Below are 72089 nucleotides of genomic sequence, written 5' to 3'. Positions count from 1 at the left end.
CTTTATTTATTGTTGTTATTATTATTATTATCATTATTTTCCTTATTATTATAATTATTAGTAGTACTAGTACTTTTACAGTTATTATTATTATTATTATTATTATTATTATTATTATCATTATTACTATTTTCATTATTATTATTATTATTATTATTATTATTATTATTTTCGTTATTATTATTATTATTAGTAGTAGTAGCAAATTTTTATTTGCTATTGTTATTATCATTATTATTTTTTATTGTTATTGTTGTCATTATTATCGTTATTATTGTTATTGTTATTATTATTATTATTATTATTATTATTATTATTATTACTACTACTACTACTACTACTATTATTACTATTACATATTAAACTTGCTTATATGATTTGAATATGTTCTCATTTATGTAATAACTAACATTATATTAGGTATAATATTTACGATCGTTTTTATCTCATTCAAATGATTTATTCGAATTATCCCTCCTTCATTAAATTATTTATATACCAAATCTATTTCTCTTAAAAAAAATTCTAAATGTTTTAAATTTTATATTTCTTTCAAATTGTTTAATACCTTGATTATTGTTAAAACACATTTCTCCAAAGTTAGTCAAATAATTTCAAATCATCGGACAACAGCATATTAGCGGCTATTTTAAGTGTTAAAATCTTCTTAAAATAGTAATATGAAGCTCGTACCTCTTTTCTCTAATTTTTAAGACTTAAATCTGTTAGGGTCTTTTAAATTAAGTTTTCTTAATTTCTTTAAAAAATTAAGTGGCGACTCCTCTTTTAATAAAATTGATTTTTTCTAAAAAGATGAAATTAATTTTAAATCACGTCCATTTTTCGACATAACACATCTCATTTTAAATGTAATCACTAGGATCTAAAGAAAATCAATATGAAACTTGCATCTAAGAATGAGATACCTCATTAATTCTAATTAATCATGTGTTGTACTAAGAGACCAATTCATGCATAACATTTAATAATACAAATATAAGCTACTGTATATTTACAAACAAACATATATATATATATATATATATGCATTATAACTTCACAGTAAATGAATAGGGACAACACAACTCATGATCCAATTACCACTAAATTCAATTTGGTATGGTGAGTACTTGAGGCATAAGAATGAAATATCAAAACACACATATGTATATATGCATAACACTTAAAAGGATCATATATGAACATAATAAGATAACAAAATGACTAACATCATGTATACATATAAAAAAATATAGAAATATATTCAAGTAAATAAAGAACATGGAATTAACCTATACACTATACTAACTCAAATTTAAAAGCAAGATTTAAATCAATTAAGTCATGAAAGTTCTAACTAACTAATAACTTAAGCATATATTTATTATCTAAATCATGATAAAAGGGGAAAAAATTGAAAACATGAAAATTTATATCGTCAAAGAAAACTAGTTGAAAAAATAATCAACGAAACTAAGAGCTTTCACATATTTGATAAAAATATCAGTACATCTCAAGTAAGACAAAAAAAATTTATTATTAATTTAATTAATCATAACACATGCTAACTAAAAAAAATAAGATTACGAATCAACTAAATAGAAAATATGAATAATTAAATAAAGTAAAACTGAGAAAAGATTTTACTTCTTTTCGAGCAGCGACTAAGACGACGAATTTGAAGCTTTTTCACCACCACAAATTGAGTTCCGATGAAAATTTAAATTCAAAAATAAATGGACTCAAAATCTTTTTGCTATAGGAATACTATTTTTTTTTTAAAAAAGAAATGTTTTTCTCTATTCTTATTAATTTTTTGGGTAAAATCTAGCTCTTATTTCTCTTCCCTATTTTTTGTTTTGTTTTATTTTTGCAGTATTTTTGTTCTTGCTTTTTTTTTGCTCTTGAATATTTTTTGGTGTTCTTGATGAAAAATGGTGAATGTTGATTAATCGTCCTTCCTTTGATATTGTTTTTCCTTTCTTATGAAGAAAATGAAGGGATTTTAAAAAAAAGAGTGAAGTTGGTGGGAGTAATGATAGGGTTTTTGAATAATGATTGTAACGACCTAGCCCGTTATTACTAAAAATATTTGTTGTTAAGGTATACGAATCTCTTTCGTCATAATATTAGGATCAATTCCTTGGTATGCAAATGCATTAGTTGTGAATTAAAGTCATAATATGCTCTTATTTCAAAGTTAAGTTGAAAGTGTCTTTTCAATTTAGTTTTGGACTTGAGTTTAAACTAAGGTCAACTTCAAATGATCATATCTCTCAGCCTATAATGAATTAGGTGTCCCATAACCTATAAAATTAACGGTCTTGTAGTCTTCTTTCCAATGTCACCAAATTTTCCTCATTTGGAGTTTAGAGAAAACAATTATCCTTATTTTACTGGACATTGTCTGAGTTAGGCCGCCAGAGCGGGATTGAGGCCGCTGTAGAGGAATCCAACGGGCCAGAACTTAAAAGTGATGTATTTTTATTATCTCCTTCTTCCCCTAAGTGCCAAAATAGATGAGAGTTATCCTAGAAACCCCCAAGAAACTATTATAGGCTTGGAGAGAAGGAGAGAAGAGATTTCTAACGCAAGGTAGGCTACAACCCACGGATTCGGGCCCGTCTCCATAAATTCTCCTTTCCAAAAGTCAAGGATCATGCTATAATCTTTCTACAATTGCTTGTCACCAGGTAGGCTAGATTTCTCTAATTAATTAGTTATAAATCTATTCCCACACATTCTATATTGTAATTGATAAGAGATTTCACTCCTAGGCCTTAGGGCACGAAGTTTAGATGGCTGAATGTATTGTTATTATTATTTAGGATAGGAATGTACCATGTGGGTATGATTATCGTGTGACTAGTGATGATAGTCTAGTTCTTGGTTGATAATTGTAATACTGCTTGTTGATATGATTGATGGTTCTATGTGAATTATCTGAGTAATATGAATCATGAAGTAAGGGGAGGAGGTAATTGATCTAGTATTGATAAATCTCTTAAATGAACATATTAATTATCTGTGGTTATAGGTTATGGTTGGTCTATATCATAGAGAGACTTTCAATAGTGATTGAGTAAGGTTATGACATCTTCTATGTATTTAATTGATATGGTTGAATGGTTGATATGTTGTTGTAATGGGTCTATAATCTAGGAATTTGAAATCCATAATCTTGAACTTGCTCTACCAAAAATGATGCCTTAAATAAAGAAGGCATAATAAAATATTGTTAATGAAGGGAAAGATAGAATGTAACTAATGAAATGACTATTATGAATAATTACATGTAATGAACCTGTTACTTGATTATGCAAGTATGTGAACTATTCATTATGGACTGTGATTGTGATGTTGGATTAGGTGTCACGTACCGACACATATATAGTTTGGGTATGGGTTCAATGAGAGAACCAATATGTGACTATCATCTGTGAATTGATCTTGACTATATGTGTGATGATAGAGAAACTGATCAGATTATGACTGAGCATGCCCATCCTGTATAATAACTGATATGAAATGACCGAAGGTCCTAGCGTTGTCATGTTGACTGTTGTAATTGAGATTTACCTTGTAAAACTGTAAATTTCTCCTAAAATGGTAAATTTATAAGGTGTTCATGTATATGCCTGATTGGATTATGTTAAAGGTGTTAGATGCATCCGCATAGTAGGTATGAGGTTGTGGGTAAATCAGTGAAAAGCAGTCAGTGTGTTGTTAAGGGAGATTAATGACTTAAAGTCAGTTATTGTTGATGTCCTATAGGCACATGGGCTAAAAAGAGGATTGGAAGGTTTTCGGAGATTCTGTCTCTGGGTAGGCCATAATGATGGGAGGAATCCTGCTGTGGCGAGGCCGCCAAAGAAGGATAGGTCCCGCCATAACAGGACAATAGCAGTTAGGAGGTGAGATTTAGTCCCCCTAATGTTGTCCTCTTCAGAGTGAGATGTTAATTATCCTAAGGCAATGTGATGGTGTGAAACTAAATATAATAGACGGGTTAGATAGAGCTAGTACTAGCCCATAGTTTGAAAACTTCTCTAAGTGATAGAAGGGCTAGGCTTTGATCTGTATTAGAATTGACAGCGGACCAACTAGAAAGGATGAAAGTAGGCTTGAGCGAATCTAATGAGGTTAATGAGAATGATAATAGTTTTGCATAAAGTTTGGCAGTGAATCTCTTAAGAGCATATTTTCTTCTTGTTGATTTCTTTATATTATGCGGTGGATATCGGATTGACCGATGATACCTACCAGTATGTGTTATTTGTACTTACACTACTCTTGCTATGCCATTTGGCATATTCTGGTTGTAGGGTCAGTGATTTTTTATAGGTGAAGATGAAGATGAGTCTCCAACAGCTTCTACTCTTCATTCCTTATGGTGGGAGATGTGTATTGCTTTTATTTATACTATGTATCTTTAGATTCTCTTATACTTATTTAGAATAGTATCCTTAGGAGTGTTAAGTATTTCTTGTAATAAACATTGAAGTTTTAAAAATTCAATTTTCGGTGTATTCCTGACTCTTTTAGGACTTATAATGGTATTTTATTAAACTTTCGCATGATATTTTGTAAGGGTTCTCCTTTCTAGGTGTTAGAGAAAGTGCCCGTACAGCCCAATGGGATGGGTCATGATAATTTGATATTAGAGCCCAGGTTACCTATCTCTCAGTACAAGAGCAGGTGTGGAATAAACTTCTGCGGATTGGTGTGTTGACATCCACATCTAATCTTCAAGAAGCTATGAAGCATTTTAGAAAGTTATTCTATTTCTTCTCTCCTTTCGTGTGGTTTGTCGCTTGTGGTATGAATTAAATCCAATTAGTATCTTCGAATTCCAATTAGTATCTTAACGAGGTAAACTTGATGTCGTTGTCGCAACTAAAAGGACACAAGCAAGAGGAATTGGAACCGAGAAGGTTCCAATTGGTATCGGGCCTTACAGGCTGTGTAAGTGCATGAGTGATTAGTTGAATGTCATTCATGAAGCGAACTAATTAAATAAATTGACTTGGTTATGTGTTGTAGCCTTAAATTGAGATTATGTGCAGAGTGTTGCCTGAATAACTGCCAAGGTGTGAAGTGTACTTCCCTGATATGATGTGATTATGTGTACAGTGTTGCTTGAAGTACCTGCAGTGTGTGAAGTGTACTTGTATGAATGGGTGAAATTATGTGAGACATGATTGCTTAGGTTTCTGTTAACTTATTGTCAGAAAAGGAGTCATAACTTGGTTATGTGCAATGGTCTATGGTTTAATGATAAACCATAAGATGATTAATCAATAAATTTATGAGTATGAAATGATATACTCATATAAGGGAATACTCTTAATTGTGCGTGGACTTACCGTTGGTAAAGATGGTAAGAGAAAAGAATAAATTATGACTGTAGAGAAACTCTGATTTCGAGACAGTCTGGATTAGTTGGGAACCATGTGAGAAAAAGGATATTATTACATAATAGTGGAATTTGTTGTTATGAATGATCTCTTTAACATGTTTGATAACTGGTTTAAAATAATATGATGCTGAATTTTGGTCTATGCATTGCTTGAGTTAATTTGGAAATTATGTTAAATGCCTCAAGGCAATGTCATGTATTTATTAAGTCAAGACTTGAGATTGGGGTTCGAGCTATGTTGTACTTGTGATCATAATAGTTTTGACTAGTGGATTGAGTTTATGTGGACTTAATACTTTAGTTATTGCTAGATTGTATTTCTATCTGTGATAATTGTTTGAACTATTGGATTGAGTTTATGGGAACTCAATTAGTTGTTCCTAAATTGTTCTCCTATTTATCATGAGATTATTGGTCTAATGGGGGGTAATGAACGACTCCTTGTGGTATGCATAGTTGTTATGCTAAGGTAATGGGGAGCAGTAATCTCCTACGTGCAGTGCTGGGTTAGACTCTGGGATAGTTCATGTTAAAATTCTCGTGAAAAAAGAGTCAGAAAGAATTTCTACATATCTCAGACTATATCAGAATTCAGGCCACATGTAGTTCAATACGCTTGATTTGGCGCACTAGTTTGAAAGAATACAAAAGCTATCTTGGTGTCGAATAATAGAGAAACCAGAATGCTCGGGATTGAGATGACGAAGTTGGAGTACATTCAAGTTTTCAACATCGAGCCCTCCTACATATCTCTAAAATGGGAATCAGACTGCTTATAGTTTGACTCAATTAGTTGAAAAAGAAATCTTTTATGCTAAGATAACCTTCGGTTGGGAGGAGTGACCAATAAAGCAAGTATAAAAAAGAGGCTTGCAACCTCTTAGCCATGAATGTGGTGCACTTCACACCCATAATTAAGAACTTACACTGACATAATTTCTATAGCTCTCGGTGCATTGTCACTTGAATTGAAAAGTTGCTTCTGGTGAGAGTCAAAGTTTTTCGGATGTGAAACAGAAACTGATAAACCTCAAAGAAATACCTACATGCCTTATTATAGGGTTGTGGTTTGATTGTGGTGGAATTCGCCCTTCAACTTGTGTCCGAAGAGTTTGATACTCCTCGTACGGCTATGTCTCAGTTTGCTGCTAAGAAAAAGTTCCTTGTTGTGTTGCATCCTATTTGATGTCGTCTTCACCTGTAATTTAATTGAGAATTCATCCTCTTGATGCTATCGACAAAGAATGAGACAAAATATTTTAGTAGAAAAATGTAACTCAAATAGAAAAGTAGCGCCGTTACTATGTTGGCATGTCAACTTCCTCCGATTTTGACGTAGAGCAAACAAAACATACTTTCTAAGTTGATATGATTTATAATATATTTCTCGAATGCTAGTTTCTTTCAATTTTGATGCAATATACGATTAGTTGATATGATGCAATATGATGATGAATTGATATAATACAATATGATGATGAGTTGATATGATGCAATATGATGATGAATTGATATAATACAATATGATGATGAGTTGATATGATGCAATATGATGATGGCCTTTCGGCAATGATATGATAATAGCCATCTCGGCAATGATATGATAATGATGATGACCCTTTTGGCAATAATAATGATAATAACCCTCTCGACAATGATATGATAATGATGATGGTCCTGTCGTCAATGATATGATAATGACCCTTTTGGCAATGATATGATAATGACCCTTTTGGCAATGATATGATAATGACCCTCTCGGCAATGATATTACCACTTCCGATAATATAATATGAATGACCCTCTTGACAATGATATTACCACTTCTGGTAATATAATATGAATGACCCTCTTGACAATAATATTACCACTTTCGATAATATAATATGAATAATCCTCTTAGCAATAATATTACCACTTTTGATAATATAATATGAATGACACTCTTGGCAATGCTATTACCACTTTTGGTAATATAATGTGATAATGACCCTCTCGACAATGATATTACCCTTCCGGTAATATAATATGAATGACCCTCTTGGCAATAATATTACCACTTCTGGTAATATAATATGAACGGCTCTCTTGGCGATGATATGATAATGCTGATGATGTCCTATTTATAGAATGATGATGCTTCATTAGTAGGAATGATGATGCTCCATTGATAGATGATGATCGATATCCTTCAGATGTTGATATTTGATTGATTTTTGGCATGATATCGGATATTTTAGCTAGTTGCACTTCAAACCCTCTTCAGTATTTGTTGCGACTTATGTACACCCATCAGATGTCTTTGACGATGGAAAATATGATTTGACGTCATTATAGACGTTTGCATGTCTTGAAGGTAGCTTTTTCGCCAATTCTTTTGAAAACTCTTTGTTATTTTGACTTCTTCATACATGTTGAGCGGAGTGATATGATGATCCTTTATAAATCTGCATCCATAAAAAAATTATTTATTTTGAATGAATTAATCTGTGTTGAATTTTTTGTTTGGTTGCTCCTTGTCTTGCTATCTTTGATTGCTTGCTCTGATTCCCCACTTCTCAGTAGACATAAGACAAAAATATTTTTTATGCAAAATATTTGATATATTAAAAGCTTTTAAGAAAGATGAGCTTTTGTAAAGTAATTTGAAAAAGGTCATTGCCAAATATCATGGCACGCATGCTTAAATTAACGTCCTTGATTCAAAACTTTGAGCATGTTTGATAGCTTGTTCACAAAATTTTGAAGATCCTTGAGGGTTGAAGCTGGGAAGTTTTGACATAGCTAGAAAGTTTTGTAGTTGACTCTGAACACTGATGGTGCTGGAGATTATTGAGGTTGACATTGAACTTCTAACAATGTTGGGGATTATTTGAAGCCAGCTTTGAACTTTGCAGTTGAGTAAAACCTTCTAATGATACTGGATAAAAATTTTGAGGTCATCCTTAAAACTTTCTGTCCCAGTTAGATGTCTCGATAAATCTCAAACTATTGATAGATGATTTATAGAATTTTTTGAAACCCTCTCAAAAAATTCTGTCCCAATTGCTTTTTCTAATACACATTCAGTCTTGGCCTTTCTGTAGAAAGATCTTTAAAATTTTTGAGGGGGACTCAAAAATTCGGTCCAGTTTCCATTATAAATAGAAAACTTATGGGAGATATGACCGAGCCATTGTGGCACCTACGTATCCCATTGAGGCATGAATCAGGTCAAATATAGTTCTCCTCTTAGGAGGTAAATAAGAAATAGAAAATTTTATAGGAAATGAACGAGGCCGACATACGCTGCCTATGTATTTCATTCTTGAGAATTCAGGTCAAGCGTAGTTTAAGTACAAATATGGGATATTGCAAGTAGATAAAAGGGTTATCGAAGCTGACATAGGCTGCCTACGTAGCTCATTATTGAGAATTCAAATCAAAAGTAGTTCATTACAAAAACGGATATTAATTCTAAGCATGAACAATTACAAGCAAATAGTGCGATTACAAGGAATGACAGAAAAACTAATCTTTAAATATAGTATCTCTTGACAGCATCTGAGTTGATTAGTTTAGACCACTTCGTCCATCTCTGAAAGGATCAGGGCACCTCCAGATAACACTTTTCGAACCATGTACGGTTCTTACCAATTTGGTGTGAATTTTCCTTTATACTCATTTTGATGGGGAAAATGCATTTGAGAACAAACCGACCAAATTCAAACATTCTTGGTCTCACTCGTTTGTTGAAAGCACGAATCATTCTTTGTTGGTAAAATTGACCATGGCAAACAGCGATTATCCTTTTTTCATCAATCAAATCCAAATGTTCAATTCGGTTGCGAACCCAATCGGCGTTGCTCAATTCAGCTTCTTGAATGATTCTCAATGAAGGTATTTCTACTTCAGCAGGTAATTGTCAATCATTTTCCTCAGAATCATTTTGACGTTCTTGTTGGCAGCTTCTACGGCTCCATTCATTTGTGGACGATAAGCAGTTGAGTTTCAATGAGTAATCTTGAATTACTCACATATCGCTTTCATCAAATGACTATTGAGGTTTGCACTATTGTCTATGATAATGAAATCGGTATTCCAAAACAACATATCAAGTAGCTACGAATGAAATCAACTACGACTTTTTTCGTCACAGACTTATAAGAAGCTGCTTCGACCCATTTGGTAAAGTAATCAATAGCAACCAAAATGAATCTATGTCTGTTAGAGGCGGCTAGCTCTATTGGGTCAATGATATCCATACCCCAAGCTACAAATGGCCAAGAAGAACTTATAGTGTTGAGTTCGTGAGGAAGTACTCGAATCAAATCACCGTGAACTTGACATTAATGGAATTTTTGCACATACTTACAACAATCATACTCCATAGTCATCCAAAAATAGTAGGCTCAAAGGATCTTTTTTGCCAAGATAAGCCCATTCATATGAGTTCCACAAACTCCTGGGTGAATCTGTTTAAGAAGATTCGTAGCTTCAATGGCATCGACACATCTGAGAAGTCCCATATCTAGAGTCCTCCTATAAAGGATTTCTCCATTTGGGAAGAAATTGTTAGTCATTTGATGTATTGCTTTCTTCTAATTAAAGGTTGCATTATCTGGATAAGTTTCGATTTCTAGATACTTCTTTATGTCAAAATACCAAGGCCTTCCATATAGTTATGCTTCGATATGCGAACAGTGAGTGGGTTTTTCTTTCAAATATATCTCCAAAGGGACAATGTAACTTGTATCCAGATGTTGGATCATTTAGGAGATAGTAGCAAGAGTGTCAGCAAATTCATTCTGCAATATTGGAGTATACCTAAACTCGATCTTATGGAACCTTTTACACAATATTTGCACTAACTTCATGTACGGTGTAATTTTCAAATTATTCACTGTCCATTCCCCCTAAACCTGATGAACCAACAAATTTGAATCTCCGAGTACTAGCAACTCTTGAATGTCCTTATCAATGGCTATCTTTAGACCCATGATGCATGCTTCATACTCAACCATATTGTTCGTGTAACGAAATCAAAGTTTGGATGCTATAGGATAATGTTGACCAGATTTTGATATTAGGACAGCTCCAATTCCATTTCCTTTATGATTCACTGCCCTATCAAAAAATACCCTTCAACTAGGGTATGCCTCGGATATGTCTTCTCTTACAAATGATACTTCTTTAACTGGGAAGTAAGTCTTAAGCAGTTCATACTCTCCATTAGCTGGATTTTTTGCGAGATAATAGGCTAAGGCTATCCCCATTATCGCCTCCTGAGTCACTTAAACAATATCAAGCTCACTCAAAAGAATTTGTCATTTGGCTAATTTTCCTGTTGGCATTGCTTTTTGGAAAATATACTTCAATGGATTCATCTTGGAGATGAGATATGTAGTGTACAAAGACAAGTAATATCTCAACTTTTGAGCAATCCAGTTAAAGCACAAGAAGTCTTCTCCAAAAGAATATATCGGGACTCATATAGATTGAACTTCTTGCTTAAGCAGTAGATTGCTCACTTCTTCTTTCCAGTCTCATCATATTTACCTAGCACGCATCCAAATACGTTATTCGATACGGACAAATATAGCAACAAAAGACTTCCTTCCCTCGGCGGAACTAACATCGGTAGGTTACACAAGTAATTTTTGATAGCATTGAAAGTCGTCTGACACTCTTTGGTCCATTTTGTCAATACATCTTTTTTCAATAGATTAAAGATAGGTTCACAAATCAATGTGGACTGAGCTATGAATCGACTGATGTATTTCAATCTTCCCAAGAAGCTCATCACTTCTTTCTTGGTCTTAGGTGGAGGTAACTCCTGAATTGCATTAATTCTAGCTTTCAACTCTTGAAAGCTTTTCTCACAAGCATCAAACCATTGAAACTTAGCCTTTTATGAGTCAGCTTAGTCAATGGTGAGGATATGGATGAGAATCCCTCAACAAACCTCTTGTAGTAACCAGCCAAACCTAAGAAACTCCTTATGTCGGTTAGAGAGGTGGGGCTGGGCCAGTTCTTAACTGCCTCAATCTTTTGAGTATCAACTCAAATTCCATCATCAGATATAATATGGCCTAGGAACGCTAAAGACGCAGGCCAAAACTCACACTTCAAAAACTTAGCATACAACTCCCTCTCCTTAAGAGTTTAAAGGACAATCCTAAGGTGGTTAGCATGCTAACTCTTACTTCTAGAGTAGACCAAAATATCATCGATGAAGATAATCACAAACCTATCCAGGTATGACTTGAATACTTGGTTCATGAGGTCCATAAAATCTGCAGTAGCGTTTGTCAATCCAAAGGACATAACAAGAAACTCAAAATGATCATAGCGGGTTCGAAAAACCATCTTCGGAATGTCACATTTTCTCACTTTCAACTGATGATAGCCTAATCTGAGGTCTATCTTAGAGAAACATGTGGCATCCTGAAGTTGGTCAAATAAATCATCTATCTTGGGGAGAGGATACTTGTTCTTTATGGTGACCTTGTTCAGTTGCCGGTAATCAATACACATTCTAAGGGACCCATCTTTTTTCGCATGAATAGGACAAGAGCACCCCAAGATGAGACACTTGGCCTAATAAATCCCTTATCTAGGAGGTCTTTCAGCTATTCTTTCAACTCTTTCAACTCAGCAGGAGCCATCCTATAAGGAGGAATGAAGATAGGTTGTGTATCAGGAAGGACATCAATACCAAAGTCTATCTCTCTATTAGGAGGGATTTTGGGTAGATCCCCAGAAAAGACTTCAAAAAACTCACTCACAATGGGAACTAACTTAAGAGATTGAGCCTAATCATTAATAATTTTAACTCAAACTATATGATATATACATCCCTTAGATATTAACTTTCTGGACTTAAGGTAGAAAATAATTTTACTCCTAGGCACTACAGAACTCCCCTTCCACTCTAAGATAGGCTCATCTAGAAATTGAAACATGACAATTCGGTTCCTACAATCAAATGAGGCATAACAAGCATAAAGTCAGTCCATGCCAAGAATCACATCAAAATCAACCATGTCCAACTCGACTAAGTCAGCCATGGTATCTCTGTGATAGATTGACACAGTACAATATCTATAGACCCTCTTAGCTAAGATAGACTCATCAACAGGAGTAGACACGCTAAAAGGCTCAAGAAGACACTCAGGAAAGATCTCAAATTTACTAGCCAAGTAATGAGTCATAAAAGATAATGTAGCACCCGGATCAAGTAATGCATACACATAAAAAAAAAAGGACTCGAAGCATACCAGTAACAAGATCGGGTGCATTCTCTTGGTCTTGGAGACTATCCATAGCATACAGACAATTTGTTCCCCCACATGCCCTTGAAGCTGCACCTCTCTCATTACCTCTATTCTACAGAGCTGCAGAAGAAAACTGAGCTCTACTACTTCCATCTCCCTGTCTCTTTGTGTAACATTCCCTAAAAACGTTGTATATGATGTTTCAATTTTTACTTAAATATGATACAACCTCTGTATTTTGGGCATAACTTTTCATAGGAATATCCAAATTGAGTGATTCAAATTTCTGAGTAACCACAAGATCATTACCTACAACTTTTAGGAAGACTATATTTTAATATTCAGAGGTTAAGTAGGTCAAATAAATTAATGTTTGTAAGGTAGGATGTTGTGATGAAAATGAGTATTTATAGAAGAAAAATCATATCTCACTGTAGGTTTATCCAAATTGGTTGATTCTTGAACGATATAAAACTAGACTTCCATATCTATAATTCTTATGAAGACACCAAATCCTAATAAGGAATTTATCTTATTCAAAAGCAGCTCCCAAAAAGAGTATTCTGTCAAAAAATAACTCATTTCACCTACCATAGAAAGATCTAGATACATTTGACATCACTCATGACATAAATTGTCCTCCATTTGACATCATCCATGACATCAATATATTCCACTAAATTTTCAGATTTTTTTATATAATTATTTTATTTATTGTTAGGTCCCTCTTTCCCACCTATAAATACCCACCTTATTTTCTCATTTTATTCATCAAGCTTTCTCAAGCAAATCTTCTCTCTATACACTTCTTTACACATTCTCAAATATAGTTTTAGTTCTTAGTAGTGAAGAAATACTATTCCGGTGATTCATATACTCCGAGTAGTACACAAAACGTTCCGGCAAGGAGAGAAGCTAGGACTCAAGAGTGTTCATTAAGTCTTTCGGTACCAACTAAAGCTACGGTTTCCAGGTATGTAAGGCTTCAATGAGAGTATTCCTTCCACTCTCATGTCTAAATTATTTTGATTATATGATAAATTATATTTATTTTCTTTAAGCTTTACTCTAAGTTATGTGGGTGTTTATCCATGAGTTCTTCCATCCATATAGTCCAAAAACTCTTTCAATTAAGTCTTTTGATTTCAAGTAATATTTTCTTATAGTAATTCTTATTTTTACTTAATAGTATGAATTATGGTTAAACTAATGATTATTGGTCTATTTTGATACAACATAATTTAATATGTAGGAATTGATGTTTTGCAAGTAATTCCTCTATTTATCTATTTAAAGGTTCTTGAAATTCATGGTGGGTTGTTTAAAACATGATTTTTAATTAATGAATTTTAAAGTATTTATGTATATTTATTTACATACATATTTGCAAGTTGAAGTGATTTGATCCCACCTAGTTTTACTATATTTTCAATGAAGTTTGACTTAAAAGTTTTGACTCCAAATGAATGTTTATGAAAGCAATATCTATGATCAAAAGGGAGTCTTATGAAATAAAAAAAATGATGAAATGATATGAATGATGGATTCTTTATGCAATAAGGAAAATTCTTGCATATTTGAATTACCAAATGTTTTAATGAGCTATTCTATCGAATATGATGTTTGAATTCTCAAGCTATATGTTATGACTATTTTGAAATATTAAACTATTCCGTGGGATTGACTTAGCACCGAATGGGTCATTGAGGTGGGATTCGGTAAGGAAATTCTAGTAGCAACCTCTTGTCTCATTAACTATGTGCCAACATAGGAGCCCTTGTAGGCTTAGGCTAATGGATCCATAAATAGCCCTTAAAGTTAAAGTTAAAGAAATAAATAAAGTTGACGGAGTTCTACCTGGCAAGTAGTCTCTCCGACCAACGTAGGGGGTTATGTTGGATTTCATGTAATAGCTCGCATGGTCTTAAATGTCGGTTATGGTTATTTTCCCACAAAATGAATGTTTTAAAGGATATCCATATGATTTATTATGCATGTATTATATTATGTTCCATATTACATAAATGTTATAATATTTCCTCAATGTTCATGCATCCTTACATACTTAGTACATTCAAAGTACTAACGCATACTCTTTTGCCTACATGATATCACCATGTAGGGATCGGTGCTCCTCCTCGTTCTCCTCCACGTGGCTAGTTGATATTCTATTGAAGACTACTTTTGGTGAGTTCCCATGTTCCGGGAACAATACTCCTTTATCTTTCTAGCTTATGATATGTTAAGATATTTTATTATGACATTTCTTCTATTATGATTGAGGGTGAGCTAGGAACTTGTCTTAACCCCATTAAATCTAATAGTTAGAGGTATTGTTGGACATATGTAAGTTGAAGATTTATTATTATGATTTCCGCTTGTCTATTTATCATCATTACCTATGAAAGGCTAAAAGAATGCTAAGAGGCTTATTTTAGGTACTTTCGGGTTCCTCATTCGCCATGTCACGTCTAGGCCTTAGGCTTGGGTCGTGACACTTTGAAGGACACTTAATCTGGAAGTGACCTGTCTTTCCACATCCGAAGCAAGCATTGGTGCCCACACGACACTCTCCCAAATGGAGCTTCCCACATCTAGCACACAGTGGCTTTCCTCTAGAACCTTAAGCCACACTTAATTGGGACTGAGAACCCTGAGCTCGGAAGTTCTGGTGACTCAGAAACCTCTAATTAGGTGTAAAAGCACTTATTGAAGAAGGTGCATAATTAGAAGACCCATTCTGAAAGAAGTACTTGTTACTCTTTCCTTACTTCTACTCGTTCTCATGCCCAACAGACTTAACCTTCTTACTAACATGTTCCTCTCGGTTCTTTTTCTTGTCATCCTCAACCTGTTGCGCATACACCATCAATCTACAAAAATCCGAGTCAAAAATCATTAGCATTATCTTACATTCTCTCTTTACATGTTTCCCCTATAATGTCTTGCAAGGGGCAATGAGTGAAATTAAAGGATGGTCAGATTGACAATTATTACTTGTTAAATAAGTAAACCAGTATCAAAGTTATAGTGTTCTGACATAAACACAACCATCAAGAACTTACCTTTAACCTTGAGAGGAACTGCAAGTTCACATAACCCAACAGGGAAGTAGAGCTTCTCTCTCAAAGTGTTCAGATTAGGTTCATATAGCCATGCATTGCCTTCACGTACAACTAACTCTTTACAGGTGAACAGATTGGGGTTAGAAAATGCTCAGTAACTAGAAGCACATGTATTGGATGATACCTTTTAGTACTAACAGCCAGCCTTGCTGCTGCTAGCTAGGGCTGGACATAAAATACCAAAAACTAAATTACTGAACTGAACCGGCTATTTTGGTATTTCAGTAATTTGATAATTCGGTTCGATATTTGGTACTAAAATATAAAATTTAGTATTTCGGTTTCGATATTCGATATTTACAATTATACCATTCGGTATTCGGTATTTACCGAATATCGAAATTAAATTACCAATACTATACGTCTGTAGGGCCTAAAGAAGTAAAAGGCTAAAGGCCCATTGTAAATATAGTTTAAGTCCAGCCCAAATCCGTTAAAATCAAGTGTAATCCCTAAGAGTCTTAAGAACCTAACACTTCAGTGCTTCACCACATTCATCTCATTTCCCTTTCTATTCATCCAAATCCTAACTTGAACAACAGCCGTCTTCTTCCAAATTTCTCATCCAAAGCCTGTGATTTCTCCATATTAATTTTTGATTCTTCTCCATCTTCGTACGGTCGTACCTCCTTCTTCTTCTTCTTCTTCTTTTGTGAGGTGACTGCTAAATTTTTGTCATCCGCTGTTCTCTGTCTACTTACTTGTGTCTTTTCTTAATTTGTTTTTTTTATCTTGTGGTTCATGTTGGGAGCTTGGGCCTTGGGTATTCATCTATTCAATTCATTTTCTTTTTGTATTTTATATATTGTTCATGCTGATGTGGAAAGGGCATCGAGGAATATGGGTCTAGCCACACAAAAAAGGGAAAATTTAAGTTGTTTTGGTTCTTTTTGTTTAAGTTGAAGAAAGGACATAGGAGAAACATAGTATAACAATTTAGAAAATAGAACTTATTTAAGCTTCTTTAATAGCTTCCGTATTGTATTTTTTGATTTTGTTTTACACTTCCAATTTATATCTTATAACATTTGTAATCTCTTCTATGTTTAGATGGAAGATGAAACAAGTTGACCAACCAATTTTAGTAGAAGCGCACCTCTTACTGAGTTTCTTGATTCAACACTGAAAGTTGAACAACATTCAGTGATTGTGAAGAGGAAAGCCATAGAATCAAGATCTGCTGCTTGGACGCATTATGATAAGCTCATAGAAGATGAAATTAATAAAGCAAAGTGCAAGAATTGTGGTAAAGTTCTCTTAGCTGATGCAACTAAAAATGGAACAAGTGGACTGAATAAACATTTGAAAACTTGTCCTAAAAATCCAAATAAGGTTAACACTTCCAATTCTAAGTACAAGCAATCAAATTTAAACTTTTCATTAGAAGGTGAAATGGGTGATGGGCAATTTGGACTTGATCAAGAAGTATCTCAGAGGGCTTTAGTTGAGATGTTAATCCTTGATGAGCTTCCTTTTCGTTTTGTTGAAAAGGAAGGTTTTAAGAAGTTTATGAAAAAAAACCAACCTTTATTCTGAGTTCCCTTCCGTAGAACAGTGACTAGGGATTATTATGTAGTTTTTGGTGAAGAGAGACAAAAGTTTATGAAGTATTTGAAAGAAACATCACCGAGAGTTTGTCTAACCACAGACACATTGACTTCTATACAGAGAATAAATTATATGTGTTTGACAGTACACTTTATTGATAGTGATTGGCTCTTGCATAAATGAATTTTAAACTTTCAGGTTGTTACTAGTCATAAGGGTGACAAAATGGCACGTTGTATTAGTAAGTGTTTGCTTGATTAGAAATTGTAGAAAATAATCACTATAACTGTAGATAATGCTTCTTCTAATGATGTCATAGTGAAAGAGTTACACAAATAAATGGTTAATTGGGGATCTAACATGAAATGTGGTAACCATCTTCACGTGAGATATATGGCTCATATTTTGAATCTTATTGTGCAAGATGGCATGAAAAAAGTTGGTCCATCTATCAAACGTGTTAAGCAAATGGTGAAATATGTTAGACAATCTACCGCAAGGATTAAAAAAATTGCGGAATATTGTGAACTAAAAAATATAGACAGTAAGAAGTCATTATGTTTAGATGTTTCAACACGGTGGAATTCGACCTACTTGATGTTGGATACCACATAATATTTTGAGAGTGCATTTGATAGGTTTGATCTTGAAGATGGTGGATTGTCAACTTATCTTGCTAATCATGTTTGTGAAGATGGAAGTGTTGCAAGTGTACTTGAAAGTGATGATTGACAAAAGGTGAGAAATATGGTAATATTTCTTAAAAGGTTTTATGATATAACTGAGAAGGTTTCAGGTTCACTCTACGTCACTTCTAATGGTCACTTTGAAGATATAGTTGAGCTTCACATCATTTAAGAGAGTGTATGAAAGACGATGATCCTTCTTTGGCAAAAATGGAAGAAAAAATGAAAGAAAAGTTTGTCAAGTATTGGGGTGCTCCTGAAAAAATGAATAAAGTATTTTTTATTGCCTCTATCTTAGATCCTTATAACAAACTTGAGTATGTTGGAGACGCACTTGAAGATATGTTTGGAGATGAAAAGGGGAGTGAAATAAAAGATGAACTGGTGACTTACATGAAATCTATGTTTGAAGAGTATGTAGCAAATTCTCTAATGCATCTCGACGCTCATCTTCTCTCTCTGATTTATCGGATTAGAGATCGAATTTATCTAGCTCTAACACTAGCACAAAATCAACAAAAGTGAGAAGTAGGATCCAAATGAAGAGGAACAAACAAGATGGTACAGATTTGGGTGGTAAGTTGGAGTTGAAAAAATATCTTAGTGAAGAACTAGAGCCGAATGATGATGAGGACAATTTTGATACCTTGTCGTGGTGGAAAGCTCATTCTTCTAGATATAACATTCTTTCCGAAATAGCTCGTGATATGTTGGCAATTCCAATTTCTAGTGTGGCATCGGAATGTGCCTTTAGCACTGGGGTTCGTATTCTTGATTCATTTAGGAGTTCTTTGACTCCAAAATTGGTGCAAGCTGTTATTTGTCTTCAAGATTGGCGTCGAAATGAGTCTTATCCCATAAATGTTGAAGAAGATTTTAATCATCTTATGAAACTTGAACTTGGTATATTTTTTAGTTTTTATATTTTATTTTTATATTTTTTTACTTAGTTTAATTGTTGACACATTTTAAATTATTTTTAGATATGGTTGATAGATCAAAAGATTCCATCATTCTTGATTTATAAATGCAAGATGCCTCAGGTATAAGGCTCTGAATTTTCATTTGATTATTCCACATTATTTCCATCAGTACTTTTAAGTTTTAACTTTTGATAATGTCAAATATTGTTGCTTATGATCACTGATCAGCCCCATTAGCATCTTTTTTTGGGAAGTATTAATGATTTTGATGTGGTTGTTGTTCTTTTCTATCATTGGATGTTTAGCTGTTTTGAGAATTGAAAATAAATCCTTCTAAATTTGTGTTAACTGAGTCAACAGGACAATATGTGATGCCTAATTTGTATGCTCTCTTAAGTCAATTGGAGTAATAAGTGATGCTACTTGTCTAAAGAAGGCTAGACATACAAGCAATTTTCTTGAATTCCTACCGTATATTACTTCAAAATAGCCAACTTAGGGCATTTAGTTGTTTACTTATTCCATAAACTGGTTAGACCTTAAATTTCCCAAATTGGAGAAAGTGACGTACACGACTGTGTTTCAATTGAGATTCTGTTTCAGAATCCTTAAGATCCATGCAGCCGACTTGCCAGAGAAGTGAATATGTTGTTGTTGTTACAAATTACATTGACCCCTTGCATAGTATACTTGCATTCTAATATAGTGGACTTTAACTTCAATATGGTATTACCAAATACCATATCGAATCTAAGTTTGATTTACCAATTACCGAATTATCGAACCAAAATTTGAAATTTTGGTATTTGATATATACTTTGAATTACCGATTACCGAATTACTGAACCCAAACTTTGAAAATACCGAACCGGATACCGAACGCCCAGCCCTGCTGCTAGCTGCAAGTGAAAACGAGCTACATCTCTATACCAATCCTTAGACTTCTTGCATGGAAGCTTTACATCTATGAGATCAAGTTGTGGTTTACCCGAACACTGAATTTTGGGTAGAGAAGGACAAGTGTGAACCTCAAATTCTTCTTCTTCATTTTTCCATTCAGGAAATAATGTTTCCCATGTCATATTATTCAGGACATGATCCAGCTTCAAGATTACATGCTCAGCGTCTGGTAATAACTCCTTCAATAAAGGATATCTTTCCATTACATTTTCTTCCTCTTAATGTGAACACACAACATCATTGATTGGAATTCATCAAAAAAACATCATTGATTGGAAGTCATCTATCTGATGGGAGGTAAAACTCGTAAGGAATAGGGTTTCGGTACTAGAAAACAAACGAAAGTGGTCTGGATGGATAAATGAGAAGAGTAGGGTTGAAAAAGCACATCATACAAACATTTTCAGATTGCTACATCTTATATTCTCGCCTTGAATACAAGTTCTCAACAAGGCTCCTAATTTAAACATTTTTTCTCTATAAACATGTCATCACCCAAATTTACCATGACATCAGCAAGCATACAGAAAATGATAAAATAAAAAGTACTAGCAGTCAGACAACTAAATACAGACTATACATGAAAGAAAATAACTCAATCAGCTGGCAATGTCATGCACAAAAGCAAAACAAAAGAAGTTGCATGCACAAAAGCAAAACAAAAGCAGCTGCATAACTACCTCACATCACAGGTTGTTGTCGAAACAACTAAAAGGTGTGATCTATTATGATTGAATGTCTCTTCAAGATATTTTAATTTTCAACAAACTAGAATCAGAAACTCATTTTGTCGCTTCATTTCTACGTTTAGAATATAGAATTTCTACAACTAATCTTCGATGACATTCAATGCTTGGAGATCTACCAATGGCAGAAGAAAGTACCAATATTATTCACAAGAAGTGAACTTATACCCCATTGGCCCAAACTCTGATCTGGGTGATAGTTGGATGCAAAATTCTCTCAAACAAGAAATTCATAAACTAGCACAATCACACCCGACCTACCCTTTTGATTTTTCCTTAAATTATGCTCACAAGTAAATAAAAGTAAGCAAAAAAAGAACTTTATTCCACTAAAATCTCAGTACTCAAACCCATCTCGACCCACATGCTCAAACAGCAAAATAAGCACATGAGGGCGGCTAAACATAATTAGTGGCTTAAATCAAAATTTTAATTAAAAGCCTAAAATTTAAACAAACTTTATATGTATTTATTTCTAAAAAATTATTTTTTTAACTTTTTAGATGCAAATTATTATTTCATAATTTTTCAACGATTTCTTTGAATTTTTTTCTATTTTTGGTAATATTTTATCAATTTAACGTTGAAAAACATCTTTTCATTAAGACAATCATTATTTTAATTGTTAACATAATTTTATACTATAAGCAATTAGTTGAGAAATTTTAGATAAAAATAAGAGTTATAACCATAAAATTTGATTCAAGAAGTTGATAACTTGGTATACCCTCACTTTAACATACTTGTTGTAATAAGAAATAAAAAGGAGAATTTGCAATTCACTTGTTCAATACTTTTCAGCTATTAATTTTTATTTTTGGCACAGTATTATGCTATTTTATTAAAAATTTAAAGAAAGAAAATACAAAAAGATAAAATGTAAGAAGGCAAAATACCGTTTTCTTGATTTCTTCTATTTGAAAAGGATTAAAGAGAATAAAATAATATAATTATTTCAAAAATTATATTTTTAATCATAATTAATAATTTTATTCCATATAAATATTAAAATATAATTTATTCTTGATAAAAATCAGACCCGAAAAATTGAGGGCTAGGCCATATACCTTATTTCTTCAAGGATAGGATAGAGCCGGGCACTGAGCACACCAGATATGTAAACACAGACAAGAAGTCAGCAAATCAGTACAGTAACTGCAACTAATAAAATAAATTAAGATCAAGGGAAATTCAATATGCAAAGACCATAGCTAGATACTTACGTGGATACAGAGAGCCTTTGTCCAGCTAAACTTCCTCTCATTCTGGGGATTTCCATTTCAAGTTTTCCAGGTTAAGGAAGACAACATCTAACATAAAAAACTAAAAATCAAGTTCACATTTCAAAAATTCAAGAAAACATAATAATCTAAAAATCAGTTCTTGATTCACCTGATTCTTTGGAGAAGAAAGAAATAGTATGGTAGGGTAGATGGAAAGTCGAGAGAAATGTCAAAGAATCAAGATTTGATCAAAAAACAAATAGTAGTAGTTAAGTAGTAATTAGTTATGACTTATACTTATGATGAGATTAGTTATGATGAGATTATTTTTTATTGAGTGCTTGATTTGTTTCATTCAAAATAATATGCATTATATAAATTTTAAGAGTAAATTATTTATTTACAAAAATATCTTTTATGAATATGAAAAGTAATGTATAAAAGGATTTAAAAGAATATTTTTGTCATTTATCTATTTTATCTCGAAATAAGTTATTTCAAAATTACTATATCATTCAAGAGTAAGAATAACTTATCTAAATATTAATTATTAATTTCGAGATAAATTATCTCATATTTATTAATTAAATAATAAATTGAATGGTATTATAATTTAATTTTAAGACTATTTGATGTTATCTTTGGTACCAAACCACCCCTAAAGAATACTAAAAAATTGATATGCATCTGAGTCGGCCAAAGGTCAAGAAATGCCAGACCAGGTGGTTTTTTTTGTCCTTTTATGAAGAATTTGTTTTTTTACCAATTCCCAAAATTGTGAAATCCTGTTAAAAAAAAATACATTGTTTAATGTAGTAATTTCTTAGTAGAGTACATTATTTTGTATTAATCCATTTGTTGAAAAAGATAAAGATATTTGTGGAAGTGTTATCATCACCTTCCTATAATAGGTGATATATTACTATATTAGTGTAGTTGTAGGCGTTTCGTGCGATCGTAAAATATATATATATATGTTACAATTTTGTTAAAAAATACTTTATGAATCAAAATATTTTTTCACGAAAATAATCGTTTGTTGGACTTTATTAAATCATATGACATAATGTTCAATTGAGACGTTTATTTTAAAATTAAGTTTAATTGTATTAAATAAAAATAATGAGGAAAATAATGGCAAAAAAGGAGGGAAAAAAAACTTAAATATTACCATAACTGAATTTGTTAGCTTATTAGTGATTATGAAATGATTGTTATTTTCTAATTAAATTTAGATACTATCCTTTTTTTCTTGAAAGAAAAATTGCCTACATTCTTCTGGTGTTAGTTTGTTAGCCTATTTATTTAAGCCTATATTTATATGTAACATACAATAAAATGTACATTATCAAATAGAAGTTTTTAAACTTTATATTAAAATGTTTTCAGGAGCTCTAAAATAAAAGATAAATTAAAACTAAAAACCTTCTAGCATGCAAAAAAAATGGCGATGAAATAATACAATGTGACAATTACTTTAGAATTTTTAAATTGAAAAAGAAATGTTTCTTAATAAGACATAAAATAGAAAAACAAATGTTAAATTTTGTTAGAGAAAAAAAGATAAGTGTCATTCTTGACTTTAAAGGCATGATCAAATATAACAAATTCATGAAGGTATTTTTAAATATAATCAAAATATAAGACATAAATCTTCAAAATACCATAAACAAAACAAAACGGAAATTGTCTATAATTAAGTGCTACATACAATAAATAATAAAACATCAATTTAGAAACTCAAACATTTTTAAAGAAACAGAAAACAATTACATGATGAAGTTTTACAAATAACTTCTAAATAATACTTGTGATTTTTTTTAAAAAAAAAACATGTTCTTTCTTTTTATTTTAGGGAGTACTATTTGAATCTTATTTTACTTCTTTATATAGTATGTGTCAATATGATAGTCGATTCTAGTCCGATCGTCTAGACTAAATTCCTATATTAACATTCTCGTGTTCTAATGGAGATCGTTTGGTTTGAATTTCTATTCTAGCATTCTCACGTTCTAATGTCTTACCTTAGTAATGTTTTATCAGAAAAATCTTATAATAATGTCTGAATCAATAATAGATTAATTTTCTACTACTGATTAAAATATCATTAGTGCCACTTAATATTAAAAATACATATATTACTAAATCACCCCTAAACCAAAACAAGAAACCAACATCTGTTAAAAAATATATTTAGTTTTGATCCTAAATCAATCAGATTAGTTGTCGAACCATATTAGAATTAATATATCGAAGGGCTAAAGATTTTTGATGCAGCACCACTTAGATACATCTCTATGAAAATAGTAATAATAATAACTTGTAAAGTGGATTTAATTAATTCAATATACTACAACAATTCGAATAATTAAAAGACATAAAACAACAAATAAATTTCTAGCTTAAATTCACATAAAATGATAAAATATACTAATGAAGACAACAAAAATCAAAATTTTATTGAATTGTATATGCAAAAATATATCAATACACAAAATATATGCATAACAATTTAGAAGACATTAAGTACGTAAAACAATACGCATCTTACGTTCAATTCTGATCAAATAGAACTTACTCACTCCCAGATTAATCTTCTTTTTATATATGCATTATTTGACCTTCTCTTTATCCCTGCAAGAAACAATAAATCACAAAAATTATGTATTTCGAATAAAAATTATAAAAAATACAAAATTATTATGTTGTCGTTTAAAATCTATATACTAATCTAGTGAATGAAAAGTTTAAGAAGATCATACACCATACTACTACTACTACTACTATTTTTTTAAATCATGATTATGATTTTTTTTATTAATCCATTTAGTTAGTCGCTTGATTAATGAATAAAAAAATGTCAAAAAATGAGAAAAAAGATAAATAAGAATGAAGGTCATAGAGAAATGTCACATCATTTTGTCTATATCTAGCTTTATATTATATATAGATATAGATTATACATTTATGTGACTATAAAAGATTAAAAATCGTGATTAATGTAGCCCTACGTATTTTGTTAACCAAACAATAGGAAGAATGATTTTTTAGCCCTTTATAATTTATTTATTTATTTATTATTTTATAGTTTTTTTATATATAAAAAATCTTCATTTTACATATAAAAGAAGATCTGAAAAAGTTAAAAATAAATTTATTCAATTTAATCAAACGGCAAGAGATATCGTTTTCTTAAAAAAATAATAGTACGCAAAATGAAATGGACCCTGCCTATACAAGTCCATGATTTAGGTGGCTGATCAAACCTAACTTTCCTAAGGGGAGAAGGACATGTATGTGCATCAATTGAAACAACGTGGAGTCCATATATATATATATATATACAAACTGATAATTAGGATAATTGTTTGATTAATTCAAAATTACACCTTAATTAAAACCTAGAGACAGTTTGGTTTAATATATGTTTTCAATGATTTGTTAGTGTATTTTCTGTTTCTTACATTCTTAAACTAAATGTGTTAATTTAGTTTTCTCAAGGAAAGTTAAGGGAAGAACTGGAAATATTTTGAGGAAGCATGTATCTATATAATCCGGAAAATGAACTTCTTAGGATTACATCGACAATAATCTGATAAAAAGAGGATTATTTATAGAAGGTTCAATTGATAACGGAGATGTGATAGCGATCGGATAATTAGGATAACTAATCGTTAGGATGTGAACTTTTTGAAAGTTAGAAAGATATATTAAAAATTTTTTGTAAAAGATAAGCTTATTTAACATTTTTACGAGTAGTAGTGCATCATTGTATGTGGAAGTTCTCTTTCGGCAAAGTGAATATTATACCTCGATGTAAAGAGAAAAATGAATTTCATATTTGAAACTGATAAAAAATTGAGATTACTTTCTTTAATCATTACGTATATTAGATAACCTAAAGGCAACGATTTCATATGCATTCTAGCAACGGTTTCATATGTGTTGCAATAGGCCCTAAAACCGGTGCCATAGAGCTACGGCAACGGATTGGAAACCGTCTCATCCACTCGCGTTGCTGTATCTCTATTATAACGGTTAATGTGACGGTTCTTGAAAGTGTTGCTATAGGTACCTCTATTGCAACGGTTATCCTTCCATCTATAGGGACTATTATATTGAATCAGTGGTAACGGTTACAACCGTTGCAATAGAGTTTGTTGCAACGGTTGTTCTCTATATCGCATATATATATATATATTATGGCAATGGTTTTTATTGATATCGCAACGATTTTTATTTTCTATTGCAACAATTCTTATATTTTTCTTGAGCATTATTTATTATATAGAAACAACAGATTATAGCAAGGGTCGTAAAAATAAATATTACTCATTATATAAAATATAATACACTAAATATTCTATAAATCACGTAAGAAAATGATTAATATATAAGCCAAAATATCCCAATCACAATATCCATAAAGGAAAAGTATACCAAAATCTATTTTCAACTGTTACCACAAGTTTCATATCGATAGAAAACAAAAAGAATGTAGCTTAGCACAAGCTTCAAAATGTAAAAAAACAAGAGTCCAACAAAAGCATTTGAAGTTTCTACAACTTTCAATCAATTATATCAAGTAAGGTCTTCAATTTCATCATCTCCTTGATCATTTTTTCCACCTACAAAAGACCATAAATGAAAGTTAATTAAGAACCAAAATAAAGTGTTAATTAAGTATATCTAACTACATTATTTTGTATTACTCCATTTGTTGAACAAGACAGAGATATTTGTGGAAGTGTTATCATCACCTTCCTAAAATAGGTGATATATATCTTTGAGTGATTATCATAGCAATTTATTGTAGGTTAGTTAGCACTTATTAGGGATCATTAATTTACTATTTCGAATTTAATACTCATGAGAAAAATGTTAAACTAAACAGGTAAACTAAAAGAACAATGCCAAAACATTAACTACAGATCTAGAATAGAACACAACTAAAAAAAAAATGGTATACAATTGGAAAATGGTAAAAAGACTTTCATATTTAGGTAAAAAAAAATCGGAGGAAAATGATTTGGAATTCTATAAATTATTATTTTCTACAATAATATAATAACATCTACCATTTATCCTCAAACGAATTTTTGTTTTGGGAGAGACTACTCTTCCAATAGTTTTTATTTTTTTATTTATTATATTAGTCAAATGTAGGTTAATTGACCAAATCAATTTGTTATTGTCATCCAAAATTTCTTTGTTAACTTTCACACTATGTTGTTTCTATTTCTATAACATGCTCAAAAATTGAGTTCACTTGTATTGTAAGTGTAGATTAAGAATTTGGACTCACAGATGGCATGATTTGCATGAACATCACTATGTTTGTGCTTTCTACAATCAACAAATTTCATAAATAGTGAGAGTTTTACTTCATTTGTACACACATTATATCGTGCCTCAAAACAGAGAGATTCTCAATGACACTGACTCATCTTTGCAGCATTTCACAGGGTAAGGTGTACGAAACATCCCACATTCACGCAGGGTCCAAGGAAGGGCCGCAATCCAATGGGATGTAATGTAGGCATCCTACCTTGATACAAGCATTAATGGTTGTTTTCATGGCACGAATCCATACGGAAACAAACTTTATTGTTTGCTCCAAGGCTCCCCTTCTAACCTAAGTAATAGGATAGTTGAAGTAACACAGCTGCAGAGCAAACTATATTTGAGGGCGGGGCAAGTGTTAACACCATGTATACCAATGGCATTGGTTGACATTGAAGTTGTGACTCTGTATTACTTACAGACTAGCGAGGTATAGCAACAGAACCTCCTAGTTACAAAGAAGAAAGTGAAGCAGTATTGACCACGGGAGGTGTTGGAGAAGAGGTGGCATTATCTGTCCAGTTTGTTTCGCCCCAGTGCCATAGCATGCTTTCCCAGAAGCAAAAATCTTCAAAACAAATCTCCAAACGTGGGTCCTTTATTTTGATCTTCCAATGACCATCTGAATAGTTACCTTTCTCAGCTTCTCTTCGATCCCACTCTAGTGCAGCCTTCTGTTTAGACCTAAGCAAACAATATTTATGTAAGTTCTCTGGCATGGCATCATGGACCTTCCACCACGTCCTGTGTGCCACATCACTTGCAAACTCCTGCAACTTCCCCACATTCCAGTTGCAATCATAGTCCCTGAAGCATAACCAAGGTTTCAGACCTAAGTAGTGCAGGACATAGAGAACTGGTGGATCAGCACCAAAAAGACGTGTTTTCATTTGCTTCTTTTCCTCCTCATCACCTTCCCAATAATGTTTCAAAAAGTTCATGTGTTTGGGGATCCTATGCCACCAGGTGAAGATTTCGTTCAGATACCCCTGATCCCCACCATTGTACGATTCAATCTCATTGATATGATCCATCAACAGCTGAAATGTGCAATTTGATGGTTCAACGACCATCACACCTGAATTAAAAAGGGTTGCATTATTTCCTATTGCGGTTATTTCAGGCATCTCAAAGAGAAAATCTATATTTCTTAGTATTAACAAATCCGCATCAATGAAGATGATTTTGTCATAATCTGTCAGCTGCCAGAGACGAAATTTGCTATAGTTCCACTCATTGTAGGCATCCTGTTCAGCTTTAGGATTCCTTATTCTCTTTATCGTGTGGATCTTCCATCCAGCAGCCTCCAAACCACCCCTGTGGTAGTCACTGATAGTTTCATCAACAAGTATCACAAAATCTCGGGTTGAACCTGCCAAGCGGATACTCTGTGCTGCAGCTATGGCTCCACATACATAAAAATTTGCTGAGTGGAGAATAGTTGCATAGGCTTCTCTTCTTAAATTTCCAGAGTGCCAATTTGCTGCAGAAACATATGATGTTAGATTCTGATTATCATTTTTCGAGAAATTAACTTGAACTTGGGAGGTTAATCCTCTCATTATCTTCATTTTAGGTGGAATAGTAAAACGGTGCTCAACTGCTTATTCCACTCCCACACTCCCGCAAATTGCCAGGAAAATGAAAGAAAACACAAGAAAATAGGAAGATGGATAGAAGCCAAGACAAACAGCTGTATTATGTTTTCAGAAAAGAAGGATGGGAGGGTGGGGGCTATAAGAGAAGGTACATGGTGTTTCCTAGGAAACCCAAAGGTCAGTATCCCATGTCAAAACTCAGCTTGCATACCACTATTGTTCAGAAAATGACTTTAGTCTAAAGTTTTTGAAATATGGATGGAGCAATGCCACCTAGCTCAACTTTCCCCTGTAATGTCTTGCAAGGGGCAATGAGTGAAATTAAAGGATGGTCAGATTGGCAATTTTTACTTGTTAAATAAGTAAACCAGTATCAGAGTTATAGTGTTCTGACATAAACACAACCATCAAGAACTGACCTTTAGCCTTGAGAGGAACTGCAAGTTCACATGACCCAACAGGGAGGTGGAGCTTCTCTCTCAAAGTGTTCAGATTAGGTTCATATAGCCATGCATTGCCTTCACGTACAACTAACTCTTTACAGGTGAACAGATTGGGGGTTGGGAAATGCTCAGTAACCAGAAGCACATGTATTGGATGATACCCTTTATTACTGGCAGCCAGCCTTGCTGCTGCTAGCTGCAAGTGAAAACGAGCTACATCTCTATACCAATCCTTAGACTTCTTGCATGGAAGCTTTACAACTACGAGATCAAGCCGTGGTTTACCCGGAAATTGAATTTTGGGTAGAGAAGGACAAGTGGGAACCTCAAATTCTTCTTCTTCATCTATCCATTCAGGATATAATGTTTCCCATGTTATATTATTCAGGACGTGATCCAGCTTCAAGATTACATGCTCAGCATCTGGTAATAACTCCTTCAACTGATCAATTTCACTGTCATTGAAGTTTAATATCCCTACTCCCTGATACTCATTCCTATCGACTAGTTTCTCAATAACTTGGGAAATTTGATCCCAGTCAATATCTAAAAGTGATGTATAACGCTGATCAGCTGAAGAATGACCGCTTAACTCTCTGTGCACCAAAGCAGCCCTAGAAACAGGATTTTCACCATTGAAGCAAAGAAAAAGAATTAGAATATCAGAAAATAATCTGCCCAACTGATAAGTAATCATGGCTAAAAACTAATTCTTACACAAACATCAATCAATAATCTATCTGAAGGTCCCAGAAGGGAACCCAAGATATGAGTATTTTAGAAAGTTTATTTGATGGTATTATCTTTTAACATAACGAAATACTAACAAAGACAAAACACATTATACTTACCGAGAGCCTGAACTAGATATGTATTCTGTGTTATAAATTGCCGGAGAATGCCAGAGTGACCAAATTGCAACCAGAGCAATAACACCCAATATGAGCTTTATAGTTGGGAACTTGCAGCTAAAATTCCTGTTTTTTGTGGGACTATGAAGAGCTCTCTCCCCATCTCTGAAAACTTTACTTCTCAAGAACCTTCTTTTGCTGGTTTCCTCGCTGAAAAGAAAGAACAGTGGTTAGCATATAAAAAGCAGGAAACATTATCTTAAACATGATGAAAGAACTATCATGTTGGATGATTTCTGAATTTTTTATTCTTTAAGGATGAAAAATTCACAACCTCTGCTCCTGATTTCGTGAGAAAAGTAAAAACAATAATGGGCGTTGTACTAATTTCACAGAGGTGAAGAAAAGGACACGGGAGGTAAAACTGACAATTCAAAGGCTTCTATTTCCAACCTGACATGGGTAAAGACAGCGAGGAAAGAAACCACTTTTTTTGTCAAGAAAACTTAACAATGTAATGGGGAGGAAGAAACCACTAGCCGTGAGAGTCAAAGATCTCCCACCATTCGAAATAAAAAAGTTTATGAAAGTTAATTGGGGCAAATGTCCTTTCTCTACTCATAGAACTTTATGCCAAAATGAAAGAAAAAAAAACTTATTCTGTTTTGCCCAACAAAGGATACCCTTCCATTACATCCTCTTCCTCTTAATGTGAACACATACCACTATAAATTGGAAGTATCTATCTAATGAGGTAAAACTCATAAGTAATAGGATTTCGGTTCTAGGAAACAAAAGAAAGTGGTCTGGATGGATAAACAAGAAGAGTACGGATCAAAAAACACATCATACAAAAATTTCTAGATTGCTACATCTAATATTTTCACATTGAATACAAGCTCTCAACAAGGCTCTAATCTAAATAATTTTTCTAATATAAGCAGATCTTCATCACCCACACTTTCCAGAAAGTCAGCAAGTATACAGGAAATGATAAAACAGAAAGCACTAGCAGTCAGGCAACTAAATACAGACTATACATGGAAGAAAATAACTCAATCAGCTGGCAATGTCATGCACAAAAGCAAAACAAAAGCAGTTGCATAACTACCTCACATCACAGGTTGCTGTCGAAACAACTAAAAGGTGTGATCTATTATGACTAGACTCTTCAGACACGAATTAGGCGCAGCAAAGATAACAAAAACAGAGAAGTAGTCTCTTCAAGATATTTCAATTATCAACAAACTAGAATCAAAAACTCATTTTTGTCTCTTCATTTCACATTTAGGATATAGAATTTCTACAACTAAACTTCGATGACATTCAGTGCTTGGAGATCTACCAATGGCAAAAGAAAGTATCAATATCATTCACAAGAAGTGAACTTATACCCCCATTGACCCAAACTCTGATCTGGGTGACAGTTGGATGCAAAATTCTCTCAAACAAGAAATCCATAAACAAGCACAACAGCAATCGACCTACCCTCTTCATTTCTCCCCAAATTATGCTCAAAAATAAATGAAAGCAAGCAAAACAGAACTTCATTCCACTGAAATCTCAGTACTCAACTCCATTCCCCAAAATCCAAAACTAAAAACCCATCTCGACCCACATGCTCAAACAGCAAAATAAGCACACCCAAATATGTAAACACAGACAAGAATTCAGCAAATCAGTACAGTAACTTCTCCTGATAAAATAAATTAAGATCAATGGAAATTCAATAAGCAAAGACCATAGCTAGATACTTACGTGGATACAGAGAGCCTTTGTCTAGGTTCAATAGGAGTAGGTGCGGCACCAGCTAAACTTCCTCTCATTCTGGGGTTTTCCTTTTCAAGTTTTCCAGGTTAAGGAAGACAACATCTGACTTAAAAAACTGAAAATCAAGTTCACATTTCAAAAATTCAAGAAAACATAATAATCTAAAAATCAGTTCTTAATTCACCTGATTCTTTGGAGAAGAAAGAAATAGTATGGTATGGGGTAGATGGGAAGTCGAGAGAAATGCCAAAGAATCAAGATTTGATTTAAGTCAGTGAAGCAGATCAAAAACAAACAGTAGTTAAGTAGTAAAGAATACTAAAAAATTGATATGCATTTGAAAGGTCAAGAAATGCCAGACCAGGTGTTTTTTTTTTTCCTTTTAAAAAAATTGTTGTTTTTTTTTTACCAATTCCAAAATTGTGAAATCCTGTTAAAAAGAAAAAAAAAGAAGAGAAACATTGTGTCAATGTAATGAATTAGTCCATTTGTTGAACAAGACAAAGATATTTGTGAAAGAACATTCCTGGGGTTTCTGAAAAATCGAATCGATCGATAAATTGAATTGAAAAAAAATTATTAGTTTATTGCTATTGAATTATTGGGTTAATAATTATTTAATAATTTTATAAAAAATAATTATTAGTTTATCAATTCGATATTGATTTTATAATATTAGGTTATTGGGTAATATTAATATAAATATATAATCAGTTAATCACTATATCATACTATTTAGTATTTAGTATTTACTCTTTAGGATTTGCCGCTTTAGGTTCAACGGCAAAGATTTGCAGGTTTGCAAGTTACTACGACGGCGACTCCAGTAATCATATATTTGTTTTTAAAGTATTTTCTTATTGATTAACTCGAAAATCGAATCGTTGAAGACCAAAAATAAATAAATCAAAAATCAATAACAAATATCTTATTAATTTAATTATTAATTTAACATATTTAAAAATCAAAAAATAATAAATCAAACTAATAATACTTAAAATCAAAACGAACCAATCGATACACACTCTTACTTCCTATAAGAGGTGATATTATTATATTACTATGTCTGAGTGATTATCATAGCAATTTATTGTAGGTTGGTCAGCATTTATTAGGGATTATTAATTTACTATCTAGAATTTAATACTCATAAGAAATATGTTAAACTAAACAGGTAAACTAAAGGAACAACGCCAAAACATTAACTACAGATCTGCAATAGAGGTACAACTTTTTTATATAAAAAAAAAAATGGTATACAATTGGAAAGTGGTAAAAGAAACAAAATAGTACCTCTTGGCTCTTACTATACAGAATATATTAATTCTGACTTTCGAGAAATGAGTGATTAGGAACATTTTTATAATATGATGGAGTCAAGATCTCAGCGAAAATAAAAAAGGCAGCCCGATGCACTAAAGTTCTCGCTATGCGTAGGATTTGGGAAAGGTAGTGAGGAGATTATTAGGACTTTCATTCGAGATGGACTTGCACCAATAATTTGTTTGATTTTAAAGGTAGTGTTGCAATTTTTTCAAAGGATTTGTGACCTTTACAAAATGTTATGTTTTTTCTAAAGAGTTATGATCGTTCTAAAAGATTGTACTTTTTTTCAAGGATTGTGATCTTTCTGAAATGTTATTCCTTTTCCAAAATGTTCTGACCTTTTTGAAGGTTGTCCATTTTCTAAAGAATTGTGACATCTCCAATAAAGTACAATTAACACATTTTTATACTACATTTGTTGGCTATAAATAGAGAGATTTTCTTCGTCAACTTTTTTTTAATTAAAATTTCTCTCTCTTCTGCATATATTTTCTTACAAACAAAATTGAGTATTTTGTGTGATTTCGTTGTTGACTTTTGAGTTTGCTAAAGTTATTGAAGTTTGAGGTACCATTACTTCTTTAATAGTTTAACCGTTTTATCTTGTAAGGAAATAATCCATAACCTCGGGTACAGTGAGGGGATTAAATTTCTTAAGGACGCACAATGAATTCTGTGGACTCAGATATTGTTTTTTCTTTTCATCATAAAAGTATTTTTGTTTTACTATATTAACTGGTAAAGTTGCTGCCATGTGACCAGGAGGTCACGGGTTCAAGCCTTGGAAACAGCCTCTGGCAGAAATGCAAGGTAAGGTTGCGTACAATAGACCCTTGTGGTCAGGCCCTTCCCCGGACCCTGCGCATAGCGGGAGCCTTAGTGCACCGGACTGCCCTTTTTTATATTGAATACAAGGACAACATAATCAACTCTCGAGCTAATTTTATTTGTTGTGGTAATGGATGAATTGACATGATATAATTAGAAGGATATATCATGATGTATATTATCCGCAAACAACAGATGTAGTATTGATCGATGAGACATGCAACTGATTTAACAATAAATTGAAAATATGGAGACATATCCTATAGTCGAAAGGCTTTAAGCTGAGGTCTAAGTAAAACTACAATAAAGTATATGGAGTGCAAGTTTATTGTCACATCACAGGAGGTGGAGGTAGATGGGGAAGTGAAAATTGATATACAAATCATCCATAGAGAGGAAACTTCAAGTATATTGGGTCTATAATCCAAATGGTGACATCAACGAAGATGTTATACGTCGTATTTGAGCGAGACGGATGAAGGCTGCATTTACTGTCGTATGTGAAAATAACGTATCAGATAGACTTAAATGTAAGTTTTATAGAGTAGTTGTTATACAGACTATGTCGTACGGGGTGAAGTGTTGGTCAGTCAAAAAATCAGCATGTTCATGAATGTAGAATGAGAATGCTTTAATGAATGTGCTCGTATACTTAGAAGAGATAACACTACCAAAAAAAGGCATAAAATCGACCTCACGAGGTCGCTCTTTAGCAAAAAACGATCAGAAACAGAGCTCAAGTTTAAAGTCAAAAAAGTGTTGATCGGCAAAAATTCTGACCTCCTGAGCTCAATTCTTTTAACTACAAAATAATAAAATGCATCATTCGGGGTTCAAATCTCCATTTTCTTTGTGGTAGAATACATATTTACAATTAGACATTGATGCTTATTGGTTAAAGATTGTATTGTTTTAGATTAATACTTTTTGAATTTATATTTTCATGAGAAAAAAATGGTCTTAGAGATCATTTTTTTTTATAAAATAACAATAACAACAATAAATTCAGTATAATCCCATCATGTGGGGTCTGGGGAGGATAGAGTGTACGCAGACTTAACTCCCACCTTGAAAGGTAGGGCGGCTGTTTCCGAAAAACCCTCGGCTTAAGAGAGAAAAACAAGATAAAAGGTCAGATAGGGACAAACATATCGAAAATAAAATGAAAACATGTAATAGCAAAAGTGGGAAAGTCATGGTAGAATAGTACGTAAGAAAGAGACATTAACTATTATAAATAAATAAGATAATCAAAGTACAACGGCCCCACAGCTATAAACAGCAATACAATGTAGAAATCAAATGGCAATAAACAATGAGCAGAACTACAACTACCATGGTCTAAGGATAGGTCACCTAGCCTTTTATCCTAATTCGAGTCCTCCACAAAGGAAATTATAGTGCGCTAATGCGCTTACTAATAGGGAAGAATAACGAGATTGTGTACTAGTCTTCTACCCTAATGTGGGTCCTCTACACCCTCCTATCTAAGGTTATGTCCTCGGTAAGCTGTAACTGTGTCATGTCCTGTCTAATCACCTCTCCCCAATATTTCTTCGGCCTACCCCTACCTCTTCTGAAACCATCCATGGCCAACCTCTCACACCTCCTCACTGGGGCATCTGTGTCTCTCCTCTTCACATGCCCAAACCATCTCAGTCGCCTTTCCCGCATCTTGTCTTCCACCGAGGTCACTCCTACCTTATCCCGAATAGCCTCATTTCTAATTCTGTCGCTCCTAGTATGCCCACACATCCATCTCAACATTCTTATCTCGACTACTTTCATCTTTTGAACGTGAGAGACCTTAACTGACCAACACTCCGCCCCATATATAATAGCCGGTCTAACCACCACTTTGTAGAACTTGCCCTTAAGTTGTGGTGGCACCTTCTTGTCACATAGCACGTCGGAAGCGAGCCTCCTCCATTTCTAAAATAAAGTTTTTAAGAAGTAAAATAAAAGTCGACCTCCCAATTATATTTTATTTATGCTTTGATTTTATTACTAATTAATATTGTTTCTTTTACTTTTATTATTCTTAATATTTGTATTGTTAATACTTTATTTCACTAATATTTTCATCATATCTTTTTTATTTTTACGTTTCTTCAAAGTATTTTCTTGAACTGAGATCGAGAATCGTCTCTCTATTTTATACAAATAAAAATAAGATATGTGTACATCCACGCTCCCATGTTCCACCTTCCGCATATACCCTTTAACAAATTGTATCTCATTTATTCCATCATTAAGTTTTAGGTGAACATAATTTTAGATTCTAGCAGTCAAGTTTAATTTGTGTGTTAATTTGTTGGCAGAGACATTATTCTTTTTGGAAAAAAAATATATATTATATATACTATGATAGATTTATTAGGGTTGTCTGTATTTGGCATCTAGATGAATCCTTGAAGATGTATTACAAACAATTCTAACAAAATGTGCCCAGTAATTATTATTTTCCTTAAATGGTTTGCCAGCTTTGGGCAAATAATTATATATTAGACGATCAAGTTAGAAAGTTGATGAACATTAAATTAATTAGTATAATTCCAAAAGTTGAAATGATAGTGTTGAAGAATAGATTTTATTATACTAACATATCTTTTTTAGTCTAAGTTATATATAATATTGCTATTATAAAGTATTTTACTATTTATTTATTTATCTACAAAATCGGCAATTACTATTTTTCTTAAATTATTAATTAATTATTTTTATAATATTAAAAAATTAAAGAATTCTAAAATATATGGCAATAAATATTAAGACAGCTAATAATTAAAAAATTCTAAAATATATAATAACTACAAAAAAAAGAAATTTTATGATAGCTCAAGTTCCTTTTTCCTAATAAGTAATGCGGTTGAAGAATCTGTTAAATTCACCTTATACAAATTTTACGCTTAAATTACATAATAAATGATAAATAAAGGAAAAACTGAATTTATTAAAGAAAACTGTAGTGCCTTCGTGGATAATAACAATTATTTCGTCATAATCGTTATTTCAGTATTTTGGATTATGTGATATACCATATTTATATATAGGAAAAATGGTGTTTTTAGTCCCTGTATTATTTCCTAATTCCACTTTTAGTCCCTGTGATATTTGACTGTGCACATCTAACCTTGAATTAATTAAATTGAGTGATTTTAGTCTAATTACTAACGAAGTTAACTCTCTAAACAAACAGCTACTACTGCAAAGGGAAATTTTGGTACTACAAAAAAAAGTGATTAAAAACCTAATTATACAAAAATTTAGAAGTATTTTGGTCACATTCTTGCCTCGTAACCCTATATTGCCTTCCTGTCTACTTCTATTTTGGATGCAGATTAATGGTTTGATCCATGAATAATAAATAGAGCGACTTTGCAGATGTTGGTTGATGACAATTTCTCTCTTTAGTTGCTTTTCCTGGTATGAGAACATATAAAGCATACTCATTATACCAGCAGAAAAATAAGAAAGACGATAATGAAATTGCGTTAGGAGAATGGGCTACGCCAACATGTAAGTACTCTATTGAGTTAATTAGACTATAACTTTCATATTAAATAATGAAGAAACAGATTAAACATTGATGCACTAAATCAACGCATAAATACATCCTATATAAATATGCATTATAACTTTTCATAAAGTATTTCATGTATTTATATATATATATATATATATATATATATATATATATATATATATATATATATATATATATATATATATTGCACTTTTATTACTTAATTTACGTAAATTAAAGTTATATTAGTCTTCAGTACTAGATTTATACAAAACAATACCCGAAAACTAATATGAAAAGCAAAATTACAAACAACACGCAACTGCATTACACTGGTATTAGAAAGCATAAAAAACGTGTTTATAGTACATATTCTGAATTTGTATGATTACTTATATTTTTTGTATTCGTGCTATTTATTAGAACTACACAATAAAATACTTTTTCGCTCGAAGTAAATAAAACTGAATCCTACTATAAACACAATTAAATTGAGAACTAATCATAAAAAAATATACGAGACATGTTTTTCTTGTTTAAGGACTTCAGTTGCATGATAACTTTATAATTCAAACTCAAAAAAAATCTAAATTTGCAAGGCTAGTTATTATTTTTTGTTGAATTTGTATGCTTTTTCACATTTTTTGTATTGGTAATATTTATTATAATGACACTGTAATCATTTATAATTTATTAAATATAAATTTGTAGAATGGTTCAATTTATATTAAATTCAAGATATATTAGTCCAAATAAATATTTTGGATTAATAAAATTGGGTCGATTATTTAAGCCCAATAAATGTGGATTTAATTAAAAAACCTAAATCCATTGATTTGGGCTATAAAGATGACTCCACTTTGTTAAGCCCAATATCATCTCATCCTAGAGGCCCAAAATCATGCCACATGCCAAGGTTAGGTGGCAATCCAAGTCAAATTAAATAAGCCACTAGAATTATGCCATGTGTCAAAGTTAGGTGGCAATCCAAGTCAAATTAAATAAGCCACTAAAATCATGCTACATGTCAAAGTTAGGTGGCAATCCAGGTCAAATTAAATAAGCCACTAAAATCATGCCACATGTCAGAGTTATGTGGCAATCTAAGTCAAATTAAATAAGCCACTAAAATAACGCCACGTGTCCATGTGACATGTTCTGACCAATCAAATTAAAACTCTTCAACAAAGAAATCTGATTGGTCAGTTCAAACCAACCAATCAAATCACACCCTCATACCACTCCCTACAATTATAAATAGGGGTCCTCATTATTCTGAAAGAGGGGGGTTTTGGAAGAACAAGAAGCAAGAAGAGAGCTCGTGGATCAAAGACCGCAAATTCTCTACAAAGCTACAAAGTTCAAGCAATCAAATTCAAGTTCAAGATTAAGAACGAAGAAGAAGATCAAGATCAAGTTACTTGTTCATCTTTACTGTTCGTCATAACCATACAAGTGTTCGTGACGAATATTTCAAATCCAAATTCGAAGACGAAGATTCAAGATCAAGCTATTCAAGCCCTTGACTCTAAATCAAATTCAAATTCAAGTTCAACGTGTTTCATATTATTTGAAGAATCAGAGGATTATTATAGAGATTGTAACCGCATTACATTTTGAAATCAAATATTACACTTTGTTACTCCAATTTTCCGGTCTTGATTATTTATTTTTCTCGGCTCGAAAATTTGTTGTTTACAAATTTTGGCACGCCCAGTGGGACCATCTCTACCTCTCATCTCTTCACATCAATCATCAAACTTCAAGAACACTTAAATGGCATCTAAGAAGTTTGACTCCAGGACTATTATTGCTAAGGCTACTGATTCCAAGTTTTCCTCTGAGGTGCAGAACATACTGGATGCTACTATGGGAAGTTTGGGACCCATCACTAGGAACAAAGCAAACTTGCTAGGACAACAAGCACTTCAAGTGTCGTCCGCATCAGTTCCTATTTTTGATCTTCCATCTTCAAAGGGGGCAAGATTCTTTCCGAATGAATTGGAAGAAGGAGAGAATATAGCTGATATTGTTGAAAAGACATTGGCTCGACTTAGTCCTTTTAACACGAGGAATTGCACTATTCAAGATGAAGATGATGTCTTGATCACTAGATCTGCCTCAGTCACTCCACGTAACTTGTTTCAGACAGATTTCAGTTTGAGGGAAAATCCATGCTTTGCTCCATCATCCATAACAGCCATCCAAGCGATGATGACTAACACCTCAACTGTTGAAGAACAATTGGCGAGTTTGACGAAGGCAATTGAAGGTCTAACAAAATATGTGCAAGATCAGGATAATCGAATTGTCAAGTTGACGGACAGAGTTGAGAATGTCATGGAGGGGGACTCAAGTCATGCACCTGGAAAACGTCCGATGATACAAGAAAAGGGAGATTCAGTTACAAAGCAAATAAATTTGGGGGATGAGCTGCAAGTATCTCCTGAAGGAGGAATTCCCATTCATCAACTGAAGGACTTCATTATGGGAACTATCAAAGATAAGTATGACGTGTCTTCAAAGTCATCATTCACATATGCAAAGCCATACACTTCAAGAATCGATGTTTTGAAGATGCCTGCAGGTTATCAACCTCCGAAATTTCAACAATTTAATGGAAAGGGAAATCCAAAACAACACATTGCCCATTTTGTTGAAACCTGCAATAACGCTGGAACATATGGAGATTATCTGGTCAAGCAGTTTGTGCGCTCCTTACAAGGAAATGCTTTTGACTGGTATACGGATCTCGAGGCAGGCTCTATTGATAGTTGGGAACAACTTGAGCATGAATTTCTTAATCGCTTCTATAGCACAAGGCGTACTGTGAGCATGGTTGAACTCACAAATACACGTCAATGGGAAGATGAACCCGTCATTGAGTTCATCAACCGATGGAGAAATGCAAGCCTCAATTGTAAGGATAGGCTTAGTGAAACTTCCGGAATAGAAATGTGTATTCAAGGAATGCGTTGGGGACTTCGTTATATCCTACAAGGTATTAAACCCAAATCGTTTGAGGAACTAGCTACACGTGCTCATGATATGGAGTTGAGCATGTCTGCAAGTGGGATTGATGGACCAATTATTTATGGGCCTCGCAAGGGAAAAGATAAAATGGAGGTAAAGAAAGGGGGAAAATCAGCACCTAAGTTTGGAAACAAGGAGTCGATGAGTGTTAATGCTGTACCTTTGAAAGTGGCTACAAATCTAAGCAAGAATCAAAGGGTGAAGACCACAACTTTTCAGAATAACGCTGGTAGAAAGCTGACTTTGAAGGAAATGCAGGCAAAAGAGTATCCTTTCTTGGACTCAGATGTTCCAGTAATTTTCGAAGAGCTTCTGGCGTTAAAACTCTTTGAGCTACCTGAAATGAAGCGTCCAGATGAGGCTGGGAGGACTAATGATCCAAATTACTGCAAATATCACTGTTTGATGGGCCATCCTATTGAAAAGTGTTTTATCTTTAAAGAAAAGATTATGGACTTGGCCCGTGAAGGAAAGATATTGCTTGAAGATGAGAAGGAGAGTTCAAATCAAGTCTTTGTCACTTTTGGTTCACTTGACCCCATAGTTCTTTGCAACTTTGTCGAAATACATGATAGTGGTGATGACCTAGCCACATCACCATCAAAGATGATTAAATTTGGTGACTTCAAACCAATAAATGTTGACGTATCATCGCTTGTTCCTTTGATGAATAAAGTAATATGGGAAGATAAATCTCTAGAGGAAAACCAATCTTGCGGTGCTTATACTGATGATGAAGGATGGATTTTAGTGACACGACGAAGACGTCATAAAATGAGCTTGCAAAGAGAACCAAATAAGCAAGTGACTAGAGCGAAGATAAGAACAAAGTGGTGCCATCCACCTACCCCTAAAACTCAAAGGGTAAAGAAGAATGTGAAGAAGTCAAGAGTCGAGGGAAATTACTATCAAAAGCAACGCCCTCCGGTGACATTAGAGGAATTCTTGCCAAGTTGGTTTCGTGAAAAGATTTCTCATCGTGACACCAAGGCCTCGTGTTGTAACATTGATAGAGAAGAGATGATGGTAGAAAGCTCATCACCATCATTACCTCCATCACATGAAGTCCCTATAAAGCCTCACTCTGAAGAAGTGGACACTTGTGATGCGAAGTTTACATTCACTAATGATGATCTTTTATTGGGTGAAGTGTTGCATAATCGTCCTTTATATATGGTAGGTTTTGTGCGTGGACATAAAGTGAATAGGATCATGGTGGATGATGGATCTGGGGTCAATATTCTCCCTATTCGTACTGTGAAAGAACTTGGAATACCGATAAATGAACTGTTTGAAAGTCGTCTGATGATTCAAGGTTTTAACCAAGGGGGGCAGAGAGCCATTGGTGCTGTCAAATTAGATATAACGATGGGGGATATGCGTTCGAGTGCATGGATGCATGTTATTGACTCAAAGACCTCGTATAACATCTTGTTAGGAAGACCATGGATACATGAGAACAAAGTAGTACCGTCCACCTACCATCAATGTTTCAAATACTTTGAAGATAGGGTTCAAAAGAAGGTAGTTGCTGATGATGAACCTTTCACCGAGACGGAAGCGCACTTTGCTGATGCAAAATTCTACTTAAAGAATTCAAAAGAAGTTACAGTTGATAACGTGATACCTGCTGATATCACAAAAAGGGTTGATGTAGCACCTGCTAATGCGAGGATCATGATTGAAAAGGATAAAACGCTTTCAAATATGAGTAAAGTACCTAAGATAAGTGAGGCATCTTCAAGTAAGAAAATGATTCCTGTTTCTCACTATGTCCCAAAGACAAACAAAGTCAAGATCCCACCCTCTGAGTTGCAGAGTAGTAAGTTGACATTCCCTATCAAGCAAATTGATGCGATCAAATCACCTTAAAAAATGATACAGGGATTTGTCAGACCATCGAATCATAATTCACATGAATCACTCCCTAAAAATCGTACAAATGAGGGTTTTGACCCGAATGCATATAAGTTGTTGGTGAAAGCAGGATACAATCCCAATGAAGCTTCTAAAGTAGGGAAGCTTCCAAATGAAGTTATTGAAAGGGAAAATCATGGCCTAAATCCAACTCAAAGGATGATGATAGAGAAAGGGTATGATGTCAAGCAATCGCGCGAAGGCCTGGGTTACAAACAACCGTCACCAATCCGAATCTCTATAAAAAGGATGAGCATCAACTATATTACCCCTGTGGAAGAATCTGTGATGTTCAACAAAAAGCCTTCTGTGTTTGATCGACTTAGTGGCATGACTCCTAAGGTTTCTGCATCTGATCGACTAATAGAATCAACTCCAAAAATTTCAGTATTCGATCGATTGGGACCAATGAAGAAGAAATACAAGCACCAAGGAGATTGTAGAACAGTGGAAGAACGGGTATATGCCCGGGAGCATAATTCACCCAAGAATTGGCCCAGTTTGATCCCTTCTAGAATGAGGCGAGAAACAAAACTTGTAGTTTCATGTGGAGATGTCCTGAGAGCAAAAACTCATACCATAGTTCACACTAGGGAGCGAGATGAAGATGAAGAAAGTGTGGGATCATCAAATCACATCACAATTTGTGACGAAGAAAGTACTCCACTATATGCAAAAATTGATGATGGATTTGTTAATATTCATGCATGCCATCACATATCTTTTAATGATGGTGATCCTCAAGAAGATGAGGATGCTGAAGATGCGCCACCTGAACTCGAGGAAGGGATAAAGAATACTGTTGATGCATTGAAGGAAGTAAATCTTGGAGTTGATGATGATATAAGGCCTACATATGTAAGTGCTTCGCTAGATGACGATGAAGAGAAGAAATATATTGAGCTGCTTATGGAATTTAGGGATGTATTTGCTTGGAGTTACAAAGAGATGTCAGGGTTAGACCCTAAAGTTGCAGTTCATCGTCTTGATGTAAAATGAGGTACTCGTCCTGTTAAACAAGCACAACGTCGCTTTAGACCTGAATTGGTTCCTTTGATCGAAACTGAAGTTAACAAGCTCATTGAAGCAGGTTTTATTCGTGAAGTCAAATATCCTACATGGATTTCAAGCATTGTACCTGTAAGAAAGAAGAATGGCCAAATACGAATTTGTGTTGACTTTAGAGATCTTAATAATGCATGCCCCAAGGATGAATTTCCTCTTCCAATCCCTGAGCTTATGATTGATGCTACAACTGGATACGAGGCAATGTCCTTCATGGATGGTTCATCTGGATACAATCAAATTCGCATGGCACCAAAGGATGAAGAACTTACTGCATTTCGCTCTCCTAAAGGTATATATTGCTACAAAGTGATGCCTTTTGGTTTAAAAAATGCTGGAGCCACTTATCAACGAGCCTTGCAGAATATTTTTGATGACATGCTTCATAAAAATGTTGAGTGTTATGTCGATGACTTAGTAGTAAAATCAAAGAAGAGTGATGACCACTTGAAAGATCTGAGAATGGTGTTTGAACGGCTTCGAAGATACCAACTCAAAATGAATCCTTTAAAATGTGCCTTTGGAGTTACTTCGGGAAAGTTTCTCGGTTTTATTGTTCGACATCGAGGAATCGAGATTGATCAAGATAAGGTAGATGCTATTTTGAAGATGCCTGAGCCAAAAAATATTCATGAGTTGAAAAGCTTACAAGGAAAATTAGCATATCTTAGAAGGTTTATCTCAAATCTGGCTGGGAGATGTCAACCATTCAGTCGCCTTATGAAGAAAGATGTTCCTTTTGAATGGGACTAAGCTTGTACCAATGCTTTTGAGAACATAAAGTCTTATCTAATGAAACCTCCAGTACTTGTAGCTCCTATACCTAGAAAACCATTGATTTTATACATTGCAACACAAGAAAGGTCAGTAGGAGCACTTCTCGCACAAGAAAATGATGAAGGGAAAGAAAATGCCCTATATTACTTGAGTAGGATGATGACACATAACGAGATCAAGTATTCACCTATTGAGAAGTTATGTCTGGCACTCGTGTTCTCAATTCAGAAGATGAAGCATTACTTTCAGGCTCATATTATACAACTTGTCTCTAAAGCGAATCCTATCAAGTTTGTCATGTCCAAGCCTGTCTTAAGTGATAGGCTAGCAAGGTGGTACCTCCAGTTTCAACAATTTGAGATTGTGTATATATCTCAGAAGGCAGTGAAAGGACAAGTGCTAGCAGATTTCTTGGCCAATCATCCAATTCCGAATGATTGGGAGTTATCTGATGAATTACCTGATGAAGACGCAATGCTAGTAGAAATTCAGCCACCTTGGAAGATGTATTTTGATGGTGCTGCACATCGTGAAGGAGCCGGTGCTGGAGTGGTATTTGTCACTTCCCATGGAGAAGTTTTGCCATACTCCTTCACTCTAACACAAAACTGCTCCAATAATGTTGCTGAATATCAAGCACTCTTACTTGGGCTTGAGATGGCCATTGATATGAAACAATTGCAACTACAAGTTTTTGGGGATTCCAAGTTGGTGATCAATCAAGTCTTGGGTAATTATGAAGTAAAGAAGCCTGAGTTAATCCCATACTGCAATTACGCTCAAAAGATGATAGGATGGCTTGGAGAGGTGACTATTCAACATGTCCCAAGAAAGGAAAATAAAAAGGCTGATGCATTGGCAGCTTTAGCTTTTGCATTAGTATCTCCTGATGAAATACAAGTTGTGGTTTGCCAAAGATGGATAACTCCACCTCCAATTGAGCATGAAGAAGAATTTCAACAAGTTATCGCCACTTCGGAAGCTGAAATTGATGATTGGCGACAACCAATAATAGATTACTTGTGTTATGGAATATTGCCAGAAAACCTTCGAAGAAGAACAGAAATCCGACGACGAGCCTCTCGTTTTCTTTATTATAAAAATACACTTTACAGGCAATCGTTCGATGGAGTTCTCTTACGATGTTTGGGGGTAGATGAATCTACTCAAACTATGTAAAAAGCGCATTCTGGAGTATGTGGAGCGCATCAGTCTGGACCAAAACTTCATTTTCACATAAAAAGGATGGGATATTACTGGCAAACCATGGTGAAAGATTGCTTGGATTACGTCCGAAGATGTAAAGCTTGCCAATTCCATGCGAATTTTATACATCAACCCCCAGAAGTATTGCACCCAACTATTGCCTCATGGCCATTTGAAGCTTGGGGTTTGGATGTTGTTGGACCATTGCCTAAGTCCTCTGGTGGACATCTGTACATCCTGGCTGCAACTGACTACTTCTCAAAATGGGCAGAAGCTGTTTCTCTTAGAGAAGTAAAGAAAGAGAATGTCGCCAACTTCATTCGAGTTAATATTATCTACCGTTTTGGTATTCCTCGATACATATTGACAGATAATGGCAAGCCATTTGATAACAAGTTAATGACGAAGATATGTGATCTTTTTGGCTTCAAGCAACGCAATTCCTCTATGTATTATGCAGCTGCTAATGGTCTCGCTGAAGCATTTAACAAGACACTCTGCAACTTGTTGAAAAAAGTTGTTTCCAAGTCTAAGAGAGATTGGCATGAAAGAATGGAACAGGCTCTTTGGGCATATAGGACTACGTATCGCACGCCAACACAAGCGACTCCCTACTCTCTTGTTTATGGAGTTGAAGCAGTTCTTCCACTTGAACGTCAAATACCATCATTGCGCCTCGCCATTCAAGAAGGGCTCACTGATGAAGAAAATGCTCGGTTGAGCCTTGAAGAATTGAAGGCTCTTGATGAAAAAAGACTAGAGACCCAACAAAGTCTGCAATGCTATCAAGCTCATCTAGCTCGATCTTTTAATAAGAAGGTTCGTCTTAGATGCTTCCAAGTGGGTGATCAAGTTCTTGTTGTAAGAAGGCCCATTATTACTTCTCATCGGTCTGGAAGCAAGTTCTCCGCCAAATGGGATGGACCATATGTGGTACAAGAAGTATACTCAAGTGGTGCTTACAGACTGGTTGACTCAGAAGGATTGCGCATTGGCCCCATTAACGGAAAGTTCATAAAGAGATACTATCCTTGAAGAAAAGAAACTCACTCCTTAAGGTATGAGTATAAACTGCATGTCACTCCTGCCCGCAAGAGTATAAACTGTGCACGGCACCCCATAAAAAAAAATGTCTGCTAGGTTGAAAATCTCGAAAAAAATGGCCTAGGCAAAAGTTAGGACCAAAAAAAAAAACAAAAAAAAAAAACATCATTCTCTCAGAACTACGTTATGACTTGATCCTCTTCACTGAGGTACGTAGGCGCTTAGAATTACATTCTGAGTTCAGTCGCATGAGTATCCAAAGAACTCATAGTCTCTCTTGACCCTCTCCACCATAATTCATGAGTTACATCCTAAATTTTAGTCTCATAAGTTCAAAAGAAATGGGGCACACTGTTATTTGAGCATCACAAAGTTCTTGTATATTGTCATATATGACATGTGAATTAAAGAGGGCCAATCAAGACAAAATTTGAATTGACTTCAAAGAAATATTCGTACAAATCCATAAAGCTATTAGCTGTGATTATTGTACATGTTGTAGTTTTTTTGGATTCTCTACACTAAGATACAAATATTTTCTTTTAATAAGAACATGCAAATGTGAATCTATCAGCTTTTCTGTATGTGAAATTCATTTTTGAAGATTGCTTAGAACTATCCTGCAAGACTTGAACTATAAATTTTGATATGTTAAGAAGTTTGGTTTCTGATAAATTGAACCTCTCTTGGATTTGGTGCTCATACAATGATATATCTCTTGTACTATCGAAACACAAAAGGTATCGCAACTCTGAAGAAGAGGAAGTCAAATCTCTAAGGTAAACCATGATTCAATCTGTAAAAAAAAAAAAAAAAAAACGTTAACGCTTAAATTAGTAATTCAATAATCATGGTAATGAATCTCAATAATGAACTATTATATTCTTTGGGCAAAACCTATGTCTGACTCAGACGGTGTAAAGTCTTTGCCACAAATCATGTAAAGTCTTTGCCTTAGACGGTGTAAAGTCTTTAGCTCAGACTATGGAATGCTTCTGACTCAGACAGTGTAAAGTCTTTGCCACAAATCATGTAAAGTTTTTGCCTTAGACGGTGTAAAGTCTTTAGCTCAGACTATGGAATGCCTCTGACTCAGACGGTGTAAAGTCTTTGCCATAAATCATATAAAGTCTTTGCCTTAGACGGTGTAAAGTCTTTAGCTCAGACTATGGAATGCCTCTGACTCAGACGGTGTAAAGTCTTTGCCATAAATCATGTAAAGTCTTTGCCTTAGACAGTGTAAAGTCTTTAGCTCGGACTATGGAATGCCTCTGACTCAGACGGTGTAAAGTCTTTGCCACAAATCATGTAAAGTCTTTGCCTTAGACGGTGTAAAGTCTTTAGCGCAGACTATGGAATGCCTTTTCTTCGCCACAAATCATGTAAAGTCTTTGCCTTAGACGGTGTAAAGTCTTTAGCTCGGACTATGAAATGTCTTTTCTTTGCCACAAATCATGTAAAGTCTTTAGCTTGGACTATGAAATGCCTCTGACTCAGACGGTGTAAAGTCTTTGCCATAAATCATGTAAAGTCTTTGCTTTAGACGGTGTAAAGTCTTTAGCTCGGACTATGGAATGCCTCTGACTCAGACGGTGTAAAGTCTTTGCCACAAATCATGTAAAGTCTTTGCCTTAGACGGTGTAAAGTCTTTAGCTCGGACTATGGAATGCCTTTTCTTTCCCACAAATCATGTAAAGTCTTTGCCTTAGACGGTGTAAAGTCTTTAGCTCGGACTATGGAATGCCTTTTCTTTCCCACAAATCATGTAAAGTCTTTGCCTTAGACGGTGTAAAGTCTTTAGCTCGGACTATGGAATGCCTTTTCTTTCCCACAAATCATGTAAAGTCTTTGCCTTAGACGGTGTAAAGTCTTTAGCTCGGACTATGGAATGCCTTTTCTTTCCCACAAATCATGTAAAGTCTTTGCCTTAGACGGTGTAAAGTCTTTAGCTCGGACTATGGAATGCCTTTTCTTTCCCACAAATCATGTAAAGTCTTTGTCTCAGACGGTGTAAAGTCTTTGACTTGAACCAATAGAATAAAAGTTTATTGCATATGAAGTAATATTTTCATTTGCAAAAATAAAATAAAATAAAATATATATATATATATATATATATATATAAATGTACCTCATATGTTGATGAACTCAAGAGGATATGCAAAAAGGAGTATCAAAACCATCAATACCAATGATGAAAATAAATAGGAGGAGAGAGTCTATTTATAGACAAGTAGTGATGGTGAGAGAGTCCTTTTTCTAAAGTAATTGTAATTACTTTTTGGGTAGAACTCTAGTAAAATGATACAAATTTATTCTCTTCAAATCCTAATTGGATGTGAAATTGTGAAAATTTGGGCTATCAATATTCTAAAAGGAGTGTGTCCTTTCAGAAAACAGACTAAAGGGTAGGCATTTGCAAAAAAAAAAAAAAAAAACGTGAAAAAAAAATAAATAAATAAATTATCTAGAACGGTCATGAAAGTATTAAATTCTCAATTTTGGATATGTTGTAAATTGAGAAGTCTAGTTTCTAGAAAATCACACCGTTCATGATTCTTACGTATCTACGATAAGATATGAATTTTCTACAACAAACATGTCAAGATGAGGAAAAGGTTGTTGAAAATCAAAGAAAAGAAAGAAGAAAGTACCACGGCGCTGATCATCAAGCCACATTGCTGCAAAACAATGAAGATCAGACATCTATTTATAGAGGTTTATTAGCACCTATTATAATTAGATTCAAACTTGAATTAGGCTTCTACAAAATTGACTCCTAATCGGATTCCAATTAGTGGTGGAATCTTGCATGACAAGTAAACACCAAAAAAAAAAAAAAAAAACGTGAAAAAAAAAGTGAAAAAAAAAATCAATTTTTTTTTCTTCTCTTTCCTAATACTCATTGGATATAACTAATTTTCTACATTCCTACTCCAACAATGATGAAGATGTGCATCAATATAGTATGAATTCACGGTACATCTCAAAATAAATGGCATGTCATTATCCTACAAGTAATACTTCAAGCCTAGTCTTCAAAAGATAAAATATCTCGACAAGACTTGAAGCAGGGGGCATTTGTAATCATTTATAATTTATTAAATATAAATTTGTAGAATGGTTCAATTTATATTAAATTCAAGATATATTAGTCCAAATAAATATTTTGGATTAATAAAATTGGGTCGATTATTTAAGCCCAATAAATGTGGATTTAATTAAAAAACCTAAATCCATTGATTTGGGCTATAAAGATGACTCCACTTTGTTAAGCCCAATATCATCTCATCCTAGAGGCCCAAAATCATGCCACATGCCAAGGTTAGGTGGCAATCCAAGTCAAATTAAATAAGTCACTAGAATTATGCCATGTGTCAAAGTTAGGTGGCAATCCAAGTCAAATTAAATAAGCCACTAAAATCATGCTACATGTCAAAGTTAGGTGGCAATCCAGGTCAAATTAAATAAGCCACTAAAATCATGCCACATGTCAGAGTTATGTGGCAATCTAAGTCAAATTAAATAAGCCACTAAAATAACGCCACGTGTCCATGTGACATGTTCTGACCAATCAAATTAAAACTCTTCAACAAAGAAATCTGATTGGTCAGTTCAAACCAACCAATCAAATCACACCCTCATACCACTCCCTACAATTATAAATAGGGGTCCTCATTATTCTGAAAGAGGGGGGTTTTGGAAGAACAAGAAGCAAGAAGAGAGCTCGTGGATCAAAGACCGCAAATTCTCTACAAAGCTACAAAGTTCAAGCAATCAAATTCAAGTTCAAGATTAAGAACGAAGAAGAAGATCAAGATCAAGTTACTTGTTCATCTTTACTGTTCGTCATAACCATACAAGTGTTCGTGACGAATATTTCAAATCTAAATTCGAAGACGAAGATTCAAGATCAAGCTATTCAAGCCCTTGACTCTAAATCAAATTCAAATTCAAGTTCAACGTGTTTCATATTATTTGAAGAATCAGAGGATTATTATAGAGATTGTAACCGCATTACATTTTGAAATCAAATATTACACTTTGTTACTCCAATTTTCCGGTCTTGATTATTTATTTTTCTCGGCTCGAAAATTTGTTGTTTACAGACACTAAATATCATTTTTTTTCATAACAGATGAATATCCAGTAATTTACACTCTTAAATTGCACTATAACGGTCAGCGGGTGTTCAAGCCAGAAATAAACTATGTTGGTGGACAAATAGCCTACTATGACTGTTGTAAGGAAGGTGAAAGTTCTATCATTCAAATGAGAATGCATGAAAAAGTTGGAAGTCGATGATAGAAAAGTGAAATTTTGGTTCAAGCTTGGGCCTTATTTTGAAACAAGCATAAGGCTTTTGTTGACTGATAATAGATATATATAACCTTATATATGACATGCCTGACAGTAAAGAGGTGGAGATATTTGTGGAGCACACAAATGAAGACCAATGAACCTATGATGTGATTAATATTGAAGGGGATCAACTTCAAGGAGAAGAAAACTTGGTAAATGTTGAGGTAATAGAGGAAAGTGATGCCACAAGTGAAGAATGTGAGTCATTTCATGACTCTGATTATTCTTTGGAAGAAGATGACGTGATTTTTGATAAAGGTGTTGACTCTACCGCTGAGTAGATTGGTCATAATGAAAAAAATCATAGATAAGACCTCACAATTGATCACATTTTATTGATTTTAGAGATAGGACCATTGAATGATGGTACGTATTAGTTTCACCATTAATCAATTTAAAAATACAACAAGGCAACAAAATACCTTCGCAAATGACGAGGCTCCTATCGAAATTTGAAAGGTAAGGCAATTATCGAGCCATCAATTGTCGAACCGGCAGGCTCAGACCTCCCATTTCTACAACTTCAAAAGGAGTCACTGTAATTTTGAAAGGGATACATATATATTTACGTGAAAGAAAGATGGAAAAGTTCCTAGCTCAGATTTCAATTTGAGGAAGAACTGAGAAGAAATTTGTCGGAGTTTTCTCAATGAGAAGCCTAAATCTGTGTCAGAGATTTCCTTTAAAAATTGATCCAATTGAAGCACTCCAATATGAGCTTAGTGTGAATTTTCCTTCTAGATTTCATCAATTTTATGGAGTTCACATTTGTTATTTGTTTCTAAGGGAGAGAGAGATAAAGATAGGAAGAGAGAAGAACACACTCTAGTTAGAAAAGTTTGATAAAATGCATTTGGTGTTGATGTGATTCTGACAACTTTAGGTGATAGCACGTGAAACTGTGATAAATTTAATTAAATGATCAAAAATTTATTTATTTTTACAATAAATAAAGTAATGTAAGTAATATCAAAATTAGTAGTTGTTTGTTTACGGTGTTAACTTCCATTAGTAATTAGACTAAAATCACTCAATTTAGTTAATTCAAAAGATTAGATGTGTACGGTCAAATATCACAGAGATTAAAAGCGGAATTAGGTAATAATATAGGAATTAAATTCGTCATTTTCCCTTATATATATATATATATATATATATATATATATTAAAAAAACACATTTGAATAGGAATCTTCTTTTTTTAATTAAACTTTTACATATTAATATTTGGAACCCATGTTATTAATTTATAGAGAGAAAAAAAACTTTCATATTTAGGTAAAACATTTTTGGAGGAAGATGATTTGGAATTGTATAAATTATTCTTTTCTACAACAATATAATAACGTTCACAATGTATCCTCAAACAAAGTTTTGTTTAGGGAGTGATTATTCTCCCAATAGTTTTTATTTTTTATTTATTATTTATTATATCAATAATATATAGGTTAATTGATCAAATTAATTTGTTATTATCATCTAACTTTTTTTGTTAGCTTTGATACCGTGTTTTTTCTATTCCTAAAACATGCTGAGAATTTGAGTTCAATTATATTTTAAGTGTATATTAAGAGTTTGGATTCACAGGAGGACACAATTCGCGTGAACATCGCTATGTTTTCTATTTGATTTAAAAGAGATGAACAAGAGTCTGATAAAAAAAAGCGAAAGTAAACAAGTTATGATTACGTAGCTCTAACCAAATTCACTTTACATGATTAAGTTATTGCCCAACCTATAAATGTAGGTTATGCAATGTGTAAAAAAAATTAGTTTAATAATTATTTAATACTTAGGACTTTAAAAATCAGCAAAAGTTATGATTATTAAATCTTTCTTTATTTAATTATGTAAAAAATCTTACTAGAAGTAATATTTAGAAGTCAAATTCGAATAAAAATTATCTTATATAAATCTTCTTATTAGTTGACCCACTTTCAGAGTCCTATGGACTTTAAAGATACTTTTGCAATTTAATATGTGAAAAATAAATTTTAGATGTTTGTCCAAAATTTATGATTAATGTTAAAAGCTTTCAAATTTTCTTATATTTATCAATTGAATAAATAGAAAATCATTAATTATTTCCTTGTATAATGACATTATGATTGTAGTGTTTATGAAGAAATGTTAAGATGAAATATAATAATATAATATATTGACAAAATATATCAGTAATTTCTTTAGACTTGTCGATAATTTTCATTTGAATACTTGAATTACGGTGCATCAATTAAGCATCTAAACACATGATAAAATATATCTATTAGATACTTTTTATTCAAATTGTGGATCATCTCCTTTAATTATACACATTAACTTGCGTAAAATCTTGAATATGTATCAAAGGAGGTGACACATTTTATATGATTGACTTGACTATATAAAGGACCTTGAGAATAAGCAAAAAAGAGAAAAAAAAAATAAAAGAAAAAATGTCTAATAAAATAATTTATCATATACTACAAGTACTATATAACTAATTCAACTAAATTCATCATGTTTACGCATTCAAAAGATATCAACTTCAGCTATTGTATCAATGTCATAAGATTCATTTTCACTATTTAAGCAAATATTGCATTTAGTGCAATATTCATAGTTTTTTTCTAAACAAAATGTTATTTTTATAATATTTTATTAATTAATACATTGTACATACGTGCAAAGTATATTATCAAGTAATCTAAAGAAGATGGCACTGAGACATCATTGTAGCAATAGGAGTCTTAAATTCGAGCAAAAGGTCAGTTAAATTTTATTTATCTTGATCTAATCGACATATATCTCATTGAATGAATTAATTAATCGTTGTGTCCCCTACTTCTTCATTAATTTATTTTTAGTGGAGATCACTGACTTACATGGACTCCCTAAAAAAAGAGACTTCATCGTAGGACAACAACTGGAAAAAGAATTTTTCTTTCTTGCCTAGTAGATGAATTAAAAAAAAAATTCATTCAACTTAAAAAAATAATAATCTTATTTTAATATCAATTGAATTTTTTGTCAAGTGAGGTAACCCTTTTTTAAATATGAGATTTTTCGAATCTTAAAAATAAGAAAAGTCCATTAGAGAGGTCTTAATTTTTTTTTCTACGGAAGAGAAAATAGAGGAGGGAATTACGAAGTAAGAACAGAACTGAATCACCACACGAATCAGAACTAGATCACCACACGAATCAGAACTTCGAATCCCCACCAACAAAATAATAATTAAGATAGTCAATCAATTGAACTATTAAAATTCTCCATTGTTAGAAGTCTTACAGTTTCTTTTTCTTTTTTTAGATTATTAGACTGCATAATTGTTACTGCTTACATCAATTAATATAGATTGTTTACATAATAATGTAGATTGTTATTGATAATAAGAGTAAGTTTCACAAATTAATTTTAATTTTTTTCCGTAGGTAATCTAATATACGTAATAATTAAAAAAAACAATCTCAATTTTTTTTATCAATTTCAAATGTGAAATTCATTTTTCTTTTTATATCGAGGTATAATATTCACTTTGTCGAAAGAGAACTTCCAAATACAATAATATACTACTACTCGTAAAAATGTTAAATAAGCTTATCTTTTACAAGTTTTTTTTTAATATATCTCTCTAACAACTTCCAAATACAATGATATACTACTACTTGTAAAAATGTTAAATAAGCTTATCTTTTACAAGTTTCTTTTTAATATCTCTCTCTAACTTTCAAAAAGTTCACACCCTAAAGATTGGTTGTCCTAATTATTCGATCACTTTTACATCCCTGTTATCCATTTAACCTTCTATAAATAATCCTCTTTTTATCAAATTATTGTCAATGTAATCATAAAATGTTTATTTTCCAGGATTATATATAGAGAGACATGCTTCCTCAAACATATTTCCAGTTCTTCCCTTAACTTTCCTTGAGAAAACTAAATTAACACATTTAGTTGAAGAAAGTAAGAAACAGAAAATACACTAACAAATCATTGAAAACACATATTAAACTAAACTGTCTCTGTGTTTTAATTAAGGTGTAATTTTGAATTAATGAAACAGTTATCCTAAATATCAGTTTGTATACATATATATGGAGTCCACGTTATTTCAATTGATGCACATACATGTCCTTGTCCCCTAGGAAAGTTAGGTTTGATCAGCCACCTAACAACTTGTTTGGATGGTGATTTTCTATGGTATGGTATGATACGGTTAGTAACAGAACCACGTTTGTTTTGATTGTTTCTTTAATTATATGGAATGGTATGGTTTGGTTTCATAATTTTGTAACCATGAAAACCCTCACTTTTTGAAACCACCAATTTGATGGTATCCCATTGTTTTCTTATTTTTTTTCAATTATACTCTTACTTAATTTTAAATAGTTCTAATTTACCCTTTCTTCTTTATTAAATATTACCCTAATATATCTACTGCTTTCACCGTCGTATTACTCATTCTTCTCCACAATAATTTTTGAAGCTTTTAGGAATTTCAAATTAAATTTTGAGGAATATTCTATTGACCGTAAATTTGTGTGACTTGCTGTCCATATTGTTTTTTCATGTTAAACATGAACTATATTTATGAAGATAGGTGTGATATTGATGTAGCGATTTCAATTTTAGGTTGGATGGTGCGTCCTGCCAGAGATGGGCATGTAGTTTCCTTTTAGTTAGTTTATTTATTAATTTAATGTGGATTTTGATATTTTAGACATGCACTTGTTCTGAAACCACGTAATAAGTTTGCGAGTTTGGCTAAAAAGAGATTCACAAAGCTGATTAGTTGGTTTTTTCGTAAATTTATCAGTTATAATACAGAATCGTATAGTCAAACCAAACAACAAACATAGTATTGTATTGTACAGTACCATACCATACCATACCATAAAGTTTATTATGAAACCATGGAAAATCACCATTCAAACAGAGTATTAATTATGGACTTGTATAAGCAGGGTCCATTTCATTTTGGGTAATATTATTTTTTTATTTTTTTAAGAAAACGATATCTCTTGCCTTTTTATTAAATTGAATAAATTTATTTTTAACCTTTTCAGGTCTTTTATATGTAAAATGGAGATTTTTTTTTATAAAAGAAGGATATATATAAAAAAATAACTACAAAGGGCTAAAAAAATCATTTCTACCTATTATTTGGTTAACAAAATACATAGGGCAACATTAATCGAGACTTTTAATTTTTTATAGTCACATAAATAGGATTATTCTTCCATTCACTTTCACTTATTCAGATCGTGCTTTGTATGACTCTTAAAAAATAATGATTGATATGAGTATTTTATCACACGATATATATTAATTGATTTTAGTCTTAAATTTTGAAAAAGATTTGGAGAATAAAAAATTAATGGTATAACATGTATGAAAAAAATGGTTTTTACCTTAATATACTAAAGGCGACAAGTCAAAGTGAAATTACATTTTTATTATAGTAAACGAATAAAAATGAACGCACAGAATATAAGTAGGAATTTTTCTTTCTTCTTATATTAATATAGTAAAAAAATACATGTTAAAACACTGGTCAAAGTTCATATAACTTAACTTTTGAGAAGTAAATACGAGTAGCATTTTGGAACCGAAAAAGTATTTTCCCTCACACAAACCCCCCCGGGGTCAAATTATGTGTTTAGTCAAAACTACATCACTTATTATTTACAATAATTAAAAATTTCAACTACTCCTTGCATTCACTTTTATTTATCACTTATTTCTAAAATATATTTTTTTTTTACTTATCACTTTTAACATATCAAGAAAAAATAATTTTTTTCTTCATATTTTATTCTTAACATTAAATATTATTCTCCAAATCATTTTTCAAATTTTAATATTAAACATGAGTTAATAGGAATATATATTTATCGCCAACTTGTCCTCAATCAAACTCGCATAGTTCCCAAGTCAGAGTCTTTGAAACTTATTAGGAGTATTAATCACAAACTTACAACTAAATCATTATAAATGTATAAGACAAAAATAAATAATTTGAAGAAATGAAAATATTAATAATGAAAAAAATAAGTAAAAGAAACTTTATGTTATTATTTATTTCTTATAATCGTTATGAGTTACATAATAAAGTAATAGTTTTTTATTAATAAGTGAATCAAAATCTTAAATAATTTGATGAAATATTCTCCTATTAAGAAGTATCTCCTTCGTCTAAAAAAGATTGATATATATATACTCGTCACATTTTTGTTTTATGTGTTATGTATATCTTATTTATTATTTTTAATTATTTAAAATAATATTTTTTGTAATAAATATTCTCTCCTTAATCTTGCTTCAATAAATAAAAAAGAAGAAGTTAATTTAAATAATCAGAACATTGAAATATGTATATATGTTCTTTAGTTTCTACTATCATGAAATAGAAGAAGTATATACGCCCTCCATTTCATATAACTTGGCGCATATATCAAAAATAGATATTTCATTGTATTTATTTAATTTAAAAAATCAGGAGAGTTCTATTGTATTTTTTTTTTCTATCTTCAGTATCAAATAACTACATATATATAAAGTAGTATCCCCTCAGTCTTATATTAGTTGATCGTTATACTAATATCTGCCTTACTAAATCACGAAAACAATAATTAAATTTTTTCTATATGATCCTTAAAATTAATTCTTTTTGGAAATATTCACATTTGTTTGTAAAATTCTAAAAAGCCTTTTAAGGTGTAAGTTAATAAAATTATTTTCTTATTTATGATTTCTCAAGCATCGTGCAAAATGAAAAATGATCGATTAATATGAAATAGAAGGAGTAGCAATTAAATTTAAATTTTAAAATATTATTAATAATAGTAATTTAATAAAATATATCCTTAAATAAAAGTTTTTCGAGAGGTGTGCTAAATTAATATGAATTAAGTAATATAAAATTGAAGAAGTAATTTCTCTAATTTTCATAATCATGAACCCTAGATCCCTAACACACACCGTGTTGGAAAACGTACACGGTCTCAAATTTTAAAAATAGGGAAAGGGGCTGGGCCAGCTAAGCCATAATGGCCATCATTCATTTAATCCCCTTAAATTCAATTCGTTCTTTGTTTCCAGAAGGCAATATTTATTTATTCTTACCTTGCTCTCGGGGGGAAAAAAATAGCCTTCCCGATCTATCGTCGGAAGTTGCAAAACACCACCTCCTTTCATCATTTCACCGTTTCACCTCTGTTTTCTGAATTCTACAAACCTCTATTTTCCCTTCTCTCATCGCCAATCGATCTGCTTTGCTTCATTCAGCAATCGATCGGCTTTAATCCAGGTATGTTGAATTTGGTAATTGATCGTCGGAGGGATAATTTCTGTTGACTTTCGCTTGGAAATTATGTCCTCATCGAGTATATTTGATTTTGAGTTGAATTAATGATGTATTTTATTTCCCTGATCATTTAATTCATTTATTGTTCCTTCGATGATATACACAACTGCTAGTTGATCTCTGGGAATAGTTACATAGTACTCCCTCTAGTCCACCATATTAAGTGAATTGTTGGGATTTTTTTTCATAGTCCACAATAAGTGAATTGTTCAAAGTTTAGAGAATTGTTGAGATATTTTCCCATATTTACCCTAAGGTTCTTAACTACTTTACATTTTCTAGGATAATAGTTTGGAAATAATCAAAAGGGGAATAAGGGAAAGTAGCTTTTTATTTGTGTCCTAAAATATTTTTCACTGGATCCCAACAATTCACTTAATATGGACTAGAGGGAGTATTATTGGAATTACAGTAAATTAAAGTGCTAGTCTCCTTATTGATTCTGAAGTTGTTTAGTGTATTAAGTTTTAATAAGCAAGATATTGGGTGTGGGATAGATTTATTTTGGAAATTTATGCATTACATGGAATCTTGAACTGTAAGAAGAGGCGTAATTTGGAGGTATATTACTATGTTCAATGTTGTACCAAATAATACAAGTCATTTTGTGGCAACAGAAAAAGTTTTAATTGAAGGAAGAGAGAGCAAAAGTGTTATGGGATGATGCTTAAAAATGCCTTCTTTTATCTGTGTAAGGCCAACTAGAAAGTGCATATTTAAGATAAGGCATAATTTGAATTTTACTGATGGTGTTTAACGTGAACAGTATGGCGGTTAAATGGACATTGTATTTGTACCATTAACCTAAATGCTTCTACAGGGCTATTACTTTCTATCTCATTTGTTGCCTTTCTGCTTCAATCATTTGAATATATCTCCGCTTTAACTTGTAGGAAATGGCTGCTGAGCCTACAAAAGAACATGTTGATGTTGCTGACACTGAACCTGTGACATCATCTACTGATAATGAAGAAAAGACAAAAAAGAAGAAAAAGAAGGGATTTTTGTCAAGAATGTGGAATAGTTTATTTAGGTCCAAAAAGGATGATTTTGAGAAGAGATTGCAGCATATTTCCAAGGAGGAGGCTGCTGTTATTGCCAGAATAAATAAGCGATCTCAAAATTGGAGAAGGATGACAAGGCATCTCATTATACTTTCTGTACTTTTTGAGGTAAATGTACTGATTTCTAGTGTTTGTCGTGATGTAGAAGATTAGAGTAGAGATCTCTTATCCTTAAATAGATTTACCTTTTCTAGGCTTTTGAATTGGTTGTTTTTATCTATATGTTAATGAACATTTGGCTTTTGACATATTAAGTTTGTTTGAACACACTTCACCAAATAGTGAAGTGATTGAGTGGAGAGCCATGACAATTCTATTTTGTGGATCTCTAGGTGGCAGTTTGTGTGTGTTAAAAACTACAACATTTCTCTTCTAGAATTTTTGCCACAACATGGTCACACTTCTTTTTTCTACTCCTTCTGCTTATTACTTACCTTCTCAAATAGAAAAAATGTTTATTCCTACTAGCCTAGTATGTTATTAATCTCTATATTTTTCCTGAGGGTCAAATTGACTAGTATTTGGAGTGAAATCGAACATTGATTTTTTTGTCTTTTCAAAATTTCTAGTTTTCTTTTTGATAAGTAGCTAGAAATTTAGGAATTACACCAGAAGTGTGGCTGAGTGATCAATGATTATTTTTTTTTGTGTGTTTGGGAGGGGGGGGGGAGATCATGATGTTCAAATTTCCGCGGAAGCATAAATGCTTAGGGATTTCTTTCCATTTGTCTAAGCCTTGGTGGGCATAGTTACCTGTACCTAGGCTGATGGAAGGGAGGTAGTAGCTACTCAATGGAATAGTCGAGGTGTGTCATGCTGGTCCGGACACCATTGTCATTAAAAAAATCAAAATAATATTTTTTTGTCGTCCAGGAACAAAATATTATATGAATGTTATGAATAGAGTTAGTCTGAAAAGAATTCCTATAACTCTTTTGAAAATGTATTATCTTGGGTGCCAATATGCTACTTCTCAATACTTGATCTAATCTATAATGTGATGTCATTGTTTTTTTTATGGGACGTAATTTCTTTTCTGACATATTTGTGGAGTTTTATTCTTTTATTGGTTAAACTTTTTCGACTTCTCCTTTCAATAAATGGAATTTCTCTCCTTTCAAACAAAAGTAGGACTAGATTTGAGTCAAGGGGGTCATCCTCTTAGAGTTAGGAGTGGACACAATGACATCCTAGAGCTGATTTGGGCGTGCCTTGTTACTGAAATAATGCCGAAAATATTGGTCTTCTGAGGGTTTAAAATAAGAGTAAGGTTGTCTGACTATTTGAGATTTTTGTGAACAAGGGGCTGAAAACATAACTTTGTGGTTTTATGTTGCAATCTAATTTTATGATGTTGCTGGATACTTAATGGCAGTCCTGAAGAAATAGAACGTTCCAACTTCTAAGCGCACAAATCTAGTTGATGTTCTTTCCTTAATCTATCTAATTTTTTTTCCTAAGTATATTGAGCATAGGTGGAAAAACAATTTAGTTCTCTGATGAGCTATTTGATTATCATGTATAACACGATTATACAGTAACTACATCTGATAAAACATGAGAAAGATGCCAATCCAGTCCATTTAAATGTTTATTTAAAACTTTTTTAACTATTGATGTGTAACTGAAAGATGTAAATGGTTAGTGGATATTACTATGCTTTTTTGAGCTAGCAATTTGTTTTAAGTAGTTAAAGCACACTGAGAAGGCAGGGCAGATCTAGTTGAACTTTTCCTCCAACCTTGAGGGAGATTTCCGTCAAAGGAGAAAAAGTGGGGAAGGGTCATTTTTGACTCCTGGGGAAGGAGGGGTTTCAGGGGATGGTGAAGAACTATAGATCTAGGTTACTCTATAAATTGAAACGAGTTAAAGCAAACATCTTTTTAGTTGAACGGGACAATTTCCTTTTGAATTTCATTAGATGAATTTGACATGATATAAATACATCTTTTTACTTTGTTAGTCTACTCCCCCTTTGAATTTCAAAGGTGAACTTGACACGATATAACACTGACTATATCATTTATTCCATTTCAATTGTGAACAATGACAATTGCATTAGGAACTAATGAACTCATATTTTAACAAATTTGAGAAGTTAAGTTCATATCAGTATTGAGAAGACTAGATAATGTCATGGAAGATTCAAAAAGAATACATAGAAATTGTAATTTTTTAAATGGAACTGTTGCATGTACGAGTTCAAGCCTTGGAAACAGCCACTGGCTGAAATGCAAGCTAAGGCTGCGTATAATATGCCCTTATGGTCGGGTCCTTCCCCGGACACTGCACATAGCAGGAGCTTTAGTGCATCGGGCTGCCCTTTTTGTTGCATGTTCTATTTACAGATTTCATTATTTTTGGGCATTCTGGAGGTTTAAATTATATTAAACCTGCACTTGTTGCAGATGTTACTTATGCGGGTTATTTTGTAGCTAATCATAATCAGTGTGTATCCTTTATGTTATATGGGTATCCGACTGCTCGAGTTGGTTATTATATCGTTACATGTACATTAATTGTTAGTACACAGTCTCGTTATTCTTTCGTATTAGTAGGCACATTAGCGCACTATAATTTCTTATGCTCTAATTTCTATTACTTTCTGTACATTGATTACTCTATTTTATCTGTGTCGCTTTCGTTATTTGCTTTCCCATATCGCTTTGAACTTCTTAGCCTTATCTGACCTATTTTTATGCTTCTATTGAGCCGAGGGTCTCTCGGAAACAGTCGTCCTACCTTGGTAGGAGTAAGGTCTGCGTACACTTTACCCTCCCCAGACCCCATGTTGTGGGATTTCACTGGGTTGTTGTTGTTGTTGTTGTTGTTATCTTATGGGCGTCGTATTGCGGCTATTTCAATTTTCAGGTTATTGCAGTGGGTTATGCTATCATGACAACACGATCCCTTGAGCTGAACTGGAAAATGAGGGCATTGCGAGTTTTACCAATGTTTCTGTTGCCTGGCTTATCCTTCATTACATATTCAGCGATTGGAAGTTTTACAAGGATGTGTAAGTAATTCATGGTTGTTAGCTAACCAAAATTCTCATACTACTCATTTCATAGTCATATTGTCTTACATATCATTTATCCCTTTTCCTTACTGTCTCTGCTTTTTGGTGCTGAATGTGAAATAGCTCTTTGATTTTTATGGAAAAATGGTAAATGCCTGAGAGATGACCAGGTTGTTTGTGGGTGCTTTAACTTGGGTAAATAAATGTGGTATACATGTTAGAGCCAGTATCGTTCAAGTAACAAGTCAATTGCCCGTTTGGATTGGCTTATTTTAGGTGCTCTTAAGCCAAAATAACTTTTAAACAGTTTTGAAGTGTTTGGGTAAAGTTAAAAACTGCTTATAAGCACTTATTTTTAAGCCAAAATAACAAAAATAAACCAAAAGCCATTAGTTAGAATTTCATAAGCCAAAAGCCAATCCAAACAGGCTCTAAGCATGGATGATTAATTCCCTGTTGCTAACATGTCAATGCCTTGACGAAGTAACATAATTCGGGGGAGGGTGGCATGTATGTAACATAAGTAGCGCGTGAGAACAAAAAAGTTAAGTCCAAGTCATTATATCTTTTTCATTTACAACAACTACACACCAGTGTGGTCCAACAAGTGGGGTTTGAGGATGGTGGGGTGTATGTAAACCTTACCCCTACCTTTGTGGGGTTAGAGGTTGTTTTCAATAGACCCTCAGCTCAATACAAATCATTTTTCAGAATAGATTTGAAAAAAATGCTAGACTAAATAAACTATGGTGAAATTATTGAAGAAAGCAAAATACTACAACATACCCAGTATGATCCCACAAGTGGGGGTCTGGAGAAGAAAGAAAAATACTGACAACAAAAATAGTAAAAATAACCAAGGTAACAACAATTAGTAATCAAATTGAAGAAATAAGATGATGCTAGCATAATAATAAAAATAATACTGGTAAGGGGGCTGATTGCTTCTTTTCCAATTGCTAAAATGGGACAAAGAGTGCAGCAGACAAAAGTTCAGATTGCTCAACGATGAAGCAAGACTATCACTTAATGAAAAGGGAGGAAGACCATATATATAAACTGCAAACTAGCCAAGTCCTTTCAAGTTAAAGACTCACGTACAAAGTTCTTCTGGATGTGTTTCCTCCCATAAAAAAGAAAAGATTACTAAGAATTTCCTTTTATTTTTTCATTTTCTTATATTTCCTTTCTTTCATTCTCTCTCTTCCTTTTCTTCTTCTTCTCCCATGCTACTACCTTCTCCAACAGCACCACCACCTTCCCTATTAATGCTAACCTTCCATTAGCGCCACCAATTTCAAATCCTATTTATGAACAAAAATAAATCAAATGAAGCAACCATTTTTGTTTGGGACGGAGGAGAGGAACTTACCGGCGGCCTCCATGGACATTTCCGGTGTCATTCCTTAATGGAGGAAAGAAATTGCTGGTTAATTATCAGATTTCATTCAAGTATGTGGGGTTATTTTTCATTGGGGGTTCATGTTAATTATTGTATTTGCTGGTTTGGAAGTTTTCTAGTAAAACAAGTTGGAAAGGTCCGTTGTTCATCCAATTTTATTCAAGTTTTTCGTCCTTATTGTTGTTTGTAACTCTCTGTATATATGAGCTTTGAGGTTATTTTCTCTTTTCTAGGTTATCAAAGATTTTGTTGGTTCTGCTCCCAAGTTTGTTTCTTTCACTTAACCAATTATTTAAATGATTTGTTTCTGTTATCTACACATGCTACTGATGAATATTTAAGTGGTGAAGTGGTGGAAGAAAATGTTGGCAAAGTAAGAAAGAACTGAAAAAAACGGAGAAGAAGACAGATAGAAGGGCATATGGCGAATAACCCGGAGCCAGAGAGAGAGAGAGGCTGCTGACAGCGGAAGAAAGAGAGAGGAAAAAAATAAAAAGATTGAAAAAGAAATAAAATAATAAAAACAACATAAGAGGAAAAATGTAAATAGAAGGTTATGAAGTTGACATGTGGAAAGCAAGGATTGGTGCGTGAAAATCACTTGCTTTCTTAAAACTGGGATTGACCCAAAAGAGGGTAATATACCAGTTCGAAGTTGTTCCGGGGTCATAGCTCCCCACAAAGTCAAGTGTCTTTTTGGACATCAGGGATTAGCTTCGGGGAGCTTTATGTATTTTTCCAAAAAAAAAAAGAAAAAGGGTGAGAGGGAAGTAGAAGTAAGCAAACAATAGACAAGAAGGAAAAGGAAAGATAAGGGGATGAAAATATATTGTGAAATTGAGAAGAGAGAAGCAGTTCTACTGCAGCTGCTGTTGTCCTCGTCACGTTACAATCTGAGAACAATTTTTCGAACATAACAACAAGGCGGAAGCTAGAGTATTTTTTTCAAAGCTGCTCTCGGGTTTGACTTAATGGCTGATCTTTTTAAAGAAGTATAAAATGGTCCAAGGTTGGTGCAAACCAAGAAAATACACTGATTGAATCAACTTTGTTTAGAACAAGTGTATTTTCTTATTTAGGCCACAAATCAATTTATTATGCAACAAACAAGGTTTATCTTTTGGTTATTAACAAAGCCAAGAAGAATTAAATAAAATGGACTAACCTTGACCACTTAACACAACTCAAAAGAAATAAGTTTATATTGAAAACACTTGAAGTAATTAAATAGATAGATATTAACCACATTGTTAACCAGCAAAAAATATTTTATGAATTCTAAGTAGGTATATGTATTTAACACTGAGATCTCTGGGGAAGAGGAAGTTGGCCCTTGCAAACAGCTTGTTTTATTTGCAGCACACCTGCTCTTATATCCATATTCTTTTTCTCCACAACATATTGATATCTCCAAATCAGAAACTTTAAGAGATGACGAATCTGACCTCTAGAACCATACCCATATCGAATACTCACACTTGTGTCCATGGCTCCATGCAATATAGGTTTCATGAATTCATTCGCCGTGATCGTTTTAGAATGCATGCTGTCGTTTCTTATACTTTTTTGCTTAAACTTGCGTGGTATCGGACATTGCAGTTGCGTGCTAACCCTGCTTTCTAGCCTACAGAAAAATTCTCTGGTTGGACATTTATTTGGGGGTATAGACTACTATAGTTGAAGCAGACATTGTTGTGGGGGAAATTATGATGATGAAAAGGAACCATGAAGATGCTGAATTGATTGGTAACAGGACTGTAGCAGAAAGCTAGTGGCTGTAGAAGCAGAGGAAACTCTGATTTTTCAGTTTCTTCCAACCATAAAGAAAAACTTATGTAAAATTCAAATGAAAATCTGATTAGTTTGATGAAGCTATAATGACATATCAGAGCTCATAGTTTATCTCTCGCTCTTTTGATCCCGAGGACGTATTGATTTGCACATATTCAAAAGGTTGAGAGTATATTTGATTTTGCTTTCTGATTAATGTTAGGATCTCAAACAGCATGAAAATGTCCATGACCTGTATTTTTAGATCACCTTGTATGATGTTATTGAAAATACAACATACTCAATGCAATCCCAATCCCACAAGTGGGAAAAAGGCAGCCTGGTGCACAAAGCATCCCCGCGTTAGTTGAGATGTTATTTAAAATATTGTATAAAAATTAAAATTTTACTTCATTCAATGGTAATTTCCCTATTTGGTTTTTAAAATCTTCCTAATTTGTCTATTCAGCCTTGTGCTGAATTTGACATGTCGTCCTTGGTCATGAAGGCCTTAGAAGAATAGTGTTTCTTGTCTTTCACTTATAGCTTATCCTTTATGTGTGTTCGTGCAGGTGATCGTAAGGACCAGAAAACTCTAGAAAACCTACGAGCTGAAAGGCAAGCCAAGATTGAGGAACTCAAAGAGAAGACAAATTACTATATAACGCAACAGCTCATTCAGGTGATAGCCATATGCAAGGGTTTGGGCTTATAAAAGTTATTCACATATTATTAACCATGAATACTGTGATCAAAGAGTTTTTCATGCATTAAAAATAAAAATAAAAATAAAAAAAAGAACCATGAAATTGCACTCTGAGAGACTTATTTATTAATTTTCACTCTTTTGTCGTTGCCTCTATCATTGTGATTTTCCAGAAAACTGTTTTTTGACAAATTCCAAGCATCATTGTTGAATCTTTTGTGCAGAGATATGACCCCGACCCAGCAGCTAAGGCAGCTGCCGCCTCTGTGCTTGCATCCAAGCTTGGTGCTGATACTGGCTTGAAAGTGTATGTGGGAGATGACACTAAGCATAATGTCCCTACTGGGAAGAGCAACGATGTTGAAGTTGTGCAATCTACTGGGCTGAGAAATAGGAAGCAGGCAAGGTCTAGTAGTCCAGAGAGTGCTGTAATGGATCATCCTGGCGCAGAAATGCTTCAACATGCACAGCTTGAAGGTTCTGATATGATGCAGCATCAGCAAACGGTTGTTGAGCATTACAATCCAACAGGTTCCAGCACACAAGATGGAGGATGGCTTGCACGAATTGCAGCGTTGCTTGTGGGAGAGGATCCAACCCAGTCTTATGCACTCATCTGTGGCAATTGCCATATGCACAATGGTAAGAACTACATAATTCAATGATAATAAAGCCCAATTAGTGGAGCAGATTCACTTAAAGAATGGTGAATAATTAATGGCATTACTATCATTTGCAGGGTTGGCCAGGAAAGAGGACTTCCCTTACATAACCTACTATTGCCCTCATTGCCATGCCCTGAATAGGCCCAAGCAACTTGATGATTGTGTCTCTGGTACCAGTACCCCTAACCTTGGTTCCACAACTGCTTTGGCTGATGTTGATTTGGTCAAAAAAGTCGGTGGATCCACTCCAGATAAGATACCCGCATCAGCAAGTGGCAGTCCTGTAGCAGCTCCAGTGGAAACAGAAGGTGATGACATAATGTCCAGTGCTTCTAACAGCTAGTAGATTGCGAGTTTTGAATAGAGTCGTACTTGTGCAGACGAGTGCTTTTTCTCCCTATATATGTGTAGCAGAGTTTTCTTTTTTTCTTCTTCTTGGTAATGTGTAACTCTCTGTTGTATACATAGTAGAAAACATATTCAATGATTCATACGGCAGCTTCCCTGGAAACTTTTCTACAGGCGCAATATAGCTTAATTTCCTCCATTTTATTTTCTTATGTTTGAAAAATATTTAGTCCATCAGCAGAGCTTTATGAGATTTTCTGACTGCAGAGTTTGCAGTTCCTCTCACGTGTTTTCTTTTCTTGAATCATTTGTCAAGTACATTTTCCTACATGATTGAGTTAATATATTATCCAAATGATCTTTCCTGCTGTCTCTTTCACTTGCTTGGCTATTTGTTCTTGCCTTTCCATCGGCCATAAGACATTATATGAGTGAAACAAAATTTCATAAAATAGAGAGGATGGATCTAGTCTCAACAGGATCAAGTGACAAAATTAACAAGAGCCACATTTCAGGTACATGTAAAGTGATTAACAACATATTCAGTGTAGTATCACAAAATAGATTACATGAAAAGTGATGATTGTCAAAAATTAAATAGTCAAGTCTTTTTGGTAAACGCGTCATGAAGTGTGCTGGTTTGCGTGCATCGTTAAAGAGCAATCTTGAAGCTGAAAGTGGCTTTAAACTCTTAATTAGTTGTGTTAATGGAATTAAAAAAAAATCCCTTGGAACGTTTCAATGAAGTGTGCTCAGAAGAGCTATGGAGACTAATGTATACATCTTGAAGCATGTGTATAGGGAGACTAATCAAGTGGCGGACAAGTTGGCTAATTTGGAACATGCATGTCCTAGGAACCAAACGTTTATGGAATTCAACTTGCTATATAGAATTATATAGAATTAATGAATACAGACAGATGGGGGTTGTCAAGCACCAGATATAGAAGTGTCAAATGAGCGAGTTGAATTGAAATTGAAGATACTAAAAAGGGTTGAACTAAAAAGGAAAAATTATCTAACTAGGCAAATTTTACAACTTATTCATAGAAAACATCTATAGTTTTAAAATATTATTAAAAAGAACAATATTTTAGTTATATAGCAAATTAATGGTATCCTAAGTTAGTTCCTAATTTAATTGATTTTTATCCCACGATTTATTCACAAACTGTTTTTTTCCACTTTCTTTCAATCTCTCTCTCCAATTTTTAAATTAATTCAAAACTGAATTTTTTCTCTCTCTAATTCCCCCTTTCTTCTGTTCTTCCTGCTTCCCTCTCATCCATTCCCTCTTCTTCGTTTTTTTTTTCTTCAGAATTTGAAAGAATAGCCTAAAAGATTTACACAGCAATCCCATTGATTCAGGTATCCTATTTTGATAGGCATCTTTTGTGAATTTTTTTCATATTTTTATGAATTTATTTTGTATATTATGGGTTTCTTTGCAATCTTCTTTGTGTGTATAGGTTTTTAGTTTGTAATCAGTTAAATTTATAGACTTAAGAAACATATTTGTATCCATATTTGTATTCTCCTACTATTATAGTCTCAGGAGTTTGTATTTATTTCAAAGTTATGCCAACCAAATTAAGTCTTCAGGAGTTTGGATTCATGAGTTTGTATTCATTTCAAAGTTATGCCAATTAAATTTTGTGTATTTATATTATTAGTGTTTTATTCATTCTGATACTTGTATTCTCCCATTTACATTTGTATTCAAATTAGTTTGCATGTCTTTTAACATCTTAACTTGTATTCGTGTCTAATTTATGTACTTAAGAAATTTATTTGTATCCATATTTGTATACTTTTTTGTATCCAATAATTGTGTCAATTAAATTTGTATATTTGTGTTTTAAAAAGAATTTTGATTCATTCACATGTATATGTTACTTATATTTATATTTAAATTAGATTGTGTTCATGTGGACAGTCATTTGAAACCATGGTGTATTCATATCTTTAAACATATGTATGAAACTGATTTTTATGTGAAAAATTTTCCTACTAAAGCTCCACACATGCAGTGTTACAATAACAATGACAGTAAACAAGATTTGAGAACTCATCTGTCTAAGCATGTGTATAAGTTATTTTGTGAGAACACATGTTTTGGTCATTACATGAAGATGAATAATTGTTCTGCTCAGGCACAAATTCCTAGTTGCTTTATGATTCTAAAACGTAATTGTAGCTCTTTTCAAGATTTCATTATATGCGTTAATGGAACCATATTGTGATTCACGATTAGAAAATTTGCATTAATAAGTGAATTAAACTGTGTTAGCGATGAAGAGGATTTCAAATTCGAACTTAAAATTTGCATATTTATTTTTAAAAAATGTTTGCAATATGTATACCCTTTGTTGACTTTCAGAATCTTGTATCCATTCTTAAATATGTATTCCAATAATCTGAAAAGTACAAAATTACAGTCAAATTAAAATTGAAAAAAAAAATGATATTACAGCCGTATTGTATTTCATGACCAGGAAAGCACTTTTGTATTTGTTTTGTGTTTCAAAAAAATATGTGTTCCAAACATTCAAAACATACATATTTATAATAATAGTAAGCTTCCCAAAAATAAAATATATTTCTTATTTGTTTTGTACAATCCAGAAACTTATTGTATTCAATGTAAATTTTTATTATATTCACATAAATGTATTCTGATTCAATTTGTATTTCAACTATCAAACAATAAAAAATCAAAACATTCAACCAATAAGTATTTGTATCCCAATCCAAACAGCTTACAATGTAAAAAAATTGTATTTCGAATATTAATTTATATTCTATTATGTATTATGTTGAATATACAATTTGTATCAAATCACCTATACTCACAATCAAAATGTATTTCTCTAATAAAACTATAAATTGCCATTTCGAAGCACTTTGAACTCGAAATCAAACTTCCAATTTATGAGTTCAATACTGTTTCAATATGTATTTAAACTTTGAATTTTGTATAAAAAAACAAATCGAATTCGAAACTTAATTCCAATTTAATTCATGAATCATCATTGATCAATTATAACTCGAAGATCAAACTGTGATTGCTCGAAAATTATGTATTTCAACGATTTTTTTCAGCCTATTATCTACTACGAATCAAATTTTGTATTCGAAAATCTTCTTCACTGATGTTGATCTCCTCTTTTGCAGGAAAATTCTTGAACAATTGCGTTGCCTTCTACGAAAACGGAAGGTAATCAATGGAGAATTTGATTTCTCTGATGGAGGACAAAGAAAAAAAGAGAAAGAATCTCTGTAATCAAAAGGAGATCCCCTATTTCTCTTTCCTACTTTGGAAAGTAATTAATTATATTTTTCAGCACCATTTACCTAATTTAAGAGATTTTCTCTCTTGATTTTTTCTAATTTGTTATTTTTAAGTTGTATTCTATTAGTTAAATCAAAGAAAAAAACACATAAATAGCTCATAGCAAGCCAAAATATAGCTATTTTGAAAATTTTCCCAACTAAAAATTGGGTTGGATCATGATTCGTTCAAATTTTCTTTGAAGTAAAATCTAAAAATGGGGTAAGGTCATACTCGCCTAATTTAACCCTCTTAATATCAAGAATATTTACATATTGTTATCTACCTTTCGTAACCATAATTTGAATTCCAATTCAAAAAAGATTAATTTTTTTTTTCTTGATTTTGAAGTGGAAAGTCACCAAACATTATCCCAACCAAATAAATATATATTTAAGATGACTCGTTCAACATGTATTCTGTGGGGAAAAAATGCAATTTAATTTCTTTCGATTATTTTGATCCCAAAAACAAAATTTTAATTTACAAAATGAAAATAATTGATAGATAAATCCTAGAAATCATAAAATAGATAATAATTCATACATTCAATATGGAACATGCATTACACCAAAACAAATAAAGAGTCTTACAGCGAGTTGTATTAAAGGTCAAATTGAGTTTAATTGAAGATTCTTTTAAAATTAGTTGAGATTTGAATGAATTGAGATTGATCCAAATTAATTTATTTTGAGCCCAACTCATAAAATTATAATATTGTTTACAATATTATAAAACTTGTCTGTCAAGCTAATTCACCAAACGACTTTGTTGATGGCTTGATGCTTATTCTTATAAAAATTAATATCAAGTCTCATGTTATTTGAAATGGTACCATGTCTAGTACACCATCAAATTCATTGCTTCATGTACAAGTTTCAATTATTCCTTTTTCATGACTATTAGGTACGCCATCTTCAATAAATATTTTTTTTTTTAGAGAATTGCTAAACATTTTTTCATAATATATTATATTATATTACATGAATATAATATTTAGATATGTTGTATTTTTTTCCATCGTTACATAATGTTTCAACAATTTGAAGAACAAACTTAAAAAAAAGATAGGATAGATATAGTTATTAGAAATATTAGGATAAAATATAAAATATAGTTATTAAATAATAAGCAAAGACAAATAAGAATTTTTTTAAAGTAACTATGCGACCACACCATATTATCGTTACATAGAAATCAGGCTTTTCAATATTACATAACAAAATTTAACAATACGACATAATAAAATTCAAATAAAATCAAATCAAATATTTGTATCTAAATTAAAAATAAGCTTCTTAAGTTTCCATAAAACAATGTTTATTGTGTTCTTGTAAAAATGAAAAGGGGAGGATGCTGAGATACCAAATTTCTGTATATCTCTTCTTTAGTATGTACATTAGTTTATATAGAATTGTACAATAGCTAAAATGGAGACAAGAAGACATGGGCTATTTTTAAT

At 32.9% G+C, this 72089-nt stretch overlaps 2 protein-coding genes across 5 annotated transcripts; one reads left to right on the top strand and one right to left on the bottom strand.

The window, feature by feature from the left end:
* Positions 1–27202: 27202 nt before the first annotated feature.
* On the bottom strand, positions 27203–51503 carry LOC129902487 (putative UDP-glucuronate:xylan alpha-glucuronosyltransferase 3). Of its 4 annotated transcripts, none has more exons than XM_055977746.1 (5): positions 51398–51503; positions 31880–31993; positions 30122–30331; positions 29247–29884; positions 27203–28712 (listed from the first exon to the last, which is right to left on the bottom strand). In XM_055977746.1, the coding sequence occupies exons 2-5, from the start codon at positions 31945–31947 to the stop codon at positions 27682–27684; spliced, it is 1947 nt and encodes a 648-aa protein (XP_055833721.1). In that variant the 5' UTR covers positions 31948–31993; positions 51398–51503; the 3' UTR covers positions 27203–27681. The 4 variants fall into 4 exon arrangements, with proteins under 4 accessions (XP_055833721.1, XP_055833723.1, XP_055833722.1 ...); XM_055977748.1 differs by having other exon boundaries at positions 31880–31997; positions 51398–51501; XM_055977747.1 differs by lacking the exon at positions 51398–51503 and adding an exon at positions 32076–32231 and having other exon boundaries at positions 31880–31997.
* A 6540-nt stretch (positions 51504–58043) lies between these two features.
* On the top strand, positions 58044–67459 carry LOC129902289 (uncharacterized protein At2g24330-like). Its single transcript, XM_055977459.1, has 6 exons — positions 58044–58265; positions 59216–59494; positions 62258–62402; positions 66150–66259; positions 66508–66925; positions 67023–67459. Exons 2-6 carry the CDS (start codon positions 59219–59221, stop codon positions 67289–67291), a joined length of 1218 nt encoding a protein of 405 aa, XP_055833434.1. The 5' UTR covers positions 58044–58265; positions 59216–59218; the 3' UTR covers positions 67292–67459.
* Positions 67460–72089: the final 4630 nt, after the last annotated feature.

The sequence above is a fragment of the Solanum dulcamara genome, chromosome 9 (assembly GCF_947179165.1).
Source record: "Solanum dulcamara chromosome 9, daSolDulc1.2, whole genome shotgun sequence".
Classification (NCBI taxonomy): Eukaryota; Viridiplantae; Streptophyta; class Magnoliopsida; order Solanales; family Solanaceae; genus Solanum; species Solanum dulcamara.
Note: the sequence above shows the minus strand (reverse complement) of the source record. Positions and strands in the feature narration are given on the sequence as shown.

What these genes read in the sequence shown, in the direction of transcription:
- LOC129902487 (XM_055977746.1), bottom strand. Translation starts at nt 31,947, where the DNA reads ATGAGAGGAAGTTTAGCTGGTGCCGCACCTACTCCTATTGAACCTAGA. An exon ending in ATATCTAGTTCAGGCTCTCG is followed by an intron (nt 29,885 to 30,121) that starts GTAAGTATAATG and finishes TCCTGTTTCTAG; the next exon opens with GGCTGCTTTGGTGCACAGAG. An exon ending in AGTTCCTCTCAAGGCTAAAG is followed by an intron (nt 28,713 to 29,246) that starts GTCAGTTCTTGA and finishes ATGTTTCTGCAG; the next exon opens with CAAATTGGCACTCTGGAAAT.
- LOC129902289 (XM_055977459.1), top strand. Translation starts at nt 59,219, where the DNA reads ATGGCTGCTGAGCCTACAAAAGAACATGTTGATGTTGCTGACACTGAA. An exon ending in TGGAAGTTTTACAAGGATGT is followed by an intron (nt 62,403 to 66,149) that starts GTAAGTAATTCA and finishes GTGTTCGTGCAG; the next exon opens with GTGATCGTAAGGACCAGAAA. An exon ending in TAACGCAACAGCTCATTCAG is followed by an intron (nt 66,260 to 66,507) that starts GTGATAGCCATA and finishes TCTTTTGTGCAG; the next exon opens with AGATATGACCCCGACCCAGC.